Genomic DNA, 72,089 nt, shown 5'->3' with positions numbered 1-72,089 from the left:
TAAATCACAAGTAGTATTCCAGTCTAATGGAAATTCTTCAATATTACCAGCTGGTAATTGTTCTGCCTGTTTCCAGCAATCTAATGGGTCAGGTGTTTTTCTAATAATTATTTATTGTCTTTGCCCTTTCAATACTAAATGCTGATTTTTAATCCATTTTAAAGAAAAGTAGTAAATGTAATGACTGTGTAGAGGGGTGGAAATAGGATCTGAGGGGCATGTAGTAGGCTTAAATGAAGACAGAAGTTGTGCAGTTTCTTCCTCTGTGATTACAGAGAAGGCACCTTTCAACTTTAGAGAGTGCCCTCTCATTCTCCCTATCCTGTCCTTATCTATTAAGTCTATCCCCTTCAGTAGCTTGAATGTTTCGATCATTTCCCCTCTCAATTTCCTCTGTTCGAGGGAGAAGAGGCCCAGTTTCTCTAATCTTTCGTTGTACGGCAGCTCCTCCAACCCCTTAACCATCTTAGTCACTCTTCTCTGGACCCTTTCGAGTAGTACCGTGTCCTTCTTCATGTATGGCGACCAGTGTTGGATACAGTACTCCAGGTGAGGGCGCACCATGGCCCGGTACAGCGGCATGATAACCTTCTCTGATCTGTTCGTGATCCCCTTCTTTATCATTTCCAGCATTCTGTTTGCCCTTTTTGCTGCAGCCACACATTGCATGGACAGTTTCATCGACTTGTCGATCAGAACTCCCAAGTCCCTTTCCTGGGAGGTCTCTCCAAGTACCGCCCTGGACATCCTATATTCGTCCATGAGATTTTTGTTACCGACATGTATCACTTTACACTTATCCACTTTGAACCTCATCTGCCATGTCGATGACCATTCCTCGAACCTGATTATGTCACTTTGCAGATCTTCATAATCCCCCTGCGTCTTCACTACTCTGAATAACTTTGTATCATCTGCAAATTTAATCACCTCGCTCATCGTACCTATGTCCAGATCATTTATAAAGATGTTAAAGAACACGGGTCCAAGCACTGAGTCCTGCGGCACCCCACTGGTAACGCTCCTCCAGTCTGAGTATTGTCCATTTACCCCCACTCTCAGTTTCCTATGCTCCAGCCAGTTTTTAATCCATGTGAATATTTCACCCTCGATTCCATGGCTTGCAATTTTTTAAAGTAGTCGTTCATATGAAACCTTGTCGAACACCTTCTGAAAATCCAGATATGCAATGTCGACTGAATTGCCCTTGTCTATTTACATTACATTACATTACATTACATTACGGATTTCTGTTCCGCCTATACCTTGCAGTTCAAGGCGGATTACAAAAGATTTGACTGGACATTTTCCAGTGAAGATACATTTTTTATTTTTATTTTATAACAGAGGAGAGATAGCTGGATAGATTCCGAGGGGAACTTCCGAGTTGGAGGTAAATTGAAAATGCAGAACTAGTGATTTAAGTAAATAGATTACAGTTAGAGTAGGGATCTGTTTACTTGGTAGGTGTTTTGGGGGTGTTTTTTTTTTGGGGGGGGGGAATTATCTGGAGGTAAGGTGATGATATGGTGATGAGGGTTAAGATTTTTGGATGAATTTTTTGAAGAGTAAGGTTTTGATTTCTTTTCGGAAGGTTTTGTAGTCGACCGTTGTCGTCAGCAGGTTGGAGATGGTATGGTTGAGTTTTGCTGCTTGTGTTGCTAGAAGGTTGTCAAACATTTTCTTGCGCTGTGTGCCTTTGAGTGGGGGGAAGGCAAAAAAGTTTGGAGTTCTTCTGTGTCTTGAGGTGAAGATCTGGTTTAGGCGGATGTTTAGGTAGGAGGGGGAGGAGCCGTTTAACGCCTTGAATAATAGGCAGTAGAATTTGAATTGGATTCGTGCTTTTATGGGTAGCCAGTGAGAGTCTATGAAGGCGGTTGTAATGTGATCATATTTTCTCAGGGAGTAGATCAGTCTGAGGGCGGTGTTTTGTATGGTCTGAAGTTGTTTTATCATGATGGTTGGACAAGGTAGATAGAGGGAGTTGCAATAGTCCAGCAAACCTAAGACTAGGGATTGGACAATTAGTCTGAATTGTGCTGGGTTGAAGAATTTTCTGATTTTACGTAGATTTCTCATGGTTAGAAAAGCTTTCTGGGTTGTCTTGTTGATTTGGGACTGCATTGTGCAACATCTGTCTATCGTTACTCCTAGGAGTTTGAGTTCGGGTTGTATTGGGTATTTGGTATTTTTGATTTTCAGTTCTGTGATGGTAGGAGTTTTGGCCTTTTCGAGCAGAAGGAATTTTGTTTTTTCTGAGTTTAGTTTCAGTTTGTGGTCCATCATCCATTTTTCCACTGTATCTAGGGTTGTTTCCAGTTTTGCTGTGGTGGTGGTCTCTGATGGGTCGAAGGGGAGGGGTAAGGTGATGTCGTCTGCGTAGCTGAAGGCTGTGACATTTAGGTTGTCTAAAGTGAGGAGATAAAGAGGTTGAAGAGTGTAGGTGAGAGAGGTGAACCTTGTGGAACTCCGCAGGGATTGGACCATGGTTCTGATTTGATCAAGTTTTCAAGTTTCAAGTTTTTTATTTATTCTTGATTAATCGCTTTCTCTAATTCAAAGCGATGTACAAATCAAATTTAGTTAAAAGAGAACAAACAAACAAACAAAACAAACTTTGGGAATTACAATGCTTACAAAGGTTAAAACTTGTTATACTACATTGGGTAAAAATAGGGTTATGAAATACATTCGTTATATAAAAGATTAAACATAGGAAAACACATTAGGAAAAACAATAAATAAAAAATCAGGAATTAAAAGCATCATTAAAAAGAAATGTTTTTAATAGTGATTTAAATTTTACCAAATCTTGATCGTTCCGTATAAAAATTGGAAGAGCATTCCAGGTTTGAGGGGCTGTTACGGAAAATATAAATTGCCGTCTAGTATTAATCAATTTCAGTGAAGGTACTGTTAATAGATTTTGATCAGTAGATCTTAATGTTCTAGTTGGATGGTAAGGTATTAAAAGTTTATGAATAAAAGCAGGTGTCTTATATAGAAGTGTTTTAAATGTAAGTAAACAGATTTTATAAGTTATTCTATGGATGACAGGGAGCCAATGTGCCTTTTCAAGTAGGGGAGTAACATGATCAAATTTTTTAGATTTTGTAATAAGTTTTATAGAGACATTCTGTATAATTTGTAAACGTTTGATTTCATTTAATGCAATACCTCTAAAAAGAGAATTACAATAATCTATTTTTGATATGACTAATGAGTGGATAAGAATGTTTAAAGATTGTGCATTCAGAAATTTTGAGATGGATCTAATTTGTCGTAATCTATAGAATGAAGTTTTAACAATATGACTTATATGGTCATGAAAATTTAATTTAGAATCAACAATTACTCCTAATATTTTCGTTTTATTAACTATCTGTAAAGGAATATTTCTTATAGTAATAGGGGTGATAAGTGTGGGATTTTCCTTCCATGGAAAGATCATCAAATTTGTTTTTTTTATATTAAGGGCCAGTTTATTAGAGTTTAGTGTTTGATATCATTGGACTTTACCCTATAGGTTCTTGATTTGAGGAATCCTTGAAACCAATTGTAAACCTTGCCTGAGATCCCTATGGCGTCAAGTATCTGTAGTAATAAGGAATGGTCAACTAGGTCAAATGCTGCGGAGAGATCAAGTTGTAGTAACATCATCTTTTTTCCTTTACTGATATGTTGCCGGGCTGTATCTAGTAGTGAGACTAGTAATGTTTCTGTACTGTGGTTGGTTCGAAATCCTGATTGTGAGGGGTGAAGTAGGTTATGGTTTTCCAGGTAGTTGGTGAGGTATTGTGCGACTAGGCCTTCTATTATTTTAACGTATGTTTACTCCCTCAAAGTGCAGCAAGTTCATCAAACACGATCTGCCCTTGCTAAAACCGTGCTGACTGGTCCTCATTAGCCCGTGTCTGTCAAGGTGATCAATGATGCTGTCTTTAATCAGTGACCCTACCATCTTTCCTGTTACCGAGGTCAGACTCACAGGTCAGTAGTTTCCCGGATTTCCCCTTGAACCTTTCTTGCAAATCGGCTTAACATTCTCCAACTTCCAGTCTTCCGGAATGTTTCCCGATTTGATCAACAGATTGACTATTAGTTGAAGCAGTTGTGCTATGGTCCCTTTCAGGTCCTTGATGAACCTTGGATGGATGCCACCCAGTCCCAGGGATTTATCGCTCTTAAGCCTATCAATCTGCCTACACACCTCCTCTAGACTGACCATCAATCCTGTCAGCTTTATATCTTTGTTTCCAGCATATAGCCTGATGGGTTCCGGTATGCTGCATACATCTTCTTTGGTAAATACAGACATAAAAAATGTGTTCAATTTGTCAGCAATTGCTTTGTCCTCTTTTAGCGTTCCCTTTATTCCATGGTCATCCAACAGTCCTACCACTTCCTTTGCGGGTCGTTTCCCCTTAATATATCACCTCCTTAGCTATTTTTGCCTCATAGTCTCTTTTGGCCTCTTTAACCTCCTTATGGTACCTGCGTTGATGTTGTTTGTGCTTGTTCCAGTTTTCGTCCGTTTTTGACCTTTTCCATTCCTTAAATGAAGTTTTCTTGTGTCTGATCGCTTCCTTCACCTCTACAGTGAGCCACGCCGGTTCTTTGTTCTTTTTCCTCTTGGATCCCTTGTTGATACGCGCAGTGGCGTACCTAGGGTATGTGGCACCCGGGGCCCATCATTTTTTGACACCCCCACCATGTAAAAAAATATTTTTTGTAATGACCATGAAACGGAATAAATGGTCAGAATAGAAACAGGCAGTGAAAATTTTCTTATATTCCAAACATAACATAACATAAATTATGTCTGAATTGTCATGACATCAGAAGTACATATGGAGTAGTTGCAGGTGATGATTGGGACAGTTCTGATTGTGTTAGTTCGATTTTATGTGTTTTTTGAATAGAAGGGTTTTTATTTCTTTTTGAAGGTTTTGAAGTCTGTGGTCGATGTCAATTGGTTGTAGAGTTGGGGGTCGAGTGTTGCAGCTCGAATGGCTAGGAGGTTGTCGAACAGTTTTTTTCTTTTGATGTTTTTGGTTGGAGGGTGTGTGAATGGTGTGTGAGTTCTCCTATGTCTGTTTGAAGTGGATTGAATTATTTAGCTGAAGAAATTAGTTACCCCCTCATTCCACACACATTAATTCTCTTCCATTTTTGTTCCCATTATAAAAAAACACTGATAAGTTCCCAGAAAAAAAATACATTAAAATAAGAAGTGAAAACAAAGGCCCCTACAGATGAGAACATAACATAAGAATAGCCTAACTGGGTCAGACCAATGGTCCATCATGCCCAGTAGCCCATTCTCATGGTAGCCAATCCAGGACACTAATACCTGGTCAAAACCCAAAGAGTAGCAACATTCCATGCTACCGATCCAGGGCAAGCAGACACTTCCCCCATGTCTTAATAACAGATTATGGACTTTTCCTCCAGGAATTTGTCCAAATCTTTCTTAAAACCAGCTACACTATCTGCTTTTACCATAACTTCTGGCCACTTCATTTTTAAGTTTAGATCTTTCCTTTCAAACAGAGACCTTGCTAGATGTCAAATACAGCACAAGGTAACTTCACATGGACTTAGCTGTGCAGGAAATGTGAATCTCCTCATACACCCACCATATAGTGCAAAAATGTGCAAAGGTCTGTTATTTTCTTTTGATCACTACATAGCAGAAAATAAAATTAATTTTTCTACCTTTTGTTGTCTGGTTATATTTCAAATCTTGTTGGTCCAAGGCTCTGGTTTACTTCTGATAACTTGCTTGCCAGGGTCTCCTTCTTTCTTCTTTCTGCATTCTAACCATCCATCTGCCAACTCTGTCCTCCCTTTCCATTTCCCTTCCCTCCCCAGGAAGTCTGGTATCTTTCCTTTTTTTCATCTCCCTCCACAGATCCACCTTTTCTTAACTACCCTTTCATCCGGCATCTTTCCCTCCTTCCCCACCACCCCAGAGTCCACCATCTCTCCCTTTCTTTTCCCAATTACCTTCCTATCCAGTATCTCTATCCCTCCTCCACACCATCCCTTGTGTCTAATTTCTCTCCCTTTCTGTTCCTTCCCTCCCTAAATCCCATGGTCCATCATCTCTCTCCCTCTCCTCTATTTTCAGACCCATTATTTCTTCCCCCCCCCAAAGTTTGGCATATGCACATCTATTTGAACACCTCCTTCCCTCCGTGTACTTCTAAACCAGGGTCCCCCCCAAAGGCCTGTCCCCCCTGTCTTGAAGGCCTATCTCCCCCTTAAAGGCCTGCACCCCTTTGAAGGTCTGCATCCCCCCGAAGGCCTGCACCCCCCCGAAGGCCTGCACCCCCCGAAGGCCTATCCCCCCCCTTGTAGGCCTGTCCCACCCCCTTGTAGGCCTGTCCCCCCCCTTGAAGGCCTGCCTCCACCCTTGAAGGCCTGCCTGTCCCCCCCTTGAAGGCCTCTCCACCCTTGAAGGCCTGCCTGCCTGCCTGCCCGCCCGCCCCACCCTGAAGGCCTGATGCCCTGACCCATCCCGAACGACCGCTCGCCCCCCTGGCCTCACCGCATCACCTATGAAGCAGCCGCAGCAGGATCGCGACGTCAGCGATCCCTGCGCTGCTTAGGCGCTGCTTCCTGCACCACGGTCCCTCCCCTCCTCTGATGTCAGAGGAGGGGGCGGGACCACGGCGCAGGAAGCAGCGCCCAAGCAGCTCAGGGATCGCTGATATCGCGATCCTGCTGCGGGCTGCTTCACAGGTGGTGCAGGAAGATCAGTGGGGCGAGCGGTCCTTCGGGGGTGGGGGGGACTGAACGGCAAGGCCGGGAGCACCCCCTCAGGGCTGGCACCCGGGGCGGACCGCCCCTCCCGCCCCCCCTTTGGTATGCCACTGGATACGCGGTATATATAGATTTTGCGCCTCAGTGACTGTGTCCTTAAAAATGGACCAAGCTTGCTCTAGCATTTTTACAGTGCATATCCTCTTCTTAACCTTCTTCTCTACCATGAGTCTCTTCCCTTTGTAATTCCCTTTTCGGAAGTTCAGTGCCGTGGCTGTCATTTTGGACTGATGTTTCTCCCCTCCGTCCAGATCAAAGTGGATCATATTGTGATCGCTGCTTCCCAGTGTCCCTTCTTCTTCTACATCTTGTACCAGTCCTCGCAGGCCATTTAGAATTAAGTCCAGAATTGCATTTCCTCTAGTATTTTCCTTGACAAGTAGTTCCAGGAAGCAATCACCTACAGTATCCAAGAACTTGGCTTCTCTAATGCAGCCGGAGGTGCCTAGATTCTAGTCTATTCCCGGATAGTTGAAGTCACCCATGATAACTGTGTTGCCTCCCTTGCAGTTGCGTTTAATCTCGTCTGTCATTTTCTGTCAATTTCTTCGGACTGCCCAGGGGGCCAATAGTAGGTGCCGATCTTCGTTTCCAGGCCATTTATTCCTGTAATTTTGACCCATGGAGACTCTAACTTATCCATCAGTTGTGGCGTGTTCTCTCCAGTAGATTCAATTTCCTCTTTTACGTATATGGCAACGCCCCCCACCTTTTTGAGCCACTCTGTCTCTGCGGTATAGTTTGTATCCCGGTAGCACAGTGTCCCAGACGTTTTCCTGAGTCCACCATGTTTCCGTGATGCCTATGATGTCAACCTTATATTTTTGTGCCATGGCTTTCTAATTCACCCATCTTATTTCTAAGGCTCCTTGCATTCGTGTACATACACTTGAGTTTGCGGCCTGTTCCTTTCTTGCATTTCCTTTCCTCTTGTGTCCTTTCCGATCTGTCTTGCCTGTAATCCAGTGTCTTGCCTGTAATCTTGCATGGTATCCTCTTGGTATACCGGTTGGAATCTTCAATGAGGAGAGAGAAGAAGCCCAATGCTTCCACCTCGACCAGTAGGACAAGGTATATTGGAGAAGTAGTTGGTACCTTGGGAGAGGGCAGTAGCTGCAGGGCAAATCCATATTTCAGTTAGTGCAAGCAGGTGGAAGGAATGGGAGATAAAGAGGTCATGAATGTAGGGCAGTTTGTTAGAGACAGAAAGAGCATTCCATAGGGCGCATGCGAAAGGGTGAGAGAAGGATTGAAGGAGATGAATAGGTATAAGGTTAGGGAGGTTATACACATGGGGAAGCAGCTGGTATGGAGGGCCAGGTTTTGGATTCACATCCCTAGAAGAGAGCAGAAGAAGGAGTAATAGAGTGTGCTGAAGCAAAAGGGAATAATGATGTCAATGATGTCAATGGAGCTCAAAGAGAAAGGAGATGGATGAATGGAAGAGAGAGAATGCTTGAGCTTGAGTGCAGTGAATAAGGTAGAAGACAAGATGGCTTGTGAGGTGCTAGGAAAATAAGGATAGTGAGGACTTATGGTGTGGAGGGGAAATGGAGTAAGATTGGGGAGGGTGAGTATGAGAAGCAGAAAATGAATAGGAGCCATAATGAGAAGAACAGATTAAAGAAATGCAGGTGCCATAAGGCGGTAAGAGGGGCCAAAAGGGACTACGAGGAAAAAATTGCCAAGGAGATGAAAAACTTCAAGCTGTTCTTTTGATATATTAAGGGGAAATGACATGCGAAGGAAGTGGTGGGACCGTTGGGTGACCATGGAATAAAGGGAGTGCTAAAGGAGGACAAAGCCATAGCCGACAAACTGAACACGTGTTTTGCATCTGTATTTACAGAAGAGGATATACGCAACTTACCGGAGGCTGACAGGCTAAACCTAGGAAACGAAGACGGGAAACTGACTGGGTTGACAGTCAGTCTAGAAGAGGTATACAGGCAGATTGATAGGCTCAAGAGTGATAAATCCCTGGGACCGGATGGCATCTATCCGAGGGTAATCAAGGAACTGAAAGGGGTTATAGCTGAACTGCTTCAACTAATAGCCAATCTGACGATCAAATCGGGCAGGATTCCAGAAGACTGGAAAGTGGCGAATGTTATGCAGATCTTCAAGAAAGGTTTGAGGGGAGATCCGGGAAACTACAGGCCGGTGAGTCTGACCTCGGTACCGGGAAAGATGGTAGAGGCGTTGATAAAGGATCGCATCATTGACCACTTTGATAGAAACAATCTGATGAGAATCAGCCAGTATAGCTTCAGCAAAAGAAGATCTTGCTTAACGAACTTGCTGTACTTTTTCTAGGGAGTTAACAGGCAGATAGACAAAGGTGACCCGGTTGACATTGTATATCTGGATTTTCAGAAGGCGTTTGACAAGGTCCTGCATGAATGACTACTTCAAAAAACTGCGAGCCATGGGATTGAGGGTGAAATACACACGTGGATCAAAAACTGGTTGGCAGATAGAAAGCAAAGAGTGGGGGTAAATGGACAATACTCAGACTGGAAAAGTGTCACTAGTGGAGTGCCGCAGGGTTCGGTGCTTGGGCCTGTGCTCTTCACCATATTTATAAATGACTTGGAAATTGGAACGACGAGCGAAGTGATTAAATTTGCAGATGATACGAAGTTATTCAGAGTAGTAAAGATGCAGGAGGACTGCGAAGACCTGCAACAGGATATAAACACGCTCAAGAAATGGGCTGAGACATGGCAAATTAAGTTTAACGTGGACAAGTGTAAGGTGATGCATGTTGGTAACAAAAATCTTTTACACAAATACAGGATGTCTGGTGCAGTACTCGGAGAGACAACTCAGGAAAGAGACTTGGGAGTACTGGTCAACAAGTCGATGAAGCTATCCGTGCAATGCGCGGCAGCGATGAAAAGGGCAAACAGAATGCTTAGAACAGGGGTGTCCACACTTTTTGGGCTTGCGAGCTACTTTTAAATTGACCAAGTCAAAATGATCTACCAACAATAAATTTTTTTAGAAAACACAAAGAACAGTGTACGCTGAGAAAATGTTAATTATCATTCCTATTCCGGGTTTTTTTCAAAGAGGTCAAGGCAGATGACTCTATGCACTGTCACCTCAGTAACAACCACACAAAAATAGACAAATATACCCACCTCCATTTTTACTAAACCACAATAGCAGTTTTTAGCGCAGGGAGCTGCGCTGTATGCCCAGCGCTGCTCTCGACGCTCATAGCTCCCTGCGCTAAAAAACGCTATTGTGGTTTAGTAAAAGAGGGGCCATAGTGCGAAATATAGACAGCAGATATAAATTCAGACACATTTTGATCACTAAATTGAAAATAAAATCATTTTTCCTACCTTTGTTGTCTGGTGATTTCATGAGTCTCTGGTTGCACTTTCTTCTTCTGACTGTGCATACAATCTTTCTTTCCTTCTTTCAGCCTGTATGCTTTCTCTCCTCCAGACCTCATTCCCTCCCCCAACTTTTTCTTCCTCTCTCCTTGCCCTTTCTTTCTCCCTGCCATTTTTTCTCTCTTCATGCCCCATTTATTTTTTCTGTTTCCCTTCTTTCCTTCTGTCTTCCTGCCTGCCCCCTTTCTTTCTTTCTCCCTGCCCTCCACCAAGCCACTGCTGCCACCATTGAGGAACAGGCCCCCCAAGCCGCCGCCCCCGCTGCCATCGGGTAACAGGCCCCAAAGATGTCGCCGCCGCCACCCCATGCTCTCTCTGCTTCCCTGAGTCGGGCTGATCAGCCTTCTTCTCCCCGACGTCAATTCTGCCATCGGAGAGGAAGTTCCGCCCATCCAGGCAGCGATTGGCTGGCCCGAACTTCCTCTCTGACGGCAGAATTGACGTCGGGGAGAGGAAGGCTGATCGGCCCAGTAGTTCGCCAAGGCAAAGTGAGTCTATCATGCGATCGACTCACTTTGCCCTGGCGATCTACCGGTCGATCGCAATCGACCTATTGGGCACCCCTGGCTTAGAATGATTAAGAAGGGGATCACGAACAGATTGAAGAAGGTAAACATGCTGCTGTACTGGGCCATGGTACACCCCCACCTGGAATACTGCGTCTAGCACTGGTCACTGTATTTGAAGAAGGACACAGTACTACTCGAAAGGGTCCAGAGAAGAGCAACTAAAATGGTTAAGGGGCTAGAGGAGTTGTCGTGCAGTAAGAGATTAGAGAAACTGAGCCTCTTCTCCCTTGAAAAGAGGAGAGTGAGAGAGGACATGATCGAAACCTTCAAGATAATGAAGGGAATAGACTTAGTAGATAAAGACAGGTTGTTCAGACTCTCCAAGGTAGGGAGAATGAGAGGGCACTCTCTAAAGTTAAAAGGGGATAGATTCTGTACAAACGTAAGAAAGTTCTTTTTCACCCAGAGAGTGGTGGAAAACTGGAACACTCTTCCAGAGGCTGTCATAGGGGAAAACGCCATCCAGGGATTCAAGACAAAGCTAGACAAGTTTCTGTGGAACTAGAACGTACGCAGGTAGGGCTGATCTCGGTTAGGGCACTGGGGGGCCATCGCGGTAGCGGACTGCTGGGCACAATGGACCACTGATCTTACCCAGCAGTGGCAGTTTTTATGTTCTTATGTTCTTAAATAGAGCTATACAAGAAGAAGTGAAAATATGGAGGCGCTCTAAGGAGGCGCATGAAAGAGTACACTAAGGAGCACATGCTCCTTGTTTACACTCCTTTTTCTCACGTTCAAATTAAATAGAAAGGCTAGTGAGGTCACCTGAGTGCTTGCTTGGGAGGGGCTACAGTCAGTGAGTCAGAGGCAGCAGGGGAAGGACCTAGATGTGGACGGGAAGAGAGATGGGTGATGGAAAAATGAATCTGCTGACCACCCTAAAAGAAAACAGAGGAAGGAATTTAGTTTAGAGGGCAAGCAAGAGCAAGGGGAAAACAGACATGAACTGAAGGGCTTAGAATGAATCACTAACCAGTTGCTGGAGGAAAGATGAGGCTAATCAGGATAGAGGCAGTTAGAAAGAGAGCCACCCAGAGAGGCTAGTAAGGTCACCTGAGTGCTTGCTTGGGAGGGGCTACAGTCAGCCAGTCAGAGGCAGTGGGGGAAGTGCTTAGAATGCTGCTGTGTATTGTGATATGCAAGGTGTGCCTGCTAGGACTGTCCCTAGTATAAAGCCCATGTCCAGAGCAGATAGTTCCCCTGCTGCTCAGTTTAAACCACAGTGTAGCCTTTTGCCTGCTGTTCCTCCTGTATCCAGCAGAGGGAGCCCTAGTGCCAGACTGCAGGTTTCCCTTCCCCCTCATAATCAGGGAAAGAGAAATAGGATATCCGGTACATCTGAGCATTTGGGGCGTGGTTGCCAGCTCCTAAAACTGAGGTCTGCCCTGTTGGAAGGAGAGAAGGAAAGCTGGAGTCAACCAAGGCAGTCGCAAAGCTCAGGGCTGGGAGCTCTGCCAAGCTGTTCGGTACCTGAATGTATGGAACTGGTAGAGGCAGGAGCAGAGACGTCTACAGTCCCTTTGGAATAGTTCCAGGCCATGGAACTGGAGTAGGAGCCAGAGTCACTTACAGGGATACCTTCCAGTGTGCAACCCATGGAAGGCAAGTGACCATAAACTCTTATGCTGGATTACAAATATCCAGGTTTTCCTGGAGGGACTATTTTTGGTAGTACAGACTGTTTTGTAGTCAGGTGGTGGGGTTAGCCCCACATTAAAAGTGGAGGGATAGAGGGCCATATTTTGGTAAAATTCCATCACGTGGAGCACACCACCTTATCCAGCACTACTGCGGCTGGAAGAATCAGTGCTAAGGCACTGGTTCAGGCACAAGTCCTTGATAGAAAATAAGGACTTATGCTGGGACTATATTTAGGTTATACAGAGAAGCCTTATTGTTTGGAACTCTGACTGACAGAAAAGAATCCCTTTTTGTGGAGACTTAAGGTTTCTGATTGTGGGTTTTTTCTTTTTTTTTCTGTTTTGATTCCCTCTCGTTGGAGAGTTAGTACACTGCAATAGGACTAATAAGTTTGTTTAAACTGAATGTTCAGAGACTTTCCTATTGGCGGTCATCACCTGATAAAGTGTATTTTTTGATTTCTTGGTTTTTGTGGACTGATTTAAAGCTGAAGTTTGAAGCAACTGTTTTGTTTTGTGCTACAAAGTAAATCCAGTCCAGGTTTTGGATTTTTACTTTCCTGACTCGTGTGCTTTCTTTTGCTGGAATCTGCCTTATCATTCCTTGTGTAGCTCGTGGCAGCACACATGAGCCAATTTCCTTGTCCCAGCGGCTCGGGACCCATTGTCCTGACCCCGCTGGTGACAGTACCCAGAGCTGAAAGGGGAATTTCTATAGGAGTGGTTAGGGTGATATGTAGGTGGGATGTGGGCTGACTTAGAATTAGTTGTCTTGCAGGGATAATCAAATGTTTTATGAGATTTCCTGGATGAAACTTACACATTGTGATTTAGATGTTGTAAAGACAGGTCTAAGTGCCAAAAAGTCTCCAATATGACCAAATAACCACTTCAGAGACAAAGTAAAGACCACCACATACTCCCCCCTTGTTCACTGGCCCCGTCACACCCCCACAAGGTTCAGAATAGAAACATACATACCTGCCTTTGGAACATCTGCACTTGCCTAGTAGAGCTGCACAGAAGTGTCTTAAGTAGCCTGGGGGGTGGGCTTGTGAACCATAGAGAGGAACACCCAGGCCCATAAACCACTCTAACCACTACATTCATAGTGGAAAATGTGAGCCCACAAAACCCTACTCTTCTGCCATATAGGTGACACCTGCAGCCATAAGGGCTATTGGGTTGTAGACAGGTGGTTATAGTGGGTTTTAGGGTGTTTTGGGGGGCTCAGCAAAACCTACAATGGAGTTCTGGTGAGATGTTCATATGGCACCCTTTTTGTGAAGTTCACAGCAGTGCCCTGTAAGGTGCCCCACTGCTCTGTTGCCTTGTCTGGGTGGCCAGTCCATTACAAGATTGGCCCCACCCACATCTAAATAGTCTTGTTCTGGGCATTTGTGACAGACAAATTTATGGTTGAAAATGTGGTATAAAGATAGATGTACCGTATTTTCACGCATATAACGCGCACGTTATACACAATTTTACAAACCGTGCATAACCATGCGCGTTATACGTGTGAGCGCGTTGTACAAATTTTTTTTTTTTCATTCTGATCCGGCATTTCCCCTGCAAACTGGCATCCTTCCCCCCCCCGCTCGCGTCATCCCCCTCCCCCGTGATCCTACATCCTCTCCCGCACCACAAAGACAACTCTTACCCGATTGGGCACCGGCACCAGCACCAATGCACAGTATGTGCCAGTGCCAGTGCCTGAAGATCCTCCCTCGTTGGGTTGGGCTGGGCTGGGCGGTGCGAGAGAGATCCTCCTTCTTCCTATGCTGGGCTGGACTAGACTTTGAGCATTTGTGCATGCTCAAAGCCTTTTGGTCTCGCTCTCTCCAAGCGCACAAATCGAGATTATCTCGGAGAGAGCGAGACCAGAAGGCTTTGAGCATGCGCAAATGCTCAAAGCCTAGTCCAGCCCGGCACAGGAAGAAGGAGGATCTCTCTCGCACCGCCCAGCCCAGCCCAACCCAACGAGGGAGGATCTTCGGGTACTGGTACTGGCACATGCTGTGCATTGGTGCTGGTGCCGGTGCCCAATCGGGTAAGAGTTGTCTTTGTGGTGCTGGGGGGGATGTAGGATCGCGGGGGAGGGGGGTGATGCGAGCAGGGGGGAGGATGCCGGTTCGGAGTAGGCGGGAGGAGGTTTTAGCATGCGCAGTAAACGCGTGTGCGCGCTATATTAAAATTTTATTACATAAATTTCTGTTCCCCGCACGCTATACCCATGTGCACATTTTACACGGGTGCGCGGTATATGAGTGAAAATACGGTACTGGTGGTCTGGACGATCAACCACCTGGATGTTCAGATAGACAATTAAAAAAAAAAAAATTGGGGGCCATATAGGCCTCCTTTTATGAAACTGCGATAGCAGTTTCTAATGCGGGGAGCCACGCTGAATGGCCCACACTGCTCCCAATGCTCATGAAGCGTGGGCCATTCGGTGCGGCTCCCTGCACTATAAACTGCTATCGCAGTTTTGTAAAAGAGGGGGGTTAATGATTTGCCTTTTGAGAATAGAGATTTTCACATTGCTGACTTTGGGCATTTAGTGCCATATGCCTGAATCAGACTTAGAAATATGTTTTTATTATGCCCCTCACTGCTTCTGGATTTCCTGTTCCCCACCCTCTGTTTTGTCCTGCCTTTTATGATGTAACTTCCTGTGAGAAGAATTTTTGAAGTCAGTGCTATTCTTTTGAGCTGGCCTGTAATTAGTTAGGGTGGACCTTCCAAACCCTCCTTTTAGCTCAGCATTTCCTCTGTACTTCCCAGCCTTCTCAATAGCAGATTATGGACATTTCCTCCAGGAACTTGTGTAAACATTTTTAAACCCAGCTACACTAAGCACTATTAACACATCCTCTGGCAATAAGATCTAGTATGAAGAAATCTGCACCCATCTTACTGCCTACTGCTTCCTCTTGAAATGCCCCTTTTCCCTTTACTTCAAATAAGTTTCAAGTTTAATTAACTTTAATATACCGACCATCGACTTGCACCTGACTGGTTTACAATGCTAAAAATGAAAGGTTAAAATAAATTATAATGGGGGAGGGAAATGTGAATATTAAGTGGACATATTATAGATACGAACATTTTAATGACTGTTGAAGAAAATTTCCAGCTTGAAAAATTTTCTCCCAAAAAAACAAAATGGGCTCCTTTTACTAAGGTGCACTAGCGTTTTCAGCGTGCACTGAAGATTAGCGCATGCAAACTCCACGCTAAATGAAAAATACTAACGCAAGCTCTATGGAGGCATTAGCGTTTAGTGCATATGGCATTTTGTAGTGCGTGCTAAGCACGCGCTAAAACCGCTAGTGCACCTTAATAGAGGGAGATATACTAAGATGGATAGGCAAATGGCTGGAGAACAGAAAGCAGAGAGTGGACATAAATGGGAAGTTCTCAGACTGGGAGAAAGTGACTAGCAGTATGCCCCAGGGCTCGGTACTTGGGCCCATATTATTTAATATTTTCATCAATGACCTAGAAGAAGGAACATCCAGTGAGATCATGAAGTTTGCAGACGACACACAGCTATGCTGGGCAATCAGATCACAGAAGGATAGCGAGGAACTCCAGAGTGACTTGTGTCAGTTAGAGAAATGGGCGAAGAAAGGCAGATGAAGTTTAATGTGGAAAAGTGCAAAGTAATGCATTTAGGCAGAAAGAACAAGGAACACGAGTATAGAATGTCAGGTGCAACTCTGGGTAAGAGCGAACAAGAAAAGGACCTGGGTGTACTGATAGACAGGACCCTAAAACCGTCAACACAATGTACGGCAGCGGCAAAGAAAGCAAATAGAATGTTAGGCATAATAAAGAAAGGGATCACGAGCAGATCGGAGAACGTTATAATGCCGCTTTATAGAGCAATGGTCAGACCACACTTGGAATACTGTGTCCAACTTTGGTCTCCCAACCTAAAGAAGGATATAAAACTGCTGGAGAAGGTGCAGAGATGAGCAACGAAGCTAATAAAAGGTATGGAGAACTTGGAATATGAGGAATGACTTAAGAGACTGGGATTGTTCTCCCTTGAGAAAAGGAGACTGTGAGAGAATATGATCGAGACTTTCAAAATACTGAAAGGAATCGACAAAATAGAGCAGGAAAAAAATTATTTACAATGTCTAATATGACACGGACAAGAGGACATGGACTGAAGCTAAGGGGGGACAAGTCCAGGACAAATATCAGGAAGTTCTACTTCACGCAACGAGTGGTGGACACCTGGAATGCTCTCCCAGAGGAGGTTATTGCGGAATCCACCGTTCTAGGATTTAAAAGCAAACTAGATGCACATCTCCTTACAAGAGGCATAGAGGGATATGGGTGACTAAAATTATGCCAGGTGTACACCTGGCTGGGCCTCCGTGTGTGCAGATCGCCAGACTTGATGGACTAAAGGTCTGATACGGAGATGGCAGTTCTTATGGTCCTTATGTCTTGACTCACTTGCAAAGCAATATTACACTTAAATCATTCTAGATTTATACCCTGTGTGTACTATCTTAAAACTCTCACTCTTTAGCCTTCAATCTCACTCCTTGGTGTGATAAATCTCACTCTTTGGGATGGTTCATCATTGGCATCTTTGTGAATTCAGGGACACTCCTAAGGGAGTGTTAAATAAATTTATGTACCACCCTCTTTGGAATGTCCCTGGATTTGTGGGGGAGGGTGGAAGGGAGGGGGGTCAGCTTAATGTGAAGTTATCTAAGGGTAAATGAGTAAAATTCCCCAAAGAGGAGCAATAAATACCAGGTACAGTATACAACCCCTTGTAAAATGACCCTGATGGAAATTAATTTCATTAAGGTGATGGTGGTGAAAAGCTAAAGGGATAACTTTGAGTTAGAAAGTGTTGATGAGGGTGAGAATTTGTTAGTCAAAAAAGAGATGATGGTATTGGGAGTATGTTTGGATAGCTGTTTGACCATGGAAAAACTAATATTGTAAACCAGGGGTGCCCACACTTTTTGGGCTTGCGAGCTACTTTTAAAATGACCAAGTCAAAATGATCTACCAACAATAAAATTTTTAAAAAAAAACACAACGCACACTGTACGCATACAATTGTTAATTATCATTCCTATTCTGGGGTTTTTTCAAAGAGGTCAAAGGAGATGACTCTATGCACTGTCACCTCAGTAACAACCATACAAAAATAGACAAATACCCACCCCCTCCCTTTTTACTAAACCACGATAGCAGTTTTTAGCGCAGGGAGCTGCGCTGAATGCCCAGCGCTGCTCTCGACGCTCATAGGCTCCCTGCGCTAAAAACCTCTATTGTGGTTTAGTAAAAGGGGACCATATTGTAAAATATAGAGAGCAGATATAAATTCAGACACATTTTGATCACTAAATTTAAAATAAAATCATTTTTTCTACCTTGTCTGGTGATTTCATGAGTCTCTGGTTGCACTTTCTTCTTTTGACTGTGCATCCAATCTTTCTTCCCTTCTTTTAGCCTGTATGCTTCCTCTCTTCCTGACCTCATCCCCCCCCCAATGTTTTCTTCTTCTCTCCTTGCCCTCTCTTTCTTTCTCTCTTCATGCCCCCATTCTTTTTTTCTGTTTCTCTTCTTTCCTTCTGTCTCCCTGCCTGCCCTCTTTCTCCCTCCCTGCCCACCCACAAGCCACTGCTTCTGCCGCTGCCATCGGATAACAGGCCCCCAAAGCCGCCCGCCGCCGGCCAAGCTCTCCTTGCTTCGGGCCCACCAGCATTCCTCTCCCCGACGTCAATTTTGCCGTCGGAGAGGAATTTCCGCTGGCCAGAACTTCCTCTCCGACGGCACAATTGAGGTCGGGAAGAGGAAGGCTGATCGGCCCAAGATCGACATTTTGGGAAAAATGCTGCCGGGTCCTGCCTTTGAGGAAACAGAAAGTAGGCAGGACCTGGCAGCAAGAAGAGCAAATCGCAAGCTTCACTGACCTGTCTCCCGCTTTAGCCCGCGAACAGGGCTCTAACATGTGCGTGCCGGCTTCCCTTCTTACCCCCTCCCCCTCCCCGGACATAACTTCCGGTTTCAGAGGGAAGCGAAGGGAAGCCGGTACAAGCACATGTTAGCCCCCGGAGCATAAGTTCTCCAAGCCTTTTTTTTTTTTTTTTTTTAAATGTTGAGCAGCGGAGGCAGCAGCAGAATTCAGGAGCGGGCCAGTCAGGAGGGGAAAAAAGAGAAGGGAAGAAGGGAACCCGTTCTGCGATCGACTGGGGTCGCCTGAGCGAGCGACCTGTCGATCGCGATCGACGCGTTGGGCACCCCTGTTGTAAACCATTCGGATGGGTTATATGCAATTGCAATTGTTATATAGATTAAAACTTATGTTACCAGCATATAATTTCTGTAATGTGGTGCAAGCATTAATACTAAGTAGAGTGGACTATTGCAGTTCTCTTTATTTGGGAGTTGCTAAAGTGAAGATGAGGGCACTGCAGATGTTAATTAACTCTGCAGCAAGATTGATTACCGGGTTTCAAGAATGATTCATATAACTCCAGGGTTGAAACAATTGCATTGGTTACCTATGCAGCAGAGAGTACAGTTTAAGATTCTTTCAATTTTATATAACATTTCTCCAATGGTACTAAAGAATACCAGGTAGCACATTCCAGAGCTTGGTGTCAGCCACAGACAGCATTGTTGCCCCGATTCAACACGAGAGACTAACATCTTACCCTCCAAACTCAGTTTCATACTATTTTCAGATCTCAAACATTTTCTGGGTTGATAGAACATAAGAATTGCCGCTGCTGGGTCAGACCAGTGGTACATCATGCCCAGCAGTCTGCTCACGCGGTGGCCCTCTGGTCAAAGACCAGCATCCTAACTGAGACTAGCCCTATCAATGTACGTTCTTGTTCAGCAGGAACTTGTCTAACTTTGTCTTGAATCCCTGAAGGGTGTTTTCCCCTATGACAGACTCCAGAAGAGCATTCTAGAGAGTGGTAGAAAACTGGAACGCTCTTCTGGAGTCTGTCATAGGGGAAAACACCCTCCAGGGATTCAAGACAGAGTTAGACAAGTTCCTGCTGAACAAGAACGAACATTGATAGGGCTAGTCTCAGTTAGGATGCTGGTCTTTGACCAGAGGGCCACCGCGTGAGCAGACTGCTGGGCATGATGTACCACTGGTCTGACCCAGCAGCAGCAATTCTTATGTTCTTATGTTCTATCAACCCAGATAATGTTTAAGATCTGAAAATAGTATGAAACTGAGTTTGGAGGGTAAGATGTTAGTCTCTCATGTTGAATCGGGGCAACAATGCTGTCTGTGGCTGACACCAAGCTCTGGAATGTGCTGCCTGGTATTCTGCGATTCTGTGATGGGAGATTGAACTTTAAGAAAATGTTCAAAATGCAATTATTTATCAGTGCCTTCCTGTGCTAATGCTATTCTCTGTTAATGCCTTCCTGTCCTGTATATGATTTTATGGGATCTTGTGATTCCATCTTGTAGGATGAATTTAAAGAAAACTTTGATAATGATACTGTTTGTTAATGTCTTCCTCTGTTTGTCTTGTTGAAACATGTTTAGCATTTCTTAAATATGTATGCATGTAATTTTGTAAACCGCCTAGTTATTATGCGGTATATACATTTTTAAATAAATAAAGCAGAGCCTAACAAGAGCCTAGACACAAGAACCTCCTGCAGACTGTGTGCTATTAAATCCTATGAGCTGTGTGATATCAACTGTTCTCTCAGACTGATGAATAAGGGTGATTTATTAATTGTTATTTTTTTTTCCTGACAGGTCAGCTACATCTCACAGAACCTTCATATGAGTGACCCCGTTCAGTATCCTTATTTTTACCGGACTGTCCCCAATAAATTACATCTCTGTGCTGGGATTGGAAAGCTACTGAAGTATTTTGGCTGGAAATGGGTCAATATCTTTTCAACTGATGATGAAAGCAGTGTGAGAGCTGTCCAGATCCTGAGAGAAGGGATTGAACAGAATGGTGGCTGCATCGAATTCCATGAAACCATTCCTCACTATGGTAGAATCATGGTTCCACAATTAGAGAAAGTTCATAGTGCAATCAAACAATCATCTGCTGTGAACATTTACTACTTTAATAAAAACACTGCAATGCCACTAAGTTATGTACAGTTTCTTCAACTTCAGGTAAAAACTGGCCAGGTTTTTATCACCATAACTGACATAGAAATGAACAGAAAATTTCAAAAATACTTTAAAATAAGCAACAAGTTCTTTATGTTCAAACCATATAAGAAAGTTATACCAAATTTTTTAAAATATATCCGTGAGATGAAACCTATTTGGCTGGCACGTGAGTACTGGGCTAAATATTGGTGGGAGGACCTGTGTGACATCAGTTGCCCAAAGAACATCAGAAGAGACTGCAACTCTACAGACAAGTTCCTTCTCTTCAATCTCTGTTTCAGTGCATACTTTGGGAGCAGTTACAGTGTGTACAATGCTGTGTATGCCGTGGCACGTGCACTGCATGATATGATCACGTCTGGCTCAGGAAATGGCACCACATGGACTAGAGAAAATAGGGAAATTTTGTACTCTTTGCCATGGAAGGTAATTTTAGTATTTGTTACAGGAATTCTTTATTCAAAAGGAAAAGAGTGGTATCATTTGGCACTGAGTGAGAGGGAAGCTTTCACAGGAGTAGCGAGATTGACCCTTCACTCAAACACCCTCTTCCCCCTATGATTTTCATAAATACACTTAGCAATCATGATCAACCAAATACAAATATTCAATGCAATTTAAATGACCAGGAAAAGTTCATATTTATTTAAAATACTTCTCTGGCTTTATTGAATGATATTCATTGCTTATTTAATTTGTATCCCTATGTTTGAGTGGGAGGGTTGATCTGGAGCATACACAAGATGGTACAACAAAGGAGTCATGAGGATGAGATGTCAATAGTTCAGTCATGGGTGTAGAGTTCAAAGTTCACTTTATTGATAGTAGCACTGCGAGGACTCGAAGACTCGATACTGACATTGTTTCGGCATCTATGCCTTTGTCAAGAGTCTATTGACCCGTGACAAGTTAAAAACAATAATAAAAATAATATGAAGCACATAATATAAACTAATATAAAACACATAATAGAAACTAGCAGAAACTATAAACTAATAAAATCTTAACTAATAAAATCACATCAAGCATATAACATATGTATTAAAAAGAAAATGATAAAATCAATTAGCAAGGACAAATTGACCAATAGATTCAAATTTTGTTAGACATTTATAAATAGATAATAAAGAATACAATTATAAAGATAAATCATGGTACACTTAAAGATACTGACTGAAAGTAAAAAGTAGAAGGGCAGAGGAGGATAGAAAGCTAGGTGAATTTAAATACAGGGAGAAATCTGGTAAAGAGAGAGATAGGAGTATGCATAACATGGATTCAATATGCCTACCTCAATGGCTGCTAATTCTATCACATAAATAGAGTATTCAGTACAGGTCAAGTGTAAAGGTTTAAAACATGTTAAAAATCAGAGAATTTGTGACAAGCAGACATAAATTTGAAAAAGGCTATATAAGTACAAAAAGCATTCAAAGGTGAATAGATACCAAGAATCAAAATGCAGAGCATGTGAACAAGACATGATATAAAACAGTCAAAAGTAATGAAATGATAGAAAATGAACAATAAATGAACCCTAATAAAATGCAAGGATCTAAAAAAAGGACTTGGCAAACAAGGACTGGAGAGCACAAGAACTTTAAAAAAAGGGGATGATTAGTGCATGAGTACCACTGCCAGAAAAGTAAAGAAAAAATCATGTGAACCCTAACCCTAACCCTAAAGGTATATGCATAAGAGGAGTAATTAGCATAAAACTGCAATTTAAAAAACTGGACACATAGCTATGAATTGTTTGTCAAAACATCAATATGAACTCTGCACAAGCGAGTACTGTGCTAAAAAAAATGGTACTTACTAGTGCTGCCGGATTCAGGAAAAAAAAATTTGATTCGATTCGATTCAGCCTATTGAATCGATTTTTCAATTCGATTCGATTTTCCTGCCCAATAGGGTGGTCTTTTTTCAAACATCCTAGTGGGTTTATTTTATAGCCTCTTCACCCCCTATGCCCTCTCCTACCCTCACTGGTCCTGTGGTGTAAACAAAATAAACAAACAAAAAAGACTTTTCCTCTCTCTGTTAAATCCTAGCTCACGTTGGCAGTCCAACACCAGCTTTGAAAGGATACACATTTCAAATCTGACATATTGTAATCACAAAACAGAAAATAAAATTGTTTCTACCTTTTGTTGTCTGGTCATTGTTCAAATCATGTTGGTCCCAGGCTTTGGTTGTCTTCTGATAACTCACTTGCCAGGGTCTCCTTCTTTCTTCATAGGGATAAGCCAACATAATGTTTCTAGCTCCAAACCTGATTGGGCTCCCTAAGCAGCTGCTCTTCTTACCCACCCCTTATCAGAATTCAAGCATGCACAGGACATTTCTACAGAAGCAAGTACTGAGAGAGCAAGGTAGAAAGATTACCCGACATCTAAAGGAGGGATGGGAGACAATTTTGAGATTTTTAGGCCATCTTTCTAGGGAGCTGGGTTTGAATCCTAGGGCAGCTGCTTGTGACTCTGGGCCTTCATTGCTCCAGGCACATTTACTTAAATTATGAATCCACTGGGGACAGAGAACGTGCCTCCATATAATAAGTCAACAGCGAAAGGCAGTATATCAAAAACCATTATCCTTACTCTTTCTGCATAAAACTGCATGGGTAGGTCAGGTGGAACTTGTTTACTAACAAACTATCATAATAATCTATGCACACAATAAATAAACTTTGCTGCTGTCTTAGCTCATTGTAAATAAACCCTTAGCTACTTCTCTTGCTCCTGCAGACTGTCACGCCCTTCACCCGGCTTTTGTTAGCTCACTTCCGTTCAGTCCTTTCAGAGTCCCACCTCTCTCAGGCCTGCTGGGGAAGCATGGACTCCTTCAATCTGTTCCGTAAATTGGGAGCTGGCGCAAAGTTGGACGTGAAGCGCTTTAGTGCAGATGCCGAGAGGTTTCGGGTAAGGGATTCAATAGGTGGCCATCTCTTCTATGCTGCTTAGGGAGAGGAGACTTGAAATAACATCTAGGTTATAAGAGGTCTCTTTACTGAGAATTATGCATATCTATGATACTTCTACCTCATTATTAATCATAGGAATGAGTTCTATGTGTTGAACCAGGTAATGGCTCATATGTTTAATATAAATGAATCAATATGTTAGTTTTTGGAAAAAATTAAAGCATGTGCTAAAATAAGAGTGTCAAATATAGGTATTTATAAGTTATCCTTAAAAAAAACCCCTCTTTTTTGGACAGTTGTATACAGTTTGTATACATTTCAAAGTGGGTTGGATAATCTATAAATTGATCAGTATATGTAATTTGAGTCTCAATATATGTTATAGAATCAGCGTTCAGTATTTGGGGAGAGGATATAGGCTTGACACCTCTATAATCTCAATTGAACAGGCTGATGTGTCCCACTGCATGCTAGATGTTGTAGTTCTGCTGTTTTCAGATGCAGTACTGTGCTGGCTGCTTCTACTATTGCCACAAGTGCTGCCAGGGGGGAGCCGGAGGACACTGAAACACTTCCAGACAGACCCTCCCCCCTTGCCCCCTAAAGTAGGAATGGCAGTGGATGGCCAGCAAGAGGTAGTGCTGCCGCTCTTGCTTTAGAAGACACAGGGAAGAGGGTTGGTCACTGAATCGGCCAGGCTGACTTTTTTACAAAATGAGGGGGGACAACATGCAAAGTAGGAAGGACACTATTCACAAAACAATTTCAGGAACACCGACTGGGCTGCCCAATCAAAAAACAAGTGACTGATTGTTGCTTATTTTAAAAAAAACCTGCTCTCTGCCACGATTCTCCTGCTCTCTGCCACGATTCTGCTTCTCCTGCTCTCTGCCCCAACTCTGTGGTTTTATTCCACAGTGCAGCCCCACTTTCAACTCACAGGTTAAAACTATGGGCTCCCAAAAAAAGTTTCAAGCTCTATCTTCGCGGTGAGCATGCGCAAACCATCTACAGGCAAAGAAGATGGTCTACGCATCCATCAGGATCGTTGGAGAGCAATCCGTGTGGTCAATGGGGGGCATTCTTCCAATCGCCCCCAATTGAATATGGACCCATAGTGAATTGGTCGGCCTGCCTCAGATCAGTGGGCTTAGTGAATCTAGACCTAAAACGCTGAAGTCAAACTGTGCATACTTTTTAAAGTGTTACTACAGGAAAATCTATCACAAGCTGGCAGCAACAGTTAGAAAAGGAAGACAGAGGAAAAATATCTGTTGAAAACTTACATTTAGAAGGGAGCAGGAAAATATCTGGTGTCCAAAGCAAAGCTTTTTCTCTAACCAATGCTGCACAATAGTGACCTGTAGGGTGACCTGTAGTTAAGTGACACTACAGCTTACTGCCAATTGTCGGAGGAACCCACAAGGGAAAAAGCGATATTGGATCTGGTCCTCACAAATGGAGAGAGTATCTCTAATGTTCGAGTGGGTGCTCACCTGGGTAGTAGCGATCATCAAACGGTTTGGTTTGATATAACGGCTAAAGTGGAGAGCGGCCGCACAATACTTAAAGTCCTAGATTTCAAACGTACGGACTTTAATGCAATGAGAAAGTACCTGAAGAAAGAGCTGTTAGGATGGGAGGACATAAGAGAAGTGGAAAGACAGTGGTCTAAGCTGAAAGGAGCGATAAAAATGGCTACGGACCTTTATGTGAAGAAAATCAATAAAAACAAGAGAAAAAGGAAGCCGATATGGTTCTCCAACCTAGTGGCTGAGAAAATAAAGGCGAAAGAGTTGGCGTTCATGAAATATAAAAAAACCCAAGAAGAGGAGAGCAGAAAGGACTACAGGGTGAAACTGAAAGAAGCCAAGAGAGAGATACGTTTGGCGAAGGCACAGGCGGAAGAACAAATGGCTAAAAATGTAAAAAAGGGAGATAAAAATTTTTTCAGATATATTAGTGAAAGGAGGAAGATAAAAAATGGAATTGCTAGGATAAAAGATGCTGGGAACAAATATGTGGAGAGTGATGAGGAGAAAGCAAATGTGCTAAACAAATACTTCTGTTCTGTGTTCACAGAAGAAAATCTGGAGAAGGACCGAGATTGTCTGGCAAAGTTACATGAGAAAATGGAGTAGATTCTGCGCCGTTCACGGAGGAGGGTGTTTATGAGCAACTTGAAAAACTGAAGGTGGACAAAGCGATGGGACCAGACGGGATCCATCCCAGGATACTAAGGGAGCTCAGAGAGGTTCTGGCGAGTCCTATTAAAGACTTGTTCAACAAATCTCTGGAGACGGGAGTGATTCCTGGGGATTGGAGGAGAGCGGATGTGGTCCCTATTCATAAAAGTGGTCACCGGGATAAAGCAGGAAACTACAGGCCGGTGAGCCTCACTTCAGTTGTTGGAAAAATAATGGAAGTGTTGCTGAAAGAAAGGATAGTGTATTTCCTTGAATCTAATGGGTTACAGGATCCGAGGCAACATGGCTTTACAAAAGGTAAATCGTGCCAAACGAACCTGATTGAATTTTTTGATTGGGTAACCAGAGAGCTGGATCGAGGACATATGCTAGATGTAATTTACTTGGATTTCAGCAAAGCCTTTGATACAGTTCCTCATAGGAGGCTGTTGAACAAACTTGAAGGGCTGAAGTTAGGACCCAAAGTGGTGAACTGGGTCAGAAACTGGCTGTCGGACAGACGCCAGAGGGTGGTGGTTAATGGAAGTCGCTCGAAGGAAGGAAAGATGACTAGTGGAGTCCCTCAGGGTTCGGTGCTGGGGCCAATCCTGTTCAATATGTATGTAAGTGACATTGCTGAAGGGTTAGAAGGAAAAGTGTGCCTTTTTGCAGATGATACCAAGATTTGTAACAGAGTAGACACCGAAGAGGGAGTGGAGAATATGAAAAAGGATCTGCAAAAGTTAGAGGAATGGTCTAATGCCTGGCAACTAAAATTCAATGCAAAGAAATGCAGAGTAATGCATTTGGGGATTAATAATAGGAAGAAACCGTATATGCTGGGAGGAGAGAAGCTGATATGCACGGACGGGGAGAGGGACCTTGGGGTGATATTGTCCGAAGATCTAAAGGCGAAAAAACAGTGTGACAAGGCAGTGGCTGCTGCCAGAAGGATTCTGGGCTGTATAAAGAGAGGCGTAGTCAGTAGAAGGAAGAAGGTGCTGATGCCCCTGTACAGGTCATTGGTGAGGCCCCACTTGGAGTATTGTGTTCAGTTTTGGAGACCGTATCTGGTGAAAGACGTAAGAAGACTTGAGGCGGTCCAGAGGAGGGCGACGAAAATGATAGGAGGCTTGCGCCAGAAGACGTATGAGGAGAGACTGGAAGCCCTGAATATGTATACCCTAGAGGAAAGGAGAGACAGGGGAGATATGATTCAGACGTTCAAATACTTAAAGGGTATTAACGTAGAACAAAATCTTTTCCAGAGAAAGGAAAATGGTAAAACCAGAGGACATAATTTGAGGTTGAGGGGTGGTAGATTCAGGGGCAATGTTAGGAAATTCTACTTTACGGAGAGGGTAGTGGATGCCTGGAATGCGCTCCCGAGAGAGGTGGTGAAGAGTAAAACTGTGACTGAGTTCAAAGAAGCGTGGGATGAACACAGAAGATTTAGAATCAGAAAATAATATTAAATATTGAACTAAGGCCAGTTACTGGGCAGACTTGCACGGTCTGTGTCTGTGTATGGCAGTTTGGTAGAGGATGGGCAGGGGAGGGCTTCAATGGCTGGGAGGGTGTAGATGGGCTGGAGTAAGTCTTAACAGAGATTTCGGCAGGTGGAACCCAAGCATAGTACCGGGTAAAGCTTTGGATTCTTGCCCAGAAATAGCTAAGAAAAAAAAAAAAAAAAAAAATTTAAATTGAATCAGGTTGGGCAGACTGGATGGACCATTCGGGTCTTTATCTGCCGTCATCTGCTATGTTACTATGTTAGGACCCGTGAGGCCACTTATGAAGGAGATATTTGATTGGGTTACACAACATTATAACCAAGGGATGTTAAAATATAAGAAATATCAGTTTTTTTGATTGTTTGTTTTTTATTTATTCATTTATCATAATTTCAACAAAATAAACTTATTGAACAAAGTTTTCCCAATAAAATAAAATACTCATTCAAATTTTGGATACATACAAACTTTTGAGTAGTCCACATTTGGAGGGAGAAACAATTCACATACCATTGAGAATGGAAAATTAGAAAGATTTAGAAAATTAACAGAAATGAAATTAGTAGCTCGTCTACATTTTTAAATCAGACCAGTAAATTGGGATCATTTGGAACTCTGCATTGTTACTCCCTTCCCTTCCAAGAAAAACTGCAATTGGGAAGGTTCATAAAAGACATAAGTGTTCTGATCCAAGTAAATCACACATTTACAAGGATAACACAATTGAAATTTTGCCCCCAATGTTTTAACATTTTCTTTCAATTCTAGGAATCTTTTCCTTATTTTTTGTGTCATTCTAAAGAAATCTGAAAATATAGAAATCTTGTTATCCATATAGAAGACTTATTTTAACCTAAAAAATAGGCGAAGAAGCACTTCCGTATCTTGTAGAAATACAAATTACATTACATTAGTGATTTTTATTCCGCCAATACCTTGCGGTTCAAGGCGGATTACATAAGAGTTGTCAGGAGGTTACAAGAATTGTAACATAACATAAGAGTTGTCGTAAGATTTACATAAGAATTACATAAGAGTTGTCGAGACCTTAAGGTGATGAGTAATTAGAAGCATTTTAGATTTGTTATGGGTATAGAGTGGGTAGGTGGGGATTGGGTAGGAACTGGTCGTGTTAAATAGGTTTTATGTATTTTTTGAAAAGTAGGGTTTTAGCTTCTTTCTTGAAGGTTTTGTAGTCTGTGGTCGAGGACAGCAGATTGGTGATTTGTCTGTCCAGTTTAGCTGCTTTGGTGGCTATTAGGTTGCCATATAGTTTTCTTCGTTTGACATTTTTGGATGGTGGGTGTGTGAATAGTGAGTGGGTTCTCCTATGCCTGTCACTAGAAACGTTGTTTGAACTACAACAACTTCTTCTGAAGTCTCCAGAATTCTAGATAAGTTCATAGGACTTAACAAATCAACATTGAACAACTTCTGAAGGAGAAGGGGTTTTTTTTTTTAACAGAAACAGGTATAAAGTATATTTTATGAAGAGGAGGAAGCCCATCTTCAGGATATTTAAAGATTTCTTTCAAAATTTTATAAAACAACTCTTTTGGGGACATTGTAAATTATTAAATTCAACTCTTTGGTATATTTCTCCATATTTTCCATTTTCCTCAAAAGCAACAATTTGTCCTGGATAATTTAAGTACAAGAAGACTAAATTCCTTGAACAGATTATTATAAGGATTTAACTTTCTCCCCTTGGACTTTTAAATCCTATTCAAACTTTTGAATTTTCACATTTTAATTTTGCACAAGTGGTAAGATTCCCAGACATACCTTGTGGAGGGAGTCCAAAACAGTCCAAATTGATTCCAAAGTAATTTCAGCAGGTCTCTCAAGGGGTTGAAGAGTTGGTAATTCCCCTTGCACTGCTGAAATTCCTATAGCCTCTTTCAGTGTGGATAATCTGGCCATAGAGTCCTGGGGAGCCAGTAAGCCCGATAGTCCTGGGGAGTCAGCAAGCCTGATAGCGTTGCTTCTGCTGTCTGAGTTGTAGCCAACATTCCCCTTTCACCTGCCTGGAAAGGAGGCATTGGTCCCATGGGGCTGAGCGAGATTTTGCTTCCTAACGATAACATTTCCCTCACGTCCGGCTCTGCAGGAGCACCCCGAGGCGAAAAGAAGCTGGTGATTGCTCCATGTCACGGACAGGTAGGCTCTGGCAGTCGGGCTACCGCCGCTCTTCCTCTTCTTTTGGGCATAGTGATAAGCTCCGCAGAGTTTTTAGGAGAGATTTGATTATTGAGCAGGAGCTGCAGTTGCTGCGTCCTACTACCAAAACACCATCTTGTTTCTCCAAAATATCAGTTTTTGTTAGAGAAACATCCTAGGACCCTGTGTATATATTTTGTACCAAAGATACATACAAATTTAAGAACTCCCCCGGTAGACCAATTGTGATTACAAGAGATACACTATTGGAATCTCTTCCCAAATTTCTTGATTTATTTTTGATTAGGGAAACAGTGAAAGTCTCATTGTATTTAAAAGATTCTTCTCTTTTGTTAAGAATTTTAGCTCAAGACATCCAGGTTCATACAGATACATGGCTAGTAATTATGGATGTTGTTTCATTATACACTTGCAACCCTTAAGAAGGGATGTTGTGTATTATTAGTGAAATCTTGTAAGCTAGGGAGGGGGACCAAAGAATCATGACTCAATTTTTCTGAGAAATTGGCTCAATTTGATAATAGCAAAAAATTGTTTTAAGTATGATGGTACATTTTATCAGCAGGTCCAGGAGGTGGCAATGGGGGGCTACATTAGCCCCTGAGGAGTAGCACTCACTCGTGGGCTGTAGGGGTCACTAATGTGCTAAAGGAATGGATAGAGTGCAGGACATGGTGCAGTAATTTTATGGAGTTTTTTCTACATATAATGCCTGCTTTTCGTATGGTTCTGGGTAACTCTAGTTAGATACAAGAATATGTGTTAATTAAGGCCACGCCCAATAGAAGCATAAGGAAAAGTTGGTGAATGAAAATCTGAATATGGATGTAGCCATGGCCAGAAAAACACTTCAGATTAATATTAAGGAAAAATATAATAATATTCTCTTTATGTATTTTGCTATTAAGCCTGACCATAGAGGGAATCAGGTAATAGGTAACATACTTCTAGAGGGATTAATGACTCCATCTTGTTTTCTTTCTTTCTGTCTCTTTTTGTTCTCTCTGAGTTTCCCGCCTTGAGCCTCATGGCTCTAATTAATACCAGACCTCTCAGTCTGGCTTGTGGAAGATATAGGGTTTCACATTTTTGAATACAATATGAATGCAATATACCGTGTTGTGGATGTGTGTGTGTTGGGATCCCATGAGTGATTATGTGTGTGATATGTGGTATGAATGATGTGTGAGAAAATGATTTGTATTTAATTTCAAATGTTTTACATATATAAGATGTAAGAAACTTAAAGGGAGCCTAAGAGGCAACATCTGGAAATAGTTAGAGCCAGATACACTGTACCAGTCTTTGAGAGGCCCAGAGCAGGAAAGGTCAGCTAGTTTGACCTCCAGCATAGGAGGGAGGGGGAGTAGGTCTCTCCTGCTACACTTTTAACATAGGGATACAAACTTTTCAGCAGATACTGAAAACAGAAATGCAGGCTGGCTTTAACACAGAAGCTGTTTTGGATTCAAAGTTTTCTTTGGGTATGTTATAATGGTTTATGCATATTCAGAAATTAATGTAAACAAAAATATGATTTGTGAAACTTTTTTCGATGTCAAAAATAATTTTATTTGTTCAAACCTAAGGACAGCCTCTGTTAGCTGATTGGGTGACAAGTGATGATGTCATCCTGGACAGAAGGTGAACAAAGAAGTATAGGGTGGAATTCTTTGCTAGAAATGCCAGATTTTGACTCTGTAAAAACCCCATTGATGCAAATAATCTTTTGATAGTTGTTATGGAAATAAATAAAATTAATAATTGTTTTTGGAACATTTTGCATCATTTGCCATCATTTTTGCACATTTTACACACCTAAGAGCAAGGCTAGCTGCTCAATTGGCACCCCAGATGGGACTGTTGCTTTAGAGTATGCTTGTGTCAGATTACCCTGCTTATCCCCTCAATAATTATATTATATGTGTGATGGTTTGAAGTGAATGAAGTTTTTATATCTGAGTTCTTTAACAACATTTCCCTATGGATGCTGATGAAGCTCTTTTGAACCTGGGCATGGCAGTCTATTAAAAATGTGGTGGAATGGGCAAGCATGAAAAATAAAATAGCCATTATATTTTCCTTCCATTGCTCTGGATTTACTAGTCAGGATTTGATTTATAAGATAAGGACCTATCCAAGGGCAGAGGAGGAGGGGTTATAAATGGATATATAAAATTACAATTGGAGAAGCCAGAACACAAACCAGATAAGACAAATATGGGATAATATATTGACCTAAATATGTGTTTTGTGCTGAGGTCACTGGAAACAGGAGTAGGCCTTCTCTCAGAATTAATATATAAGCTCTGTTGAAGACCAGAGAAGATACACACAGGCTGTAGCTTAGTTTTATGAAGTTCCATTGTTTCAATGTGTGCCCAGTCTGGTCTCCAAAGACCTGTGTGGCAGATAAGGTTTGGCTTTTGACCTGGTTGCTATAGAGATGGACTTTTCTTCTTACTACAGAGATTACATTCCAGGGGAGGGGGTTCCCTCTCCTTTTTGCAGGGTAAAATGAGAAATGCTAATTGGATATACAAAATGCATATATGATTAATTAAATTTTAGTAAACTAACAACGTAGGGACTTTCATATTTAAGGGTTCAGATTGAAATATAATTACCTCTAAAAGTTGTACTGGAGGATGCATATAGGAAAATGTAGGGTTTGTGGGAGTGGATTGGCCATTCCCCTTTTTCTTTCACTGAGACACAGGATTTTCAATACATGCTCTTAAATGCATGGGGGCCGTAGTTTGACTTTTAAGGAGAAATGATGTACAGCTGTGTGTATGGATACTTTTTCCTCTGTAAGTACATTATATTGTAATACTTTTTCCTGGTTTCTTCTGTACCTTTTCTTTATTAGATAAGCTAGTATTAAAATGTAACTTTTAAGAATTCTTGTGTGAGGGGGACAGACACTCCCCTAATACAAGCACCTTATATGGTATCAAGTATTCATGATCACTTATATGCAGGCAGTAAAATGTCGTCGTGTATTTGGTATAATTAACTGAACCTAGCAGAACAGAATTTTGAGGGCGTTAAGTCAGGGAAGTTACATTTACACTCTCTGACTTGTTCCTCCATTGTACAAATTAATGCATTGAAACAGGACTGTCTGTAAACTTTGAATAAAAAATATTTTATGGGAAATATTTGTACAATTATCATCATTTCAATGCACCTATGAGCAGGGTAGAGTCAAAACTCTGCTTAACGCATTTCCTTGATTATATTTTCTTCCTTTGGGAAGGTTCAGAACAAGGTCTAAAATATTTTGTAGAATGGATAAACACCAGGTACCCTAATATGCAATTCACAGTAACGTATAGCCAACATAAAATTGAATTTTAGATATAGAAATCAGGAAAGAAGGGTCACTACTAATTATAGTCCTGTTTAGGAAACCAGTAGCATGTAACACAGCTGTTACATTTCTCAAGTTTCCATCCCTATTGTCTCAAATATAGCCTTCATGTCAGGCAGTTTGTAAGGGCAAGAAAGGTCTGGTAATCCCTCCAGGATTTTAAAATAGCAGTGAGGGACTTGGAACAACACTTTGCAGCAAGGGGGTATTCTAGTAAAGGGATTATACAGGCAAACATGGGAGTGCATTATGCCCATAGGGATCTAATTCTCTATGAGAAAGTAGAAACAACGAAGAGCAATAGATTGTATGTGTGTTACCATATTCAGAGGCAGCCAGGGAAATGATATCTTTGATTAAAAAAAATTATTGGCATATCCTTCAGCTCTAAGATATTTTTGGATTTTTTAAATAAATTCCAATGTTTGCCTTTAAAAGGAGTCAAACTATCAGACAGATGTTTATTCATCAAAAGTTAGGAAAGGTGGAAGAGATAATGAGAGGGATTCATGGGAGCTGCGGGAGATGCCAATGGTGTGACAGCACTTTGGAAGGACATCAATGGCAGGATCCTAAGACTGGCAGAATCATCAGGGCAAGGAATAACAAAATTATTTGTCAGCAGGGGTGGTGTATATTTTGGTGTGCCCTTGCAATGTGGTTTATGTTGGTCACAAAATGCACCCAATTCAATTAAGATTGAATGAACACAAATCCCGTATATGCACTGAATCCCTATCAGGATGTCCAACTTTATAACCCTTTATAAAGGGTTATAAGCTGATGCCCCGGCGTTGCACGGGTATTTAATTATAGCAATAACACTGTAAATTGATTCAAATAAAGATACTTTATAGTGGTGAATGAAATTAATTTTTTACAGCTTAATAAAAAGTACAATATTCAAATTATAATGTGAAATATTTGACAAAATGAATACAATACAACTAACGCAAAACGTGATTATAAACAACATTTTTAGTTTCACCTCCTGGAGCAAGAACATATAAATTCTTGGGTGAACCCACCCTTGAGCAAGCAACATAGAGTTGTGGGCCGCGAGACCCCCAGAACATATCACCCCAGGTAGTGAGGGATCTGCATACCAAGTTTCGTTCAAATCGGTCAAGCCGTTTTTGAATTACAGTGAGAATGGCAGCTTTTTACATTTTTTCCATTGACATGAATGGGTAAAATCTGATTTTCTGTTTGTAGCTCCGCCCACATGTGCAGGTGGGCCGCGAGACCCCCAGAACATATCACCCCAGGTAGTGAGGGATCTGCATACCAAGTTTCGTTCAAATCGGTCAAGCCGTTTTTGAATTACTGTGAGAATGGCAGCTTTTTACATTTTTTCCATTGACATGAATGGGTGAAATCTGATTTTCTGTTTGTAGCTCCGCCCACGTGTGCAGGTGGGCCGCGAGACCCCCAGAACATATCACCCCAGGTAGTGAGGGACCTGCATACCAAGTGTTGTTCAAATCGGTCAAGCCGTTTTTGAATTACTGTGAGAATGGCAGCTTTTTTTACATTTTTTCCATTGACATGAATGGGTGAAATCTGATTTTCTGTTTGTAGCTCCGCCCACGTGTGCAGGTGGGCCGCGAGACCCCCAGAACATATCATCCCAGGTAGTGAGGGATCTGCATACCAAGTTTCGTTCAAATCGGTCAAGCCGTTTTTGCGTGATCGCGGCACATACACACATACATACCTCCGATTTTATATATATAGATTTATGATCACAAAAGCATTCAAGTTGGAAACTTCAAAATTTACACCATTTGGACATGGAAGGGGTTAATAGTGTAATGGACTGGTCACTCACACATTCCTACAGAGCAGCGAGGCATCTTATAGGGCACTGCTATGAACTTCACATAAAAGGTACCACATACTATATACATATCACCATAACCACCTTATAATTTCTGGTGAACACCCCATAGCCAGTTATACCTATCTGTCTACCAGCCCCTCTGGCTGCTGATGGCACCTATATGGCAGTAAAGTAGGGTTTTGATGGTTTCTTGTGGCCTTACACTTTCCACCAAAAATGTACTGTTCAAAGTGACTTTTGGGCCAGGCTCTTCTCTATAGTTCACTAGCCCACCCACTTGGCTTCTTAAAACCTCTGTATGATGCTTTACTAGGTTTTCCCATACCAGGTGCTCCTGTTCTAAACACATGTATACAAATATACTGTTTTCTTCAAATGTTTTGGGGTTAGAAAGATGTTAGTGATCACTGGTGGAGTGTGGGGGGACACCAATTAATCTTTCCAGTTTTCATCTGGTCAATTTGAGTATGTTTTTACATTACATTACATTACATTAGGGATTTCTATTCCGCCATTACCTTGCGGTTCAAGGCGGATTACAAAAGGTTACTTTAAAAAAAGCAGAGTTACAATGATTAGCTAGAGAGGTAAGTTGTAGATCTTATAAACATTTAACGGGTTGTTGAGGGTGAGGTGGTTTGTAAAAGAATTAATAGGTGGTCAAAGTGGAGGTTCTTTTGTTATTATTAGTGCGGTAATGGGTAGATCAAATGTCAGTTTTAGAGTTACTAAGAGGTCGTGATGTTATTGCTGCTTCAGGAATTTCTTGAAAAGTATGGTTTTTATTTCTTTTCTGAACGTCCTATAGTCTGGGGTGGTCATCAGAAGGTTGGAGATCTGGTTGTCTAGCCTTGCGGCTCGAGTGGCTAGGAGGCCGTCGTGTAGTTTTGTTCTTTTTACTTCCTTGATTGGGGGGGGTATGAATGGGGAGTGCGTTTTTCTGTGTCTGGTAGTGGGTGCTTGGATGAGGCGATTGTTCAAGTATGATGGGCTGTCTCCGTGTAGGGTTTTAAATAATATGCAGTAGAATTTGAATTGGATTCTCTCTTGGATTGGAAGCCAATGTGAGTTGATGAAGGCTTCAGTGATGTGGTCATGTTTTCTCAATGAATAGATGAGTCTCAAAGCTGTATTTTGGATTGTTTGGAGTTGTCTAATCGTCGTTACAGGGCAAGGAAGGAAGAGGATGTTGCAGTAGTCCAATATACCTAGTATTAGGGATTGTACTATAAGTTGGAATTGTGTTCTTTCAAAGAATTTTCGGACTTGTCTCAGATTTCTCATGATTGCGAATGATTTCTGAATTGTTTTATTTATTTGCGGTTGCATAGTGCAGCATCTGTCTATGGTCATGCCAAGTAGTTTTATGGTGGTTTGGATGGGATATTTGATTGCGTTTATATCTAGGTTGGTTGTGGTTTGGACCTTGTCATTTTCGAGAAGGATGAATTTGGTTTTGTCTTGGTTGAGTTTAAGTTTGTGATTTTTCATCCAGGTTGTGACTGTTTCAAGTGTTTGGTGAAGTTTGTCTGTCATGGAAGGTTTAGAATGATCGTATGGGATGAGGATGGTGATGTCATCGGCATAACTATAGGTGGTTATGCCTAGATTGTCCAGATGCGTTCCTAGAGAAGCAGTGTAGAGATTGAAGAGGGTAGGGGATAGTGGAGAACCTTGTGGTATGCCGCAGGGGTTTGACCAGGATTCTGACTTTTCTTTGTTTGATTTTACACTGTAGGTTCTGAGTTTTAGGAATCCTTCAAACCAAGAGTACTTGGCACTTAGATGATTCTCAAACAGGTCTAGTTGAAAGCATCTAAGTTCCATCTAGGACATCATGTCCCTGATAGTAACACAGTAGATGATAGCAGACAAAAATCCAAAATGGCCCATCCAGTCTGCTCTACAGTCAAATTCATAATTAAACTAACAATGAATATGATACAAAATGTTTGATTCTCATCTTTCTTTAGTATTTTTGGGACTTAGACCATAGAAATCCATGAGGCACTGTCTTTACATTCCAACCACTGGAGTCACCACCAAATCCCTCTCTAGCCTATTTGAATCTGTCTTGTCATATATGGGACACAGACCATAAGACTATCCTAACAGTCCAACTACTGGAGCTAAAATCAAAGCTATCTTCAGCCCATTTATACAATCTGTATCATAAAACAACCCAATTCTGATGTTCAAAAATCATAACTTTGATGTTTTTGTAAAAAAAATATCTTTCTGCCATTTGGTGACACTTTCAAGTTATTTTTCCGTTTTAAAGATGAGTGTCTTTGCTCCTGTTTAGATGCTAAGCTTTTCTCCATTTTTGCTTAGTTCAGCACCATACTGTACCATATTTTACAATTGTCTTTGCCCCTGTTTAGATGCTACACTTTTCTCTGTTTTTGCCTAGTTCAGCACCAAACTGTATCCTAAGCCAAAGGTTTCTTACCAGTCTCTCACTTTTTCGGCTGCCCCATTTCCCCTAGCACATCCTGGGCTACATACATACCTTAACTGTGCAATTCTCCCTCGTTACCCATTTATTGACCCAAGTCTCTCCGCTCTAGGCACCACATGGAAAGCGCTTAGCCGCCAATTGTCCTCACTGATATAGCCCCCCTTAGTCCTAAAAAAAAAAAAAATAAGGCTCTCCCCCCTACTTGCCCCTGCTCTTAGCCAGCTTGACTTAAATTTCCCCTGCTCCTTCCGCAACCAACTCTATTCCCCCTTGCTGCAGACTCTCTCACACCAACCACCCCACCATGAACCCATCCTTCTGGATCCTTCTCCTCCTACTCTGCTCACCTCTCTATCCTTCCCTCTGTCTGAAACCTCCCTCCCCCAACCTACTCGACCCCGCTAACACCAATACTATCTGCCCCGGACTCAGAATCCCCACACTGATACGCACCAGAAACTCCCCTCCCAAGAAAAACCCCCGAAAAGTCAACCAAGATTCTCTAAAGCCCCTACCCCCTGCCAATCTTCCCAACACTGTCCCAGACTCTCTCACCCCAGTCCCGACACTTTATTGCAATGCCAGATCCGCGTGCAATAAGACCCAAATCCTGAAAGACCTTCTAGATGAGCTCGACCCTGGTTTTCTGTGCATCACAAAATCATGGATCGCCAAAGACGATCTATTCACACAAAACAAACTCCTCCCCCACGGTTACCAAGGCCTCTTCTCTCCCAGACCCAATCAAAAAGGAGGTGGTCTGGCACTCCTCTCCAAATCTTTCTTCGACGTCCAGCTCCTTGAGACGGGCACCCATGCCTCCCTAGAATATTTGCTTGCCTCAGTTAATGACGAACTCCGCGCCCAACCATTGGGCATCATGTTATTATACTGACCACCCATCCCTTGGACCAAATCTTCCAATCTCGTCTATGAGACTATAACAAATGCCTTCCTTAAATTCCAAAGACTTCTAATCGTTGGTGATATCAATCTCCACCTCGACGACACCAATAACAATGATACGTCCGAATTCAACAACTTCCTTACCTCTCTAGGCTTTCCCTCACCCACCCCATCCCCAACCCACGAAAAAGAGCATACTCTAGACTTTACCACTTTCATTGATCTTACCGCCTTCAAAACCTCAACCGACGACACTCGCTGGGAACAAGTCCCTTGGTCTGACCACTTCTTAAGGACTACCTGCCTCCCCATCTTCATGTCACATCTTCACTCCCCACCCCACTCCTCTCATTCCATAACCTTCTGCAAAAAAACCTCGAGCAATCTATTCTGGTCCAAATTCCTCAACAAACTCTCCTCAAACCCTAGATCTACAGACCCCGAATCACACTGGCACAACTGGACCGCCCTCTCCGAGTCCACCTACCACTCCCTTGCTCCATTAACCACCAAAATCATCTCCTACCCCCGAAAGGCCCCCTGGTACCTACCTCTTCACAGAGAATTGAAACAGAAATGTCGCGCTCTGGAGCGCAAATGGAAAAAAATCTAAATCCCCCTCCGATAGACAGACCTGGAGGGCTAATATTAAATTTTACAATTCAACATTAAAAAAAGCCAAGAAAAACTTCTTTGGAGACAAGATTTTTAGATCCAACAACCAGACCAGTGCGCTATTCAACATCTGGCGCTCACTAACCACAAAAAATGACCCATCTTTGCTCCCACCATCTCTATCAGCCGATGCCCTTGCAAATTTCTTTAATGAAAAGGTTACCACCCTAAGATGCTCCTTCCCTCCCACAGTCTCCTATAATTCCCTGACCTCTATTGATCTCAACCCTACCTTACCTGTATCCACCCCCATTCCTGCCGACAGATCCTGGACCGCCTTCGAGCTTGTCTCCGAACCGCAAGTCTCCAAACTCTGCCTCAAATAAAAACTTGTAAGTGCACTTTGGACCCTTTCCCCTCCTACTTATTCGAGAATATCCCTACACAGGCCATCGCTTCCCTCACTGAACTTATTAACTCTGCCCTAACATCTGCCTTTTCTCCCCCAACATGGGACACATTTCATTGTCCCCTCTACTGAAAAAGGCCGACCTTGATCCCTCCATTCCATCAAATTACCGTCCTATAGCAAATATCCCTCTCCTAACCAAGCTATTAGAATCCATCATATCCACCCAACTCTCTTCCTACCTAGAAAGATTCTCTATCCTCCTACCCCACCAATTTGGTTTCAGACCCAACTTCAGCACCGAATCCCTCTTGGCCTCACTAATCTCTAAGGTGCAACAACTCCATTCTCGCAACAAATCTGCTGTTCTTCTTCAATTCGACCTCTCCGCAGCCTTTGATGTCGTTCACCACGACATCCTAATCTTCCAACTCTCCGAAATAGGCATAAGCTCCACTGTCCTAGATTGGTTCTCGAAATTCCTACGCTTCCGCTCCTACACCGTTAACACAAACGGTACCTCATCCCCCCCCTGGAAGCCGAAATGTGGAGTCCCGCAAGGCTCACCCCTCTCCCCTATCCTTTTCAACATCTACATGTCCTCTCTGAAACTCCTTCATCTATCCCCCCTAGAAACTCTCTACTCCTACGCTGACGACATCCTCATCCTCCTCGAGACCGACTCGAACTTCTTGAACCTCGCTGAAAACATATCCTCTTGTATTACGAACCTCCAATCCTGGGCCCAATCTGTACAAATGAAACTAAATGAGTCCAAAACAAAACTACTTTGGCTTAGCCCTATTTCAGATCATTTACCCACCTCCATCCCACTACCTTCCGGCCCCACTCTTCAGCTTAAGTTTTCAAGCAAAGTCCTAGGCATCATCTTAGACTCCTCTCTCTCCTTCAATGATCACCTCAACTCCCTGGTAAAAAAATGCTTCTTTAGCCTCCATATGTTGAGGAAAGTAAGATCCTGCTTTCATCATTCTCACTTCGCCATCCTCGTTCAATCCACCATCCTCTCTAGACTGGACTACTGCAACTCCATCTATATAAGCCTAACTAAGAAAAACCTCCACAGACTTCAGCTAATTCAGAACGCCGCGGCCAAGCTTATTTTCGCAAAAGGCAAGTTTGATCACGTCTCCCCACTCCTCTCCAAGCTTCACTGGCTCCCAGTATACTCCAGAGTCCTCTATAAATGTGCCTGCTTAGCCTTCAAGATTCTACATGGCATCCTTCCCACCGTTATCCCACTCCTCTGGAATTCCTCTAACCCACTCTCCTCTAGATCCTCCCAAAAACTGAAACTATCTTTCCCATCTACAAAAGGTATATCCCAAGCAGGAAAACTTGGAACATCCCTCCCCTTTATAACCACAGAACTCTGGAACAACCTCTCATCCCCGCTCAGAAATTCTAGCTCCTTCCAATCCTTCCGTAAACACTTGAAAACTTGGCTCTTTTCAAAAATCTAATCCCGCTCTCTAGTACCCTGTCCATTTCTATCTTCTCAGTCCCTCTCCTATATCCATCTTTGTAGTTCCTTTCCTCTCAACCTCTGTAAACTGTGCCGAGCTCTGCGCTTGCGGAGATGGTGCGGTATACAAACCTAAGGTTTAGTTTAGTTTAGTTTAGTCGTGATGTGGTCTTTACTCTTATACATTATCCTTTCAATTCATTCTTCCATCTTCAATGACAGATCTATAGGAAGTTGGGAGACAGTATATTTCTTTTCTTTGTGCCTTCCCTCTCCCCATTCACTTTCTAGTAATGTTATTTACTGGATTTGATATATTGCATTTCTATAATGTAATCAGAGGTTTTTTTTATATAGCTGTTACTTCAAGGTTGTGTCCATCTGTCAGAGAGAGGAGCTGGAGTTTTTTACCTCCAGAAATGGATTTTATAATTAGTTCTCCTTATAGTTATAAAGTAATGCTTATGTATGCTTGAAATTACTTGTTTAACCTGGCACTACTGAAAATGTTCCCCTCACTCCTTAGCTCCATCGTTACCTAAGGAACCTCCATTTTAAGAATGGTCTGGGGGAAGAGATGTACATGGATGAAAATGGAGAACTCACCACTGGATATGATATTTTGAATTTGATCTTTCTTCCTAATATGACATTGAAATATGAAGTTGTTGGTCATTATAACCCTCATGCTCCCCAAGGGCAGGATTTCACCATTGATGAGAAGGCCATCGTCTGGGAGAGTTATTTCACTCAGGTCAGATTTAAGTGATAAGTGGTGCTGATCTAAACAGGTATCATGAAGCGTGTCATAAAATGATGTATTTTGGCTTTATGGGCAAATATTTATCCTCCAGATTCTGTATAGGCTACTTAAATTGGGGGTGCTGATCTCAGATGTATATATATAGTAATTATTCAATGAGGCACTATCAATTATTGGGGTTAATTGACATTAATGAGCTGTTACAGTCATATCTGCCTACTTACTTGTAACAAACTTCCTGCTCGTTTGAAATTGAAAGGGTTAGGAGCCTTGATATACTGGGTGGAGGGTTCTTTCTAGTTACAATCAAAGTGATTGACACATTTTAGACAGGTATTTTTTTGTACCTGGTGCAATGAAGTATTAAACAACTTTCCCAGAGTCACAAGGAGCTGCTGTGGGAATTGAACTCACAAACTCAGGGTGCTGAGGCAGCTGTTTCAACCACTTGTCAGCTCCTTCACTTTGAAAGGAGAAGGTGTTCTTTTTAAGGGACTAAGTGGGATATGAGAGGAGCATGATGCTCTTTGTAGGTTTTTTTTCTATTTTGAAATAATTTGGTTGTTCTGCCTTTTTAATAATTTGTTTTCATTGCAGTTTTTTTAATTTAATGTGATGTATTATTAATGTTTCATTATTGATTACTATAACCTGTCCTTAGATTAGTGATCTCTAAATATCAATAATAATAAAACCCTAAGCGAGCATGCACACTCCTACCTGTGTGATCTCTGCCTCCGTGATCCATAGCTCTGTGACCGAGAAATATTAAAGCGTGCAGCAGAGAAATGTTAAAGCGTGCCTTGGCACGTTCGGCACTTGCACACATTCAGAGCGTGCACGCATGACGGTTTGTTACGAGTGCTCGCGTGGTAGTTTCCTGTATCTTGCGGCGGTTACTGTGTGCCAATTGCCCTTTCCACTGTATACAACACAACGTGATAAAGAAAAAGGTAGGTGGGAGAAGGGGCATGATAAACAGACAGGCAGTGGGCAGGGACATTGAATGACAGACAGAAATAGAGACACACACACATTAAAAGACAGGTAGGTGGGAGTGAAAGACACACACAGAAGGACAGGGGGCCAGGAAGAGAGATAGAAAGAAAAAACAGACAGCGGCCAAGGAGAGAGAGAGACAGAAATAAAGAAAGAGATACAACAGCCAAGGAGACAGACAGCAAAAAAAGACAGACATACAGCGGCCAAGGAGACAGACGGCAAAAAAAAGACAAATAGACATGTGGAGGGGCATAATCAATAGGTCGTATAAAAGCTCTAAGCGTCGGCGGCGTAAGATGTCCAGGGAAATGTGTCGATAATGGAAAGATGTCAAGTTTCAAGTTTAATAAATTCTTTGATTAGATCGCAAAATCTCAATTCAATGCGATTTACACCAGATAAAAATATAAAATAATGAAATCCACAAATATCACATATACTGCTAATTAACATTAAAACATTAGGGAAGAGGATATCTTAAATTACAATATTAAAAAAATAAAACTAAAAATAAAATTGGGTATAGGTTTAGAACACACAGGATGGGAGACAAATACCCTCATATTACATTGAACCTCCTTGTTCTATCCTAAGATATAGTGAACCTCATTATCCTATCCTAAAATATAGTAAGACTGATCTAGTAAAAAGCGTCTTTAAAAAGCCAGCTCTTTAGAAGACTTTTAAATTTGTTCAATAGTTTTTCTTCTCTTAGATTAAGTGGAAGTAAGTTCCAGATGTGGGGGGCCGAAACAGAAAAAATCATGTCTCTCCTACAGTATATAACTTTTAAAGAAGGGACTGTTAATAGGGATTTGTCTTCTGATCTTAAAGATTTTAATAGAAAGTATGGTATTAAATATCTTTCTAGAAATGTCGGGGCTTTATTATCGGCACGAAAGACGTCCAACATAAACACGTCCACATGTGCTATACCGAAGCATCCAAATTTACCTACCAAAATGGCAATCGTCCAAACAAGACGTACAACTATTTTCACCGCGATCCGCTGGACGACTTGCTAGTCGTATAGCGCTCATTATCTATTAGTTGTCCTGGCACATGTCCTACTGATGTCACACTGTTCCCAATAATGTCCTGCTTCCACCACGTGGCAGTGCGACCCTTGTGGGTGTAGTAGGCGTTGTGTGAGGAGCGAGGAGATAGTTAGGAGATAGTTGGTGGAGAGGTTAGATAGATCAATTACTGAATGGGATTGAGCGTTTGGAGAGTGATTCTGTGAGTGTGTGTGTGAGAGCAAGTGAGAGAGAGTGTAAGGGTGACAGACAGGAGAGACAGTGGGAGTGATTGTGGGAGTGAGAGATCGTGTAGTGAGGAAGGGCATGTTAGGAAGAGTGTGTGGCCACCAGGGTGAGTGTGTGAGAGGGTGTGTGAGTGTGTGTGTGAGAGCTTGTGTGAGTGCGTGCGGGTGTGATGGTGGAAAGGAGGGACCCTAATTACTCCCTAGGGGAGACCGAGTCCCTGGTGGAGCTGTGCCTCCAGTATGAGGCAAGGGTGTTTGGCCACAAGGGCAGAAGACCACCCCGCAATGTTTCCATGAAGGCCTGGTCACGAATATGTGACACCCTGCATAGGTGAGAACCCCCCAGTACCTATCACTATGTAGCCAGTGTGTCCTAGTCTTTAAACCTGTCACCTATTGCTCCCCCCTATCTTTCAAGGAACAGTTTGCTTAATGTGTGTTCTATAAAAATAGATAGATATAGATAGATTGTCACATGCCACGAGCTCCTGATCACTGCAGTGAGCTGTGTTCCAAGTGACCTTGCCTGCTCCCAGCGTGTACCCTTTAACCAGGGAATTCTTCAGGTCTTCTTAGGCAACCGCCTAAGGAAAAACAATAGATTCAATGTTCTCAGGTAAATCAGGCAAAGGAAAAAAGAAAGCCACACACCTCCAAGAATGTCAGAAAAATAAAGTTGTATTTTATTTTTGTACTTCTGGTTACTTTGTCCAGGTATTGATAGCCAATACAGTATTTTCAATACAAGTTGTAGAAAACATAGAGATCCCGGCCAACCTGGCCACCCTGGCTTTACACACACCAGCCTGGCTCTAATTCCAAAATAATAAATCAAACAAACATTTTTGACTGGACTCTAATCTTTATATCACAGTCCTCTTCACCAGCCTTCTATGGTTTTAGGGTAGCCACAGCAAACTTCCCTCATCAGGAAAGGACAGAAGAGAGAAGCAAACAACACTCCTGCAGTAAAGGAAACATAAAGCTCTTACAAAAAAGTCAAAAAGAAAACACTAACATTGCAGCACTGCCACAGAGTGCCTGCAGATAAGGAACCCTTCTTAAAAGGAGCTCCACTGTGTTTGCCGTTCTGCCAGAATCTTATCTTCTCCTAATTGACTTCCAGCTGTGCTGAGAGAGAAAAAAAAACACACAAACGCTCCATGGTTTACAATGTTATATTGGCTCATGCCACAGTCCAAGTATTAGTACATAAGTACATAAGTAGTCGCCTCCGCCGGGGCAGACCAGAGGTCCATCCAGCCCAGCGGTCCGCTCACGCGGCGGCCCATCAGGCATATTGCCTGGTCAGCGGTCCCTGACTAATTTTATTGCCTACCTCTACAGTTATCTCTAAACCTTCCACTGCTCTTATCTGTACCCCTCAATCCCTTTGTCTTCCAGGAACCTATCCAGGTCATCCTTGAAACCTTGTACTGTGCTATTTCTTATCACGGCCTCCGGAAGGGTGTTCCATGTGTCCACCACCCTCTGTGTGAAAAAGTACTTCCTTGCGTTTGTTTTAAACCTGTCCCCCTTCAATTTCATCGAGTGACCCCTTGTTCTTGTGGTTTCTTTCAAATTGAAAAATCTGTCTTTGTCAACCTTTTCGATGCCCCTCAGGATCTTGAAGGTCTCTATCATATCTCCTCTGAGTCTCCGCTTTTCCAGGGAGAACAGCCCCAGCTTCTTCAGTCTGTCAGTGTATGTAAGGTTTTCCATACCCTTAATCAGTTTAGTTGCTCTTCTCTGGACTCCCTCAAGCATTGCCATGTCCTTTTTGAGGTACGGTGACCAGTACTGTACACAGTATTCCAGATGCGGGCGCACCATAGCCCGGTACAGTGGCAGGATGACTTCCTTCGTTCTGGTCGAGATACCCTTCTTAATGATACCTAACATTTGGTTTGCTTTCCTCGAGGCTGTGGCGCATTGTGCCGACGCCTTCAATGTCGTGTCTACCATCACTCCCAAGTCTCTTTCCAGATTACTGACCCCTAGCATTGATCCCCCCATTTTGTAAGTGAACATCGGGTTCCTTCTCCCTATATGCATGACCTTGCATTTCCCTACATTGAAGCTCATTTGCCACTTTTTCGCCCATTCTTCCAATGTCGTAAGATCCCTTTGGAGATTCTCGCAGTCAACCGTGGTTTCAACCTTGCTGAATAGTTTGGTGTCATCTGCAAATTTGATGACCTCGCATTTTGTTCCCGCCTCCAGGTCGTCAATGAATATGTTAAACAGGAGCGGTCCCAGCACCGATCCTTGAGGAACCCCGCTCGTGACCCCTTGCCAGTCCGAGTAATGGCCCTTTACACCAACCCTCTGCTTCCTGTCTGCCAGCCAGTTTTTGATCCATCGGTGGACCTCCCCGTGCACCCCATGGTTCCATAGCTTCCTGAGCAACCGCTCATGTGGTACCTTATCGAAGGCTTTCTGGAAGTCTAGGTAAATTATGTCTATGGGTTCTCCTTTGTCCACCTGGTTGTTTACCCCCTCAAAGAAGTACAACAAGTTTGTGAGGCACGACCTACCCTTGCAGAACTCATGCTGGCTCGACCTTAGCTGTCCATTTTTTTCGATATGGTCACAGATGCTGTCCTTAATCAGTGCCTCCATCATCTTTCCCGGGACCGATGTGAGGCTTACCGGCCTATAGTTTCCCGGGTCGCCCCTCGAACCCTTCTTGAAGATGGGCGTGACATTAGCTATTTTCCAGTCCTCCGGGATCTCTCCAGTTTTTAGGGATAGGTTGCATATTTGCTGAAGTGTCTCTGCTATTTCATTCCTTAATTCCTTGAGCACCCTTGGGTGAATGCTATCCGGACCTGGCGACTTGTCACTCTTTAGCTTGTCTATCTGCCTGAGGACATCCTCCTGGCTCACCTCTAATTTGACCAGCTTGTTATCTTGATCTCCATTTTCTATTTCCTCTGGTTCCGGAATGCTGGATGTGTCCTCCCTCGTGAAGACCGACGTAAAGAAGTCATTTAACTTGTCAGCTATTTCTTTTTCCTCCCTCACTACTCCCTTTCTATCCCCATCATCCAAGGGTCCCACTTCCTCCCTCGCTGGTTGCTTCCCCTTTACGTACCTGAAGAATGATTTGAAATTTTTTGCCTCTCCCGCTAGTCTCTCTTCATATTCCCTCTTTGCTCTCCTAACCACTCGGTGGCACTCCTTCTGGCTTTCCTTGTGTTCCTTTTGGTTGGCCTGCGTTTGATCCTGTTTCCATTTTTTGAACGATGCTTTCTTGTTACTGATCGCCTTTTTTACAACTGCCGTTATCCATGCTGGGTTCTTTATTCGATTTTTCTTGCACTCTTTTCTGAACCTGGGGACGTACAGGTTCTGTGCTTCGTGCACCGTACGCTTGAGCAGGGTCCAGGCGCTTTCTACGGACTCTACCTTCCTTGTGCTGCCGTTGAGTTTCTTCCCCACCATTTTCCTCATTGCATCATAATTCCCTTTTCTGAAGTTGAGCGCTGTTGTTGTGGTTCTTTTCACCCTGGATGATCCCAGTTCTAGTCTGCACTGGATCATGCAGTGCTTCAGAGACTAGCTTTGATAAGCTCACATAGGTCAGCATACAAGCAACTTTAGACTCAAAACTATTAAGCAACAAAAATGGCCACACACTTCCCACCTTTGCTCAGTTTGTGTCCATTGCCTCAAAACCCTCGCTAGGCAGGGTAGATACACCAATGCCCATTGGTTCACAGCTTTGTAGTTGTCTCTCAGCTTCAGTCTCCAGCCCCTCTGACATGTCCACCATGTCCCAATCGTGGCTTAATTCTTCAGGCTTTAGTTGAGGAGGAGTGTGCTGCCTCTCGAGCTCACCCTGAAGCCTCCTCAGCTCCTCCCCTTTGTGACTCAGCTGCCCTGCTTTTGCAGTCTTCAACTCGCCCCTCCCTGCTCTGAAGAGGGGGAAGGGAGAAAACTCTTCCTGCAGCTGTATCTGCTTCAGTGACCACTTCCTGTTCTGACCCAGGTCTTCTGGGAGTTGAAGTTTCTTAACTCCCGGATACCTTTGAGCCCTAACTGCAGGCTTTGGAGAGTAGCCTGACACCGGCTGAACTCCCCTTGGAAGTCACTGTCTGGCTCCTCAAGGTTAGTCCCAGGGAAGTCAGCGCTTACATAATCCTCCGGGCCAACCTGGACGGCTCTCCTACATAGGGGTTTACTGATCTTCTTCACTAGCCCTGTGCCAAAGCTAGGAAGAGAGCTAGCTTTGCCACAAGATATATATATATATATATATAAAGGAAGCATAGATAGATCAGAATATACATGACAGATGTGATGTGCTCAGTGCCCTCAAAACCCTGCATATGTCTGAAAAGGGGGATGCAAAGGACTGTCACCTGACCCTATCCTCCACCATATCTTTCTTGCAGGTGTTATGGTGTGTACCGGGACCTCGAGTCCCTGAGGCGCAGGTGGCGCAGGGTCCACCGGGACAATCCAGCCCTTATCCGGTGCACCAGACACCGCCTTAGAGCTGGACGTAAGTGGCAGCCCCCCCCAACACAGTCAGTAGCACAGGTATGGCAGCTGCCATGTAAGACATAATAGAAACCCTGAAACGTGTAGGTGACTATCACATGCTAAAAAGCTATAATGGAGGAACGGGAGGTAATTGTCACATCAATGAATATCTCTGCAGTTGATACTGGCGCTGGTAGCATACTGAGTGCTCATTCTCTCAACCCCTTCTCTGCAATCAACTGCATTGTCAAGGAGGCATACCTGAACAAGGGATATACGCTTCAGAAGCTGCTGGCTACATGTTGGTCTGGAGGTCACCTTCATAGCTCCAGACCAATGTCAGGCCTGCTGTTGTGGAGGAATATATCCCTTGTTCAGTTATGCCTCCTTTACAATGCAGTTCATTGCAGAGCAGGGGTTCAAAGAGACACTATCTGATTCTAAGCATAATGTGTGATTCATAGTTGCACCTGTCACCCTCTATCCTATGTCATATCATGTCTGCTACCTCTCAAAGCTCACCTTCTTGTGAATGTGCTCTTCCTTGGCAGCTGTTCTGGTATGCAACCTATTGCCACCCAAAATGTGGGTGATGAGATACTGGTCAGTCCACTGTGTCAACAAATACATCAAGGCCACTCAGTGTCACCTGTATATGCCGGCCACCTTTTGTTTAGATGTATACCGGTGTAACTGTACACAGAAAGTATTTTACATATGTGTTCACACACTGACCTGTCTCCCACTTAGTCTCACTGGGTTGGGTGGGGGGTTGATAGGTAATTGTGTATGTAGTATGCAACCAATGCACGCTATGGCAACCCTAACCTCATATTCTTAATGCACACAGGTCATGCACAGCATGGTGCTGAGGGCATAGCCCAGGAAGTGGTGCAGGACATGTGCCTACAGGCAGCCAGGGAGGCAGTGGCAGAGGCAGAACAAGAGGTGAAAGGCTACTCTGCCTCCGAGGAAAGTCTGCCACTTGAGGTTGTCGTGGAGGTGTCAGATGTGGAGGATGAGGCCCAGGTGGTAGAGGCGGAGGTGGAAGCACAGGTGGTGGCGGAGGTGGACCAGCAGCATGTGGTCAAAGAGCAGGGAGCATGGGAGGTTCCTGACCTCTAGGAGGACATGCCCCCTCTTTAAGGGGTTGAGGAGGTGGTGATGGAGGCAGCAGCCCCGGCCCCACGCCATGATGTGCAGCCAGCGGCCCCAATAGTTGCCCCCCTCCTGAGGCATATGGAGAGCTGCTGAACATTGTGGGCCAAATGTGCAGTGAACTGCAGGAGGAGAGGCGCAAAACAATGCAGACCCTGCAGGAGATTGTGAGCCTTCTGTGGCAGCTGGTTGGCATATTTCAGGAGCCAGTATAGTGGGTAAAGGGGCTAAACAGAAGGCCAAGCTGCCAATGGGCCATTGAGGCCCCAATCATGTTACCAACAGTGTCCCTGACAGCTCACAAGTAGCTGTCAGAAAGCCAATGACTGAAAGGACATCATACGGCCTCTCCTTCACATATTCAGGAGACTTTACCTACTGTATCTTATTGGGACATACTTGGATGTTAACGTACTTGATTGTACTGGCTGTCATGTACAATGCTGTCACCATATTCTCTGCCAATGATTGCAAGTGCTGAGATGTGATGTACAGATGCAAACTGTACAGTGATGGTTAAGGTGTGCAATAGTTGTACTAAAGCCTGGTGTCATCAAGAAGGCTTCAGGTACATAGGAGGATGGGGAAATACATGGAAGGACAAGAAGCTATATTGCACTGATGGGCTACATATTACTACAGCAGGAAAAAGAAACCTTGCAGAGAAATTTAGACAATATTTTTCTAGGCATTTAAACTAGAAGGTGGGGGTGGTGTATGTACGAAGGACAATTATAGAGACCACCCCCAGCAAAAGAAAAGATGTGATAGTAGTAAAGGCTGCAACATAAGCAATATCAGCAACTCATTTCTTAGTATTGCAACGGAAAGTGAAACGACACAAAAATCCATACGAAAAAGGAGATTATCGCTGAAAAATAGCTGGAAAGCGATGACCACAAATGCTCGCAGTCTAAGCAACAAAGTTCATGATCTGCAAGCCCTGATATTAGAGGCAGATCTAGATATTGTTGCTATCACAGAGACATGGTTCAGTGAATCACATGGATGGGATGCAAACATACTGGGATATAATCTTTTTAGGAAGGACAGAGATGGTCATAAAGGTGGAGGAGTAGCTCTCTATGTAAAGATCAATATCCAAGCGACCGAAATGCAAGGGACCTGGGGAGAGGAAGAAGCGATATGGATTGCTCTGAAAAGAGAAGATGGAACTTCTATCTACGTGGGTGTAGTCTACAGACCTCCGACTCAATCGCAGCAAATTGATAAGGATCTGATTGTGGATATCCAAAAGTTTGGAAGGAAAGAGGAGGTTCTGCTGTTGGGAGATTTCAACCTGCCGGATGCGGACTGGAATGTTCCGTCTGCGGAATCGGAAAGAAGTAGGGAGATTGTGGATGCCTTTCAAGAGGCTCTGCTCAGACAAATGGTGACGGAACCCACAAGGGAAAAAGCGATATTGGATCTGGTCCTCACAAATGGAGAGAGTATCTCTAATGTTCGAGTGGGTGCTCACCTGGGTAGTAGCGATCATCAAACGGTTTGGTTTGATATAACGGCTAAAGTGGAGAGCGGCCGCACGATACTTAAAGTCCTAGATTTCAAACGTACGGACTTTAATGCAATGGGAAAGTACCTGAAGAAAGAGCTGTTAGGATGGGAGGACATAAGAGAAGTGGAAAGACAGTGGTCTAAGCTGAAAGGAGCGTTAAAAATGGCTACGGACCTTTATGTGAAGAAAATCAATAAAAACAAGAGAAAAAGGAAGCCGTTATGGTTCTCCAACCTAGTGGCTGAGAAAATAAAGGCGAAAGAGTTGGCGTTCATGAAATATAAAAAAACCCAAGAAGAGGAGAGCAGAAAGGACTACAGGGTGAAATTGAAAGAAGCCAAGAGAGAAATACGTTTGGCGAAGGCACAGGCGGAAGAACAAATGGCTAAAAATGTAAAAAAGGGAGATAAAAATTTTTTCTGATATATTAGTGAAAGGAGGAAGATAAAAAATGGAATTGCTAGGCTAAAAGATGCTGGGAACAAATATGTGGAGAGTGATGAGGAGAAAGCAAATGTGCTAAACAAATACTTCTGTTCTGTGTTCACAGAAGAAAATCCTGGAGAAGGACCGAGATTGTCCGGCAAAGTTACACAAGAAAATGGAGTAGATTCTGCGCCGTTCACGGAGGAGGGTGTTTATGAGCAACTTGAAAAACTGAAGGTGGACAAAGCGATGGGACCAGAAGGGATCCATCCCAGGATACTAAGGGAACTCAGAGAGGTTCTGGCGAGTCCTATTAAAGACTTGTTCAACAAATCTCTGGAGACGGGAGTGATTCCTGGGGATTAGAGGAGAGCGGATGTGGTCCCTATTCATAAAAGTGGTCACAAGGATGAAGCAGGAAACTACAGGCCGGTGAGCCTCACTTCAGTTGTTGGAAAAATAATGGAAGTGTTGCTGAAAGAAAGGATAGTATATTTTCTTGAATCTAATGGGTTACAGGATCCGAGGCAACATGGCTTTACAAAAGGTAAATCGTGCCAAACGAACCTGATTGAATTTTTTGATTGGGTGACCAGAGAGATGGATCGAGGACATATGCTAGATGTAATTTACTTGGATTTCAGCAAAGCCTTTGATACAGTTCCTCATAGGAGGCTGTTGAACAAACTTGAAGGGCTGAAGTTAGGACCCAAAGTGGTGAACTGGGTCAGAAACTGGCTGTCGGACAGACGCCAGAGGGTGGTGGTTAAAGGAAGTCGCTCGAAGGAAGGAAAAGTGACTAGTGGAGTCCCTCAGGGTTCGGTGCTGGGATCAATCCTGTTCAATATGTATGTAAGTGACATTGCTGAAGGGTTAGAAGGAAAAGTGTGCCTTTTTGCAGATGATACCAAGATTTGTAACAGAGTAGACACCGTAGAGGGAGTGGAAAATATGAAAAAGGATCTGCAAAAGTTAGAGGAATGGTCTAATGCCTGGCAACTAAAATTCAATGCAAAGAAATGCAGAGTAATGCATTTGGGGATTAATAATAGGAAGGAACCGTATATGCTGGGAGGAGAGAAGCTGATATGCACGGACGGGGAGAGGGACCTTGGGGTGATAGTGTCCGAAGATCTAAAGGCGAAAAAACAGTGTGACAAGGCAGTGGCTGCTGCCAGAAGGATTCTGGGCTGTATAAAGAGAGGCGTAGTCAGTAGAAGGAAGAAGGTGTTGATGCCCCTGTACAGGTCATTGGTGAGGCTCCACTTGGAGTATTGTGTTCAGTTTTGGAGACCGTATCTGGCGAAAGACGTAAGAAGACTTGAGGCGGTCCAGAGGAGGGCGACGAAAATGATAGGAGGCTTGCGCCAGAAGACGTATGAGGAGAGACTGGAAGCCCTGAATATGTATACCCTAGAGGAAAGGAGAGACAGGGGAGATATGATTCAGACGTTCAAATACTTAAAGGGTATTAACGTAGAACAAAATCTTTTCCAGAGAAAGGAAAATGGTAAAACCAGAGGACATAATTTGAGGTTGAGGGGTGGTAGATTCAGGGGCAATGTTAGGAAATTCTACTTTACGGAGAGGGTGGTGGATGCCTGGAATGCGCTCCCGAGAGAGGTGGTGGAGAGTAAAACTGTGACTGAGTTCAAAGAAGCGTGGGATGAACACAGAAGATTTAGAATCAGAAAATAATATTAAAGATTGAACTAGGCCAGTTACTGGGCAGACTTGTACGGTCTGTGTCTGTGCATGGCCGTTTGGAGGAGGATGGGCAGGGGAGGGCTTCAATGGCTGGGAGGGTGTAGATGGGCTGGAGTAAGTCTTAACAGAGATTTCGGCAGTTGGAACCCAAGCACAGTACCGGGAAAAGCTTTGGATTCTCGCCCAGATATAGCTAAGAAGAAAAAAAAAAAATTAAATTGAATCAGGTTGGGCAGACTGGATGGACCATTCGGGTCTTTATCTGCCGTCATCTACTATGTTACTATGTTACTATGTTAAAGGTGTGTTCCAATCCCATGACTAGGGTAGGAAGACATGCATATGGTGGGACAGTGTTATACCCAATAAAGGGTACCTTCCCCATATCAGTGGAAAAGAGATATGCAGTGAAATGAAAAGACCCTACCATCAGATGGGATGTGGTGAGAAGGCCATAAAGATTGACACTGCAAAAGTGGGAATGCTAGGCTGCATTTCTGAGGTCACAAATAGCTTCTATAACCTATGGGCCAATGGATGATGATGTAACCAGTCCAGGGGTACAGGGAGCACCATTGAGATTAGAAGCCACAACCTCTGGAGACAGAGGCTGCTGCAGCAGGACAACTGACCCTTACAAATGAAAAGGTATGTGAGGCTCAGAACTGCTCGCTTACTTTGCACAGGTTGCAGCAGTGTTAGGCATGTTGGGGCAATTGGACAGGTGTGTGCCATGTTGTTACCATAAGTACGATATTGTATGTTCTCAAAATGCGTACATATTTGTATGGTGATTGTTCTATGACAGTCATTTGTGACCAGGTGTTCTACCATTCATGTCTACCTCAGCAAAGGTATATGCATTTATATTTGAATCTTGACTACACAAACAGACCAAAATAAACACCAGATATCTACCTCTAAACTGGGTGTCATGTATGATCCCTCGATATCATGTCACTGACCTGTACCTAACAAAAGGGCAGGCAAGCAGCCAACTGAAAGTGGGAACGTGGCCATTTTGTAAGTACGATCTGGATGAGACCAGGACCATGTCACATGCAGGACCTAAGACAGAGGTTGTGTTAGTAACAGTTCAAGAAAAAGGGGAGAGATGTAGACTTGTGAGTTCCATGATTTGCAATGGATGTAACACCTGACTGTCTGAATAGCTCCCCCTCTTTCTAGAGGCCTCTACTAACCCTCGACTGAAGGGACATATTATGATTGAGAACTCATGTATAAGGGAGCTGGTGACTGCTGTGCAATGCTGCCGGTCATTTGCAATCAGTTAGATCCCATAAGAGCTACACATGTGTGAGGTGAGGCACTAGGAAGCAGACCAGTGTCGACTGAGAGGGTATTCCCCCACCTCCCTCCCTCCCAATGACACCAAAAACCTGTAACAGCTGAGCCACCATCAAGGCCACACATACACCTGTGGCCAGGATCAAGGGTGTGTAAGGAACGAATCCCAGGGTAGGGGGAGGAGGGTAAGGTGAAGCAATAATTGGAGGAAGGAGGTGGCTTTGTGGAATAAGGAGCCCCCCCCCCCCCCATGCAGGGGGACAGGGAGAGTGAAGTGGTGTGTTCCAGGAAGCTCACCCAGTCTTTGCCCTTACCCTGTTATGGCCCCTATACAGATTGCTCCCCCCCTGTTCATCTAAATGGTGTTTCAAACAGGCTTTCCAGAGGGTAACCAGCAACGTGAGGCCTAGACATTTCTATAAGCATGTAAAACATCATAGATGAAGCAGGAATACGTGCTTACCTGAATACAGCCACAGGCTTGAAAAGGCAGACCATGTAATGTGTAACATCCAGCAAACGGACGTTCATGCTGATGTAGACGTATCCCGAACCCCTGGATTTAAACGTCCCAATAAATGTGGACTAGACGTCTTTTGGATTTATCCATAATCGATCAGATGGACGTATTACGTAAAGTCGTCTAGCTGACGGCTTGTTGGACATGCTTAATTGCCCATAAATACATCTAACCTCATATTATCAAAAATGTGGGTACTTTGACACCATGGCTCCCAAACCGGTCAAACCTCTGTCCCGAAAGCCTAACTTCTCCCAGGCTGAGACCGAAATACTGTTGCAGGAGATGCACACACACCACTAGCAGCTCTTCTCACCCCAAGGAGAACGACTCAGGGCATACTCATAGAGCAAAGTCTGGACAGCAATAGCTCAGCGCCTGAATGCAGTCCACTGCCATAAGCGAGATGTGGAGGACTGCAAGAAGAAATGGAGAGCTATCAAAAGGGAGGTCTGAGCTAAGGTGGGCAACCTGCCTCCAGATGCTGACATGGCAGACCTCAGCCCCATGGAGCAGCTGGTGCTCACCTTTGTGTCAGCAACCTCCACCTATGGTGTGGGCACACAGGACACATCAGCTGCCGCACCTTCACAGCCTTCTGGTATGTACTTGTCTTAATCCCCAGTCTCACAGCTTTGTCCCATATTCTGAGAGCCCTCTCTTTCATCCTCCTTCTTCTACTCCTCTAATGGGGCAGTGAGTACACCTGCTCTTCAAACCTTTCCATAACACCTGTTTGGTACTGCTCCGTATGCTGATGGCAGAGCATGGAATTAGATTCCTACACCCTTATACTGACAATTTGGAACATTTACTATGATCAGCAGTTGTGCTCACGTAAGGTGTCTTCACATACACTGCTTTCATCCCCTTCATAATGTCACCAACACACCGCCCTATGGTAGCCCTACGGTCGCGTCGGGGGGGGGTGCCGGATCGCGGGGGGAGGGTGCTGGATTGCGGGGGGAGGGTGCCGGATTGCAGGGGGGGCGCTCGTAAATCGAGCCATGCTCGATTTCCGAGGCACCGATTTTGCAAATGTTTTTCTCATCTTGCAAAACACTCGTAAATCAGTGCACTCATAAACCGAGGTACCACTGTATTAAATATTGAACTAAGGCTAGTACTGGGCAGACTTGCTTGGTCTGTGTCTGTATATGGCCGTTTGGTGGAGGATGGGCTGGGAAGGGCTTCGATGGCTGGGAGGGTGTAGATGGGCTGGAGTAAGTCTTAACAGAGATTTCGGCAGTTGGAACCCAAGCACAGCACTGGGTAAAGCTTTGGATTCTTGCCCAGAAATAGCTAACAAGAAAAAAATTAAAAAAAATTTTAATTGAATCAGGTTGGGCAGACTGGATGGACCATTCGGGTCTTTATCTGCCGTCATCTACTATGTTACTATGTAATCACACACCTTTGGGATGCATGTTACCTGTGGTATGCTGTGACATCCATATGTGCTTTTCCCCTATGTAGATGCCAGCTCTGACGAGGATGAGGCCGGATGCAGTGGCATCGACACACTGACTGTGCAGGGACAGCAGGATGAGGCAGCTGCAACACTCAGCCAGCAGGAGCCTGACGAGTCCCAGGACACCCAACCACAGGAGCCTGCCAATGGGGATGAGGACATGCCAATTCTCCCACTGCCTGAGCAGTTTGCCAATGTGGCTGCGGATACTGAGGAGGGCAGTGAGGGAGCACAGCCTGGCTGCTGGAGGGCACCCAGTCGCCAGCGTCGGTACCTACTGAGGATGGCCCAGAAGCTACTGGGGCACAATCTGACCCTGGAGGGATATCGGTAGCAGAAGCTCCAGCTGCTGAGAGAGGGTGTGGAGGCAAGACAGCAGTCAATGGAGGTAAAACAGCAATCACTGGAGGCCCAACGGGAGACGAATGAACTGCTGAGGCAGCTTTTGCATGCCAATACTGCCACGTTGCAAAACTGGAAGGCCTCCAGAGTAGAGAGCTGCACGGGAACGGGGACAACGGGAATCCCCCGGGACCCGCGGGGATCCCGCGGGTTCCCCCTTCAGGTCACGGGGATCCCATATGGATGCCCCTAGGGTCGCGGAGATCCCGTGGGGATGCCCCCTAGGGTCGCGGGGATCCCATGGGGATGCCCCTCGTGCTCTCGGGGATCCCGCGGGGTTCAATGCCTTTCTTACCTGCCCTGCTGCAAGGCATCGTCTTCCATTTCCTGCCTGCCCTGCTGCAGCACACATAGCCAATCGGAAGTCTTCCCTGATGTCAGTGCTGACGTCGGAGGGAGGGCTTAAGCCCTGTGTGCGGCAGGGCAGGTAGGGAAAAGGCAGTGGCGTACCAAAGGGGGGGCGGTCCATCCCGGATGCAGCCATGGAGGGTGGAGTGTGTGCATAGCCGGTCAGGTCTGATGCAATGCGCACACCGGTCCTGCTGCTGAAGAAAACTGAAATGCCGCCGAGCGAGGGAGAAAATGATGATGCAATGCACCCACCGCCAGCAGCTGGAGCTGAAGGAGAATTTGACACTGCCCTAAAGCGCCAACATTAAAAAAAAAATGATTGGGGGTGCGAAACACAATACAAATGGAGCTAGTTTGATATTGGGGGTGTTCAGCGCCTTTGGTACCTAAGCTGGCTCCCACCCAGTGCCCTAAACCTTGCACAGCTCACGCGTAGTCCACTCACCCGCAGTCGCTGCCGATAAAAGCCAAGGCCGGGCCACTCTTGGTTTAATTCCCCCTACCGCCTCAGCACCTACAGTAAACTGTCAACAGCGCTAAAGTCCCGGTTGAAGTATGGGATGCCCCCGGCCGATTCCTTGGCAGTATATCACTGGGATTCTCTGTGCTCAGCAGCGCCCCCTCCACCAACGCCGGTGAAAGCCCCTGGAGATGGACTGGGCGGGAAAGCGATAGCGAGTTGCTGTACGCGATCGTGTCCCTTTCTAAACAAATTTATCCCTCATCTCAATCTCTTATTTAAAATTTTCTTCACAATTTTCCAGCAAATTGGAGGGGAGGGAAGGGCAAGATAAAGGTTTTCAGAATAAAACTGTGAAGTTACACAAACATCAAGCTTATGTGATTTGGTTGGAGAACATTTCCAGAGGCACACTGCTCCCCCATCTCCCACATTCAAATTCATAACTGTATGCTTATATTTTTTTCAGTGTGGGGAGGTGGGATCTTCTACATATAGCTGCAAAAACCCTGAGTCAACACTGCTTTATTATAAGAAAAAAATGGAGTTCGTAAAACCAAAAATACTTAGGCCAATTATGCTGTTCCAAAGAGAAAGTGCATTCTTAGAATAGATTGCGCTTCCCCCGACCGACCGGCAACAGGCCCGACCGACAAACCTCCCTTCCCTGTAGCCATGAATCTAAATTACCTTCTTACAGCAGCTTCAATACTCCAGCTGCTGTAAAAAGGTAATTTAGATTCGCAGCTACAGGGCAGGGAGGTTTGTCCGACCGGGCCTGTTCTGTTGTCGGTCGGATGGGGAAGCACCACAAAGGTAAGGGGCAGGGAGGGAGAAAGGGAGGAAAGGTGGAGTGGAGAAGAAAAGACACTTAAGGGAAATGGGTAAAACTGAGGGGGGAGAAGGACGCTGAAAGCACTGGGGAAGACAAAAGGGTGGAGAATGATGCTGAAAGGACATGGGGAAGACGGGAGGGTTGGGGAGGAGGACGCTGAAAGCACATGGGGAAGTCAGAGGGGGGAGGAGGACGCTGAAAGGACATGGGGAAGACAAAGGACATGGGAAGATGGGGGAGAAGGACGCTGAAAGGACATGGGGAAGACAGAGGGGGAGAAGGACGCTGAAAGGACATGGGGAAGACAGAGGGGGGGAGAAGGATGCTGACAGGACATGGGGAAGATGGGGGGAGAAGGATGCTGAAAGGAAATGGGGAAGAGAGAATGGGGAGAAGACACTGGCAGGGAAGAAGACAGAGATGCCAGATTATGGGGGGAGCGGAGGAAAGAAGATGGGTGCCAGACCAATTTGTAAGGGGGGAGAAAGGGAGAGGCACAGTAACAGAGCAAATGGAAGACGCAGAGAGAAGAGAGACAGTGGATGGAAGGAATTGAATGAGAACATGAGGAAAGCAGAAACCAGGCAACAAAGGTAGGAAAAAAATTCTTTTTTTTTTTTTTTGCTTCAGGATAAAGTAGTATATTAGTTGTGTTGATAAAAATTTATAAACATTAGAGGCTCTGGTAGAAACCCGTTTACAAAGTATGTATTCTTCCCAATTAATATTTCCAAATTAATAGTCTTTTTGCTTATTTTTAAATGGGTTTCTACCAGAGCCTTTAATTCAGTAGCATAATTAACTGAAATAACTATTTCTGAAGTTTATAGGGACGGGCGGGGATGTAGGGGATTCCTCGCGGGGACGGGCAGGGATGGAGGGGATTCCTCGCGGGGACGGGTGGGATGGAGGGATTCCTTGTGGGGAAGGGTGGGACTTTGGCGGGGACGGGTGGGATTTCTGTCCCTGCGCAAATCTCTACTCCAAAGTGAGCTGAGAGCTACAAACCGTACTCCCTCCACAATAGCTTAGACGTTCAGAAAGCAGGTCTAAGTCGAAACGCTACTTTGAACGCACAGAGCAAACTGATTGAGCTTTGATTATCGTATTTGTATGTTTGGGGCCTAACCCCGCCCTCAGAACGCCCCCATGTTGTACGTCCTAGGTTAGACGTTTTGCGGCGTAGGATGTGCAGCTGGCCGACTTTTGATTATAGTTGCTTGGATGTTTTGCCAGGTAAAACGTCCAAACTCTGACTTAGGTGGTTTTTTAGACGTTTTTGTGTTTTGATTATGAACCCCATAGTGGCCAAGGAGACAAACAGCAAAAAAAAAAAAAGAAAGACAGCGTCCAAGTAGAGAGAGATAGAAAGAAAGAAAGACAGACAGACACATCTATTCTAGCACCTGTTAATGTAACTGGCTTAAATACTAGTTATTATATAACTTAATTAGTCTATATAAATTTATCTCCTTGAAAGATCTTTGGCTTTTGTGGTATTTTTACAAGTACCTTCCTTAGCATGAAATATGCTGTTATACATGACAATAATTTAAAAATAAATAAAAGAAGCATTCCATTTCAGAAACAACTGTCCACTATTAAATCAAGTTACATAACATGTTTTTTTTAATCCTCAGATACCTCCCCAGTTCAGATGCAGTCCAAGTTGCCATCCTGGTTACAGGAAATTAACCAAGGAAGGAAAACCCATCTGCTGCTATGATTGTATTCCGTGTTCAGAGGGAGAGATCTCCAACCAAACTGGTGAATGATATCATGGGTCACATTGGATACTAATAAATATAGGTTATCTATTATGGTCCCTGTAATTGAAACTAGGGAGGGATGTAGGTCTCCAAAAAGTGTAATTGATTGCTCCACTGGCTGGGTGGGACTTTGTTCTTTACAGAAAGGAAAAATAGTTAGGATTCCTATCTTCCCATCAGCTGGCCAACCAGTAATGGTAATAACTCAGGAACTGCCCTTTGCCTCCTATTCCATGACTCTAGCTTCCTCAGGAGTCTTCCATGAGGTGCATTGTCAAATGCCTTTTGAAAATCCAAACACACAGAATTGACCGTTTCACCTCTATCCACATGTTTATTCACCACTTTGAAGAAATATAGTAGATTTATGAGGCAAGATTTCATTTGCCTAAATCAATGTTGGCTTTGTCTCATTAATCCTACTTATTTATATGCTCTTTACCATTTTGCCCAGTGCTAATGTGTTCTCCGATCTATAATTTCCTAGATATCCTCTGAAACCTTTTAAAACATGGTGTTGTATTGGCCACTCTCCAAAGATCAGGTACCATGCTGGATTTTAAAGATAATAACAGGAAAAAGCTGAGACATTTCAACACATGATACAATTTCAAAACACACAAACTACATACATCAATCTAGTATTACATAATAAAAGATTACAAAAGATTAAAACGCATTAAAAAGAATAAGAACCAAAACACCTCATTATAATATCAAAACCAGCATTCTTGTTTGTCAAATAAATGGGGTTTTTAATGTTTTCCTAAAGGTAAGGTAAGGTAAGAGTAGGATTGAATAATCATCGGACTTAACCAGGAGTTCATCTTCCCTGCCTGGTACGCCAAAGTCCTGTCCAAAAAAGTCTTATAACGACAGGCCTTTGGGGTAGGGAAGATAAACACCCGAATTTCTAGTACCTTTTGTTAAATAAGAGAATTTCAAATAGGAAGTCAGATATGAGGGCAATAATCTGAAAAGCACCTTATAACAGAAGCACCCAAACTTGTAAAACACTCTGGCCCCAAAAGGCAGCCAATGCAGTTTGGTATAAAAAGGACTAATATGGTCGTATTTTTTAAGATCAAAAATCATGCGAACTGCAGCATTCTGTACCAGACGAAGTCTTAATAAAATTTTTCAGGGTAACTCCCAAGTAAACTATATTGCAATAGTCCAAGATAAATCACTAATTACTAACAATAGCTCTGTTAAGTTCATTTTTTAATTCTGTTAGTACTTTGTGATGCATACCATCTCTTCTAGTTGTGTTGTTAATCTTTAATTTGTCAAGTTGCCTCATAACATCACTAAGAACATCCACAACCACCTGAGGAGATTCTAGACTTCCATATCACTCACCAGCCCAAACTTCACATCAGCCTAATAAGGTTTGGGGCATTTGTTCATCTTAATATCTTTGAGCAATAACTCACTGATGAAGGGCCAGAGACTCTAGCCCCAAATCATACCACCAGTACGTATTGTGAGTATCCCTCATGCATTGCCAGTAGAGAAATAATGATCCCCAAATGCTTATGTTGCTTTATCAGCATGGATTGAAAATGGGGACTCTGATCCATAGCTGTAAACTTTTAAACCTTTCTCTAGGGGACAAGTTATCAAATAAGGTTGTATCATCCCTATTTTGCAAATTGTAGTAACATGAAACTACAGCTATGGATCAGAGCCACTATTTTCAATTCAAGGTTGAAAAGTGACAAAAATGTCTGAGGATTGCTCATGTCCTCTGTCTAACCCCCAAAGACACCACCATTCAATGCTGGAGGATCAGTAAGGGTGAGAGAAGGGTTAGGTCTTCACCAGTGGAATGGGAGGGGATCAGGATTCAGATTAGAGGAATGGTTGCATTAGTGTGCAAAGGTCTGTGGGTAGCATGAGTTCATATACTACCTGCTCTTATATGCAGCCATGTTATTTGTAGCCATTAGAGTTAAAGTACCAGGTGCTAACTCAATGTGCAGATCAAAGTCCTTCATTCTCCATGAAGTTAGTATCTTTGCTGAATGGTGAAGGTTATAGGGCTCATGCTACTTAAGTTCACTTTAGTAAACTGTGAGATAATGAGATGCTAATCTTTCTCAGATATGGACACCTGTACAACATGCCCAGATGATCAACGATCCAATCAGATAAGAGATGCCTGCATTCCAAAAGTTATAACTTTCCTTTCTTTTGAAGAGCCTCTAGGGATTGTTTTAACTTCTATCAGCATGTTCTTCTTTCTGGTAACTGCTGTCATCTTGGGAATCTTTATTCATTACCGAGACACTCCCATAGTGAGAGCCAACAACCGGCACCTCAGCTATATTATCCTCATCTCCCTCATGTTCTGCTTCTTCTGCCCCTTGATTTTCATTGGTCGTCCACATGAAGTGAACTGCATTCTCAGACAGACTACCTTTGGGATTGTTTTCTCCATCGCTCTCTCCTCTATACTGGCAAAAACCATCACTGTGGTCACAGCCTTCCAAGCTACTAAACCAGGAAGCAAGCTTCATAAATGGATTGGTTCTAGGGTCTCTAACTCTATCATCCTTTCCTGTTCACTTATTCAAACAGTTTTGTGTCTTGCCTGGTTGTTCACTGCTCCCCCATTCCCATATCTCAATATGAGATCAGAAATTGGAACAATACTAATTGAATGTAAGGAAGGGTCAGTAATTGCATTTTACTGTGTTCTGGGCTACCTGGGATTTCTGGCTGGTATCAGCTTTATCATAGCTTTCCTAGCAAGAAATTTACCTGACAGTTTCAATGAGGCCAAGTACATCACCTTCAGCATGCTAATCTTCTGCAATGTCTGGATCTCCTTTATTCCAACATACTTGAGTTCCAAGGGCAAGTACATGGTGGCAGTGGAGATATTTGCTATATTGGCCTCCAGTGCTGGACTGTTGGGTTGTATCTTTTCCCCTAAATGTTACATTATTCTGTTGAGGCCTGAAAGAAACAACAAGAAGGACCTAAGAAAAATGTAGGGGCCCTTTTATAAAACTGCATTAATGCTATTACACACTAAATATGGGGAAAAGGATTGATCAGAAAGTGCATTAAAGCTTTTTGCAGTAATTTTTCTGTCAGCATGGACTATTCAAAGTTAGTGGGTCATAGGAAGGGAATTGGCATTCCAGTGTTGTCCTACTTGCACATTACGATAATCGAATACAAACTGGATAATATGGACTTTAAAAAGTAGTTAGTACTTCCTAAGCAGGAGGTGTTATCACAACATCATTATAAAAACTCATTCATAGCAGCTCATATATAATGTTGGATTGGATTGTAACTATTGTAACACCATTACTGAACTCTCAAATTGTATCAAGCTTATAGAAGCTCATAAATTCTTCCTCATGTATAGTAACACCACTACTGAAGCTTATGTATCATAACACCATCATAGAGGCTCATGTAAACCACACAGTCATTGGTAGCAGTATAGAATCTCTCAATAAAGAATTTACCACTACCTTTTGTCTTCTTCCACTTAGCCAGTTTTTAATCCAGTTTATCATTTTAGGGTCCATACCACATGCATTCAGTTTATTAATCACCTATGTGGCACCATGTCAAAAGCTTTGCTAAAGTCCATGTATACTACAACTAGCACCCCTTCCATATCCAAATGTTTGGTCACTCAGTCAAAGAAATCAATCAGATTCATCTGACAAGATCTGCCTCTTGTAAAACCATGCTGCCTCAGGTCCTGCAGTCCAGTCAATTCTAGAACTCTCTCTGTCATCTACTTAAGAAATATTTCCATTCATTTACTCACTGAGGTCAGACTAACTGTACTTTAATTCCCAACCTCCTCCTTACTTCCACTTTTATACAGAGGGGCCACATTCACCCTTCTCCAGTTCTCAAGGACCACTCCAGACTTGGAAGCATTGAATGAGATTAGACAATTGAACCACCAGAACCTCTCTGAGTTCCTTGAGTACCACTGGAAGTATCCCATCAGGCCCTATTGCTTTGTCTATTTTATTTTTTAATTTAGCTAGCTCCTCACAAACACAATCTTCTGAGAATCTTTTCAGGTCTACTATACATCAATTCCCATTTGCTTTTGTTTTCTGAAGTCCTACCCGCAGCCTTTCATCTATTAACACAGAACTGAAATAATTGTTAAGCAATTCAGCCTTATTCTTTTTCAGCATATTTGTCCCCTTCACCCTTCAATCTTCAATCTCACTAAGCCATTTTGATTCTTCTTCATTTCATTTATATATCTAAAAAGGCATTGTTCTCCAATCTATAATAATAAAATGCTAGACGTGCATGTGCACTCGCACCGTGTGCTTCCCTGATCCCTGTTCTGTCACGCTTTGGTGGTAGGAGTGTGCATGCGCGCCAGACAAGCATCGGGCTTACCACCATCTCTCTCTCCCACCAGGCTACCAGGCATCTCTAGCTGCGGCGCCCGACCCGGCAATGCCTAGCTGCTGCCGTTGCTGCTTTCTCTCTCTCTTGCAGCAGGCTTGCCGGCTCCGGAACACTTGCAATTAGCTGAAAAGTTCATTTTTAGCTCAAAGCCGCCACGTCAGCTCCTCTCTCGAACCGCACCAGTGCCGAAGAAGACTTCCGACTCAGGCGGGGATCGAGAGAGGAGTCGTGGCGTCAGCTTTGAAATAAAAAATTAACTTTCACAGATAATTGAAAGTGTTCCCGATCCCCTTCTAATAACTCCCCACGCTACAGATCGGGAGGGGTGCAGCTCTCCCCAGAGAAACCAGCAAACACGATATAGCTACAGAGCTGGGGGGAAGCCGCGAGGCTGTGGCGGCCTTCCTCACCCAGCTCTCATGGTGCGGCTGAGCACTGGCGGCCAGCGATCCACCTCTAATGCTCCCTCTCAGCCACTCCTGCTGCCATATAATACACTGTTCACACATGGAGGCAAGGAGCAGCGACGAGGGGTTTGAATTAAAAAATAAAATTCTAAAAATAACTAAGGGACCCGTTAGCCTTAAAGCCGCTCCCTCTTAATTTAAGGGAAGTCTAAAAAAACCTGTACTGAAGGAGCTTAAACATAAAGCAACCGTAGCATGTATTTTTTAAACACCTCACATCCGGGTAATAGCTGGCGTGTTAGACGGTCGCCATAACAATATTGCATCTGGTTACTAATAGGCGCATTCTAAGTGCGAACTTTCACATCTATTTCATACTTTGTACCATTTATACTCTGCCAATTTACTACAAACAACTTACTCTGTGCAACTTCCGTTACTACAAAAAAAAAGGTAGGTGAGAGACATCTCCACACACTGAAAATACACACACAGAAAGACAAGGGGGCTACAGATACAGATTCAAAGATACAGACACCAAAACAAAGACAGACAGACAATGGACAAGGAAAATTACTTGAGAGACAGACAAACAGGAAAAAAAACACACACAAAAGGACAAGGGGGCTACAGATACAGATTTAAAGAGACAGACACCAAAACAAACACAGATAGAGAGACCAAAAGTAAGAAATACAGACAGCAGCCAAAGAGATAGACAAAAGGTGACAATTAAAAAACCACACAGAAGAACAGGGGTTTAAAGAGACAGATTTAAAGAAAAAAAAAACACACAAAAAAAAACTTTGGACAAGGAGAGAGAGACAAACAGAAAAAAAAGATACACACAGAAGGACAGGGGGCTACAGAGACAGATCCAAACAGACAGACACCAAAACAAAGACAGACAGACAATGGTCAAAGAGACACAGAAAAAAAAAATTACTCCAAACAACTTACTCTGTTAAACTTCTGTTATTACACAAAAAGGTGAGGGATATGACACCTCCATACACACAGTGAGAGAGAGACACACATAAAAAAAAAAACAACAAAAAAAAACACTTAAAGACAAGGAGCAATAGAGAAAGATTGATTGAAAGAAACAAACAAATAAAAAACAGTGGACAAGGAGAGAGAGACACACACAGAAAAAAAACAGACACACATACAGCAGCCAAAGAGACAGACACCAAAACAAAGACAGACAGACAGACAATGCACAAGGAGACACACGAAAAAAAAAAAATACTTGAGAGACAGACAAAGAGGAAAAAAACCACACACACAGAAGGACAAGGGGGCTACAGATAAAGATTCAAAGAGACAGGCACCAAAACAAAGACAAACAGACAGTCAATGGACAAGGAGACACGACACACAGCAAAAAAAAAAAAAATTACTGGAGAGATAGATAAACAGGAAAAAAAAACACACACAGAAGGTCAAAGGAGAGAGAGACACAGAAAAAAAACCAGACACACATATAGCACCCAAAGAGACAAACACCAAAATAAAGACAGACAGAGAGACCAAAAGTAAGAAATACAGACAGCAGACAAAGAGATAGACAGACGGTGACAGTCAAAAAACCACACAGAAGAACAGGGGTCTAAAGAGACAGATTTAGAAGGCGACAATTTCCAGTCACATTAGCCTTTGCCATGACAATCAATAAAGCTTAGGGGCAAACTTTAGAAAAAGTGGGCATTTACTTACAAGAGCCAATATTCAGCCATGGCCATTTATATGTAGTTTTTTATAGAGTTAGAAGTTTTTCAGACATTATGATGACAATTGTAGATGGCCCTAACCAAGGAAAACTATTACCTAACTCAAACTAAACTAAACTAAACTAAACCTTGGGTTTATATACCGCACCATCTCCACGAATGCGGAGCTCGGCACGGTTTACAGGAAGAAAGATGAGAGAGGAACTACAGTGGAGAGATTAAAGAGTTAGGTGTAAAGGGGGAAGGTGAGAGGCCTAAGAGGGGGGAAGTGTTACAGTTTTGAGAATAGCCAGGTTTTTAGGTGTTTGCGGAAGAGTTGGAGGGAGCTTGAGGTTCGGAGAAGGGAGGTGAGGTTATTCCAGATCTCAGTGATTCTAAAGGGGAGGGATGACCCAAGTTTGCCTACATGGGAAATACCTTTTATGGAAGGGAAGGATAGTTTAAAAATTTGGGAGGATCTGGAGGAAGTAGTGGTTGGGGAGTTCCAGGATAGAGGGATAACGGCAGGAAGGATGCCATGTAGGATCTTGTAGGACAGACACGCACATTTGAAGTGGATCCTGGGGATTACTGGGAGCCAATGGAGCTTAGACAGGAGTGGTGAGACGTGATCAAATTTGCTTTTCGCGAAAACAAGCTTAGCTGCGGCGTTCTGAATCCGCTGAAGTCTGTGGAGGCTTTTCTTGGTTAGGCTGAGGTAGATAGAATTGCAATAATCCAATCTGGAGAGGATGATGGATTGTACTAGGACTGCGAAGTGTTTTTGGTGAAAATAGGGTCTGACTTTCCTTAGCATGTGAAGGCTGAAGAAGCATTTCTTCACCAGGGATTGGAGATGTTCGTTGAAGGATAGAGAAGAGTCTAAGGTGACACCCAGAACTTTGCTTGATGGAGGAAGGTAGATGGTCTAATTTTGGGCCGAGCCAAAGGAGTTTTGTTTTGGACTCGTTTAGTTTCATATGCATTGTGAATGCCCAGGATTGGAGGTTCTTTATGCATGAGGATATGTTCGTGGAGAGGTTAGTGAGGTTCGAGTCGGTCTCAAGGAGGACGAGGATGTAATCAGCGTAAGTGTAAAGAGTTTCAAGGGGGGATAGTTGGAGTAGTTTCAGGGAGGACATGTAAATGTTAAAGAGGATTGGGGAGAGGGGTGAGCCTTGTGGGACACCACAAGTCGGGGTCCAGGGGGAGGATGAGGTGCCGCTCATGTTAACCATGTAAGAGCGGGAGCGCAAGAATTTGAAGAACCAATCAAGAACTATGGAGCTAATGCCTATCTCGGAGAGTTGGAAAATTAGAATGTCATGGTGGACAATGTCAAAAGCTGCGGAGAGGTCGAATTGTAGAAGGACAGCAAACTTGTTACGAGAATGCAGTTGCTGAACCTTAGAGATTAGAGAGGCCAATAGGGATTCAGTGCAGAAGTTGGGTCTGAAGCCATATTGGTAAGGTAAGAGGATGGAGAATCTTTCTAATAGGAAGAGAGCTGGGTAGATATGATAGACTCGAGTAGTTTGGTGAGGAGAGGGATATTTGCTATTGGACGGTAGTTGGATGGTATGGAGGGGTCTAGGTCAGCTATTTTCAGTAAAGGGGTCAATGCGATGTGTCCCATTTCAGTGGAGAATAGGCCTGATAATAGGGCAGAATTTATGAGTTTGGTAAGAGATGTGATGGCCTGTGCAGGGATTTTCTCAAATAGGTAGGAGGGAAATGGGTCCAGGATGCAGTTGCATGATTTTAACTTGAGGCAGAGTTTAAGGGTCTGAGAATCAGATATGAGCTCGAAGACAGTCCAGGATCTGTCGGCAGGGATGGGGTTGAGAGCAGCTAGGGTGGGGTTGGGTTCGGGGGGCACCAGAGAATTGTAGGAGATTGCGGGCGGGAAGGAGCGCCTTAAGATAGAGATCTTATCATTGAAGAATTTTGCTAGGACCTTGGCTGAAGGAGATGAGGGAAGAAGGGTGGAGTCATTTTTAGTGGTTAGGGAGCGCCAAATGTTGAACAATGTGCCATTCTGGTTTTTGGATTTGGAGATTTTGTCTCCATAGAAGTTCTTCCTTGCTTTTTTTAATATTGAGTTGTAGAGTTTGATATTGATTCTCCAGGCCTGTCTGTCAGATGAGGATTTTGATTTTTTCCATTTTCGCTCTAAGGCTCGACATTTTTGTTTCAGGTCTCTATGGAGTGGAAGGTACCAAGGGGCTTTATGGGGATAGGTGATGGATTTAGTGGTTTGGGGGGCGAGGGAGTGGTAGGTGGACTTGGAAAGGGCGATCCAGTTGTGCCAATTGTTTTCAGAGTCTGCAAGCTTGGGAATGGAGGGGAGGAGGTTGAGGAATTTGGTCCAGAACAGATCGCTCGAAATTTTTTTCCGGAAGGTAATAGAATTGGGGGATCGGGGTGGGGATCCGAGATGAGACATGAAGATGGGGAGGCAGAAGGCCCCTAGGAGATGGTCTGACCACGGGATGTGTTCCCAACGGGTGTCTTCGACAGACGTTTTATAAGCGGTGAGGTCGAGGAACTGGATGAGGTCTAGGGTGTGCCCTTTTTCATGGGTAGGAGCGGATGTGGGGGGGGGGGGAGAAACCTAGGGAGATGAGGAAGTCATTGAATTCTATCGTGTCCTTGCTGGTGGAGTCGTCAAGGTGGAGATTAACGTCTCCGATGATTAGTAATCTTTGGAATTTGAGAGAGGCATTAGTTATGGTCTCGAAGACAAGGTTAGAGGAATTGGACCAAGGGATAGGTGGATGGTATAGTAACAGGATGCCCAGTGGGTGAGGACGGAGCTCATCATTGATTGAGGCTAGCATATATTCTAATGAAGCGTGGGTGCCTTTCTCGGGGAGCTGGACATCAAAGAAGGATTTGTAGATGAGTGCCAGGCCACCTCCTTTGTGGTTGATTCTGGGTGAAAAGAGGCCTTGGTAGCCATGGGTGCAGAGTTCGTTTTGTGTGAAGAGGTCGTCTTTTGAGATCCATGATTCTGTGATGCACAGGAATCCAGGATCGAGGTCCTCAAGGAGGTCCTTCAGAATTTGAATCACAGAATCTTCACAAGGAATATTATTTATAAGGACATTTTATAGATAAATAAAACCCTTAACTACACATACAGTTTTACACTCCATGCCTGAACAAGCACAATCTACTATAATAAAATGCTAAGCGTGCATGTGCACTCTTACCTGCGTGATACGTGAAACATAAGTCCAAAGCAGACAGAAGTGTACATGCAAAACGGTACCTACGGTCTTGCCGGCTCCCTTACTCTTCATGCTCCCCCCTCACTTATAGGAAGTCATTTTGTCATTGCCCCCCCACCACAACATCACACAAACCTCCTCAACACACCTGAACCTCCGTTGACCCTCCCATCTGATCTTCCCACCACGGTCTGACCTTCCCATCCAAACCTCCCTTTCCGCCATCTGGCCAGCTCTCTTAATTCCTTCCTTAATTCTCACGGTCTCAAAAAAAGGCAAACTGCTGCACAGGAAACTGGACAGGGGAAGGAATGCTGCTGCAGCTGCTGCACAGGGAAGTGGGGGGGGGGAAAGGAAAATGATGCACAGGGAAGTGGAGTGGGGGAAATGCTCCTGCACAGGGAAATGGGGGGGAGGGAATGCTGATGTGGCTACTGTACAGGAAAGTGGAGAGGGGGAAAGAAATGCTGCATAGGAGGCAGAGAGAGAGAGACACATAGAAAGAAAGACAAATAGTAGGAGGGAGGGAGACAGAAAAAAAAGAAGAAAGAGACAGGGGCAGGGAGAGAGAAAGAAAGAAAGACAGCGGCAGAGAGAGACATAAAGAAAGAAAGACAGACAGACATATATTCTAGCACCCGTTAATGTAACAGGCTTAAAGACTAGTTTTACCATATTGGTTATGGGGGTTTTTTCCATTTGCATTTTTGCTTTTCTGATAGCTCATCCAGAACACAGCAGTTAGACTAATCTACAAATTAAAGAAATATGATTCAATCATAACCTTCATCACACAACTACACTGGCTCCCAATATCATCCCAAATAATCTTCAAAACTTTCATGTATTCTACACCAGATTTTGTACGGAAACTCAGCTGCTCCCCTCATCCAACTATTCTCTACTGCTTGGTCGACATCAAGAAGAATCTTTAACTCAGGAAATCCATCTGGAAGCATAGGACTGGCAAGCTATACTGATTTTTAAGATTTTGCAAATAAGGGAAACCCTTCTGAATGGCTTGCTTCAGCTGCAACCATCTATAACTTTGAGATTTAGCAATACCAAATGTTTGTTGCAGTCATGAAAAATCAAGCAGCTTTCCATCAGATATTACATCATTCAGATTACATATGCCCGCCTTCATCCAATGCTTCCAGATGATCTTAAACCCACCAATTTGAATCTTGGAGTTCAGCCAGAGGGACTGACAGGTTGATTTATGAATTGGAATAGGTGTTAAATTATTAATACATTTTAATGTCTCCCATGTCTAATAAAATTCTATTGTCCTTATACAACCTAGTAACTTGATACTCAAAATGTGACCCAATCTCAATGGAGACAGGATTTGCCATTCCAACCATAACCAATCTGGAAGATTTACCATGAGCTCGGGGAAGATCGAATACATACCCTGATGTATTATATAGGCTTGATGGTACCTATAAAAATTCTCACAGCTTTCCCCAGCCAAATAAATTTAGTAAGAATACTATTTAATTTCTTATAAAAGTTCCCCTGAACAAACACTGGCAACATACCCATTTGGTAGCAAACAACAGGCAAAATCATCATCTTAACCGTTTGTACTCTCCACCACCAAGACAGATGTAGAGGGTTCCATTGCTCACACATTTCTGTGACCTTCAGCAGTAAAGATTTTTCATTTACTCTCATCATCTCTTCTTGAAGAGAACGAGAGCCAGAAGGCCTTGAGCATGCGCAGATGCTCAAGGCCCAGTCTGGCAAGAGGCAGGATCTTCGGGCACCAGCACCAGCACCTCCTGTGGGTTGGTGCTGCATGCCGGTGCCAGATTAGGGGTAAGCCTTCAGTTTGGGTGGGTGGGGGATATTGGTTTGCGCGGGGTGGCGGGCATTTGCGGGCAGGGGATGATGCTGATTTGCGGGTGGGGGGACCTGCAAATCAAGTCAATGCTCAGTTTGTGAGTCACAATTTGTTAAAATGTTTTGCTCATCTTGCAAAACACTTGCAAACCGCGTTACTCGCAAACCGAGGTTTGACTGTACATTTCTTTTTCCACCTTTAAGCAGCTAGTGGTATGCTTTGTAAAGATAAGAAAAGCAGAGAATTAGAGAATGACACAGGGAAAAAATTTATCACTGTTCCCGCCCTGTACCCGAGAGCTCATCCCCATCCCTGCCCTGTCCCCGCGAGCTTAGTCCCCATCCCCGCACTGCAAGCTGTCAGATCCCACCTGCACAAGCCTTGAATAGTTATGATTTTATACTGAACTTATTTTATTAAAGTATAAAAAGAGACTATTCTGTACAATTGTCATTTTATAAACACAAATAATACAGATCAAGGATTAACAAAACCCCTGTCTCCTCTCCACTATTGTGAAAACTGAACAA

The 72,089-nt window shown here is 43.5% G+C and overlaps 1 protein-coding gene across 1 annotated transcript; it reads left to right on the top strand.

Moving 5' to 3' along the window:
* The first annotated feature begins 12,165 nt into the window (after positions 1–12,165).
* Positions 12,166–63,223, top strand: LOC117346901 (vomeronasal type-2 receptor 26-like). Its single transcript, XM_033917138.1, has 5 exons — positions 12,166–12,409; positions 20,228–20,602; positions 41,032–41,259; positions 59,820–59,946; positions 62,055–63,223. Exons 2-5 carry the CDS (start codon positions 20,255–20,257, stop codon positions 62,948–62,950), a joined length of 1,599 nt encoding a protein of 532 aa, XP_033773029.1. The 5' UTR covers positions 12,166–12,409; positions 20,228–20,254; the 3' UTR covers positions 62,951–63,223.
* Positions 63,224–72,089: the final 8,866 nt, after the last annotated feature.

The sequence above is a fragment of the Geotrypetes seraphini genome, chromosome 12, assembly GCF_902459505.1.
Source record: "Geotrypetes seraphini chromosome 12, aGeoSer1.1, whole genome shotgun sequence".
Taxonomy (NCBI): Eukaryota; Metazoa; Chordata; class Amphibia; order Gymnophiona; family Dermophiidae; genus Geotrypetes; species Geotrypetes seraphini.
This window is presented reverse-complemented; position numbering and strand designations above follow the sequence as displayed.

Coding starts and splice junctions, on each gene's coding strand:
- LOC117346901 (XM_033917138.1), top strand. CDS start 20,255: ATGAGTGACCCCGTTCAGTATCCTTATTTTTACCGGACTGTCCCCAAT. Junction 20,603..41,031: donor TACAGTTTCTTCAACTTCAG/GTAAAAACTGGC, acceptor CTCACTCCTTAG/CTCCATCGTTACCTAAGGAA. Junction 59,947..62,054: donor AGAGATCTCCAACCAAACTG/GTGAATGATATC, acceptor AATCTTTCTCAG/ATATGGACACCTGTACAACA.